This window comes from Oryzias melastigma, linkage group LG4, assembly GCF_002922805.2.
Source record: "Oryzias melastigma strain HK-1 linkage group LG4, ASM292280v2, whole genome shotgun sequence".
Taxonomy (NCBI): domain Eukaryota; kingdom Metazoa; phylum Chordata; class Actinopteri; order Beloniformes; family Adrianichthyidae; genus Oryzias; species Oryzias melastigma.
Genome location: NC_050515.1, coordinates 15,297,869 through 15,368,403, shown reverse-complemented (window position 1 = coordinate 15,368,403; position 70,535 = coordinate 15,297,869). Strand labels below are relative to the sequence as shown.

Genomic DNA, 70,535 nt, shown 5'->3' with positions numbered 1-70,535 from the left:
AAAGTCTCAATAATCCGAAGAATTGACCGTACAAGAACTGTTTGGAAAATTGTGCTGCATTTCACTGAAGTTTTTTTATTTTTATCAAATGCATTGGTGATGAGATATGACAATTACTGTTGTCTTGGTTTTTTTCTTGGTTTTGTTTTCAGGCTTTTTTTTTTGTCTCATCAGGTTAAATTAGCTAATTACCCACAGCTGCCTTTATTAAGGTTAATAGTAAATGTCTTAAATGTCTTTTTTTTTTCCCGCCTTGTCCTGTCATCTGATATATCACATCATGTTGTTTCCTCATTATTTTAATTCTTTTATTACACTTTTAGCTGATTTATAAAGTTGGAAATTTCGTGGCTCCAGTACTTTAGGGCCACACCACCGGTTTGTAACATGTGCCAACAATGAGGTGTATTCTGTAGTTAATTTTTGTTGTTGGAAGCATTACATTTGTACTATTTGTCTAACAGAGGCACTGCATTAAAACATAAAATTATTTAGTTTTCCTGTATTTACTTTTAAATTAAGTTAGGCTGAAGTGGGTAACAGTTATATCTCCCTCAGTTAGACTTCCAAACACTGTTATCTTGCTGCTGAAAGCGTTGGATGAAAAAAAATTGTCAGCAAAATGTTAAGTTAGTCCAATAAAAAAAAGAAAAGGGTTACCTTTTGGAGCATTTTAAATGTAAAAATACTTTGTGCCATCAAGGTATTTATTTTCCCCAAAATCCAGCCACTTTCTTGCTTAGGCATTGGATAAAAACACAGAGGTTGCCAAAAAAAACATGAAACAGTGCTGTAAAATCTGATATTAACGATTTCAGGCCTGTGGTTTATAAAAACCTTCAAACATTTTAAAAAAGTACAAATTCTAAAAGAATTTTTTTTTAATACAATGATAAACTGTCTTTCTCTACTTTCAATTTTTGAGCTTTGTTTTCTGAAACCATCCAATAAAATTTGTCTTCATTTAACCAAAGTATTAAAGTTTTTTTTTTTACGGCAAAAATATTAAAAGCATAAAAGCTCATTGACGAATAGACTTTATATTAAATATGAATTTTAACAGTTGAAAATATATGCTTTTTTGTCATCAGATAACTCAGATTGCACACATTGTCTTTAGATCATTCAAAGTGTATGTAAAATGAAAGAAAAAATAATAACTGCAAACATAACCTAATCCATACAAACCCGTGGTGACATCGGTATAACAGAAACATATCAGAAATGAGTTCTGTGATCCATTTGGTTTGTGGTGCATTTCATGTCATTTTATTTTCAAGGAAAAATGGGTCTTTATGGGTTAACTTAAAATAAGATTACTTTGATGGAATTAAGATAATTAAAATATAATTTGTTTACCTAAAAATGACAGGATACTTAGGATGTAATAAGATTCTTTCGATTGTAATGAGATCACCCACACTGTAATAAAAGGGCACAAATTGTATTCATATTGTGCTTTATCTCTATTCTTTGCTTTTAATGTAATCCATATAAAATTACACTGACAGCTGGAACAGTTTGAAATTTGACAGACTTGTTAAACTTTCACAGACATATAGAAGATCCCACATGCATGTGTTTTGAGAATCCACAAGATGGCAGAAAAGTGCAACAAGTGTGGATTGAGATGTTGCTGAATAGGAGTGACATTTTAAAAAGGCATCTTGCACAAATGTTTTAAGCAGTTCTGAAACATTTCAAAATTCTGGTGAAGTGACCCAGATTTGAGAGATGACTCTTGCAGCAGACCTCTGTGTCCACTTCCTGTTCTACAAATTAACAGCTTTAAAACAAGACAAGACAAACCTGACAAAAGCATGTGGAAAAAACACACAATTCTTGAAGCTGGATGGATTAAAAAAAAAAAAAAAAACTAAATTACAACATTTCGTTTTCATCAGTCCTCTCATGAGGGGAAAAAAAATCCACAGATCCACAAATCGTTCTTTACTCTTAGTGATCCAATAAGTCAAACAGACAGAAAACTGAAGACGTCACAGTCACGTATGTATGTATTTGCGTGCATGATCCAGTTTTTATTTGTTTATTTGTTTTAATGTATTTCTGTGAAGCAGAAGAAAAATGTAGCAGTTTGACAATCCAAATCCAACATTGCTGGCATTAATTCATGCAGCAGGGCAGGAAGCTGTGATTTGTGTTCCTGTTGGCTCAGAAAACCCAGAAATCTGTGCAAAAGATCAGATTGTGTCAGAGGAACGGTGAACTTCAAGTGAAATCGTTATATAGAAAATCTGCCTTTTTGACAGTTAAGAATCTGGTTGTTTCTTGACATATATGTTAGATCCTAATTTTCTTTGATTTTACCTGAATCCCAAATTACAGTTAAGAGCTTTTAAGGTGAAAGAAAATAGTCTACAGTTTGTTTTTGGTAAAATAATTTGTGCCTCCGTAGGATTTCTGGGAGGACATAAAGCTGTGCTGTCTGTGGACCTCTGGGGCCTTTTACTGTCGAGGAAGCAGGATTTATGAAAACATGCATGGTGCTTTCTTTTTTTAAGCTTTTGCAGCCTGCTTTAGTCACATGGTTTTGTTTGAAACAGAAATGTCCAGTTGAAGGGCAGTCTGAAAACAGACCAAACACAAGGTTGAGGACTGGATCAAGACTAAATTAAGTGAACTCGGTCCAGACCAACTGACTCGTCCAGTCTGAATACATCCTAAAATAACTTTTTGGGAGGAACTATAAAATTCTCTTCATGATCCATATGGAACCACTTGCAAACCAACACACCAACACAGTCTCAGTAAAATGCGTACATATGCCACGACTTTGCACTCTGAAATATCGTGTATAATATGCGCCAAACACGCTTTTTGCGTGCATATGATACGCAATGGTAGATAATGGGTACAATATACACGACTTTTTAGGTTTCGTTTTGATCACGTGGTCAGGAATCCTCCGGCTCTTGCAAACACATACCAGCAGCTGAAGGAAGTGGAAACAAGAGACTGCAAAATAAAGAAGCTACTGTAATACTATTGCAATGGAATACTCATGATTCATTATTCTTATTAATTAAACCACAAAACTTTATTATTTTTGACAACAGGAGTGTTTGTTGTTTGGTTTATATATGGTTAGAAACACTGTTTTGCCTTGACATAAAGTTTTTAATATTTTAAACTTCTGAATAAGATACCAGATGATACCAACTGAGATGAAAACTTATGAGTTTACTTTTTTATATGAAAAAGTCCAACTAAATACCTGAACCTCATAGTTTTGAAGTCTGACGTTACTTTTGATTTCATGAAGCTGTTTCTTTTTTGGGTTTTCACAATAAACCAAAGTTAATATTAGCTTAAAGTGACAACTCCTAACATTACAGTCAGAAAACAGATCAAACAAAAATAGAAAGCAACCATGTTGATCCAAAGCAATTTCCCCGAGTATTTTTGCAGCAGAATTGTTTGTCAGAGAAACGTGAGCTGCACATGAGTCCTTGAAAACAAATTGGGCCAGCCTTGTCACCCAGCCTTGTCTGCTGTAAATGGGTCAAATGATCGAAATGCCTCCAGATCAGTCAGTCCACAAAGCATGCTTGTCTCTGACTAACAGGGTGAAAGGAGCTCGGGTGAATAGCCCTCTTTTCACTCTGACACTCAATAAAGGGCTAATTGGTTTGGGGTCCACTACAGGCGTGTGGCAAAGCAACAGCCACGGACTCCTGGGCAAGTTTTCCCCTTTTCTGACAACGCCTTAAGGAAATATTCCTTTGATGTTTGAACAAGCTAAGTAAGTTTTAAGCCCAAGGGGTCACGGCCCATTTTCTCTTTGAACACGGTCAGCACTTTTGCATAACTGCCCCAGTAATTTCACCCTTCATTTATTTCACAGAAGAAGTAAGTAGACTGCTGAAACGGCACCATAATTCAAGATGGTGGTACGGCTGAGCAATGATCAGTTGTGATTAAAAATCATCTGGGATCAAGACTTATTTAGTGAGAAAATAATGATTTTAGGAGTCCCCAGAGACTCAAAGCAAACTAAACTGAAAGTATATTTTATGAAATTTGAAATTTGCCTTGCACAAATTTTAATATTAGAATTATGCCACAAAAATAATAAAACACCACATACACAAATCATTTTTATCTCGTTTGAGGGTTTTAGCAAACTGAAAACTGTATATTTGTTTTATATTTTTATGCTTTGTTCTCATTTTATGAAATATAAATTTAGATTTTCTATCATGGTTATTTTTCAGATCAGCTCTGGGGTTCTGTTCTCTATTTTCATTTACTTCTCCTCTCTTCTATTCTTTATTATTTATTGTATTTAGTTCTCCATGCTTTTGTTGGTGCAGTTCCATTCACATGTTGTTCTTCTTTCCCACTCTCCTCTGGGGAGCGGGAGAGATTTCAGATCCCCGGTGGATCGCCCGCGCTCCCACTCTTGGCCGTGGACCACGCCCCCGACACCATCCTGCTTCTCTGAGTGAGAGTGATTCCTGCTGGGTCGCCTGGCCTCCTTCTCCTGGTCGTGGACTGCACTTCTGCTTCATCTTGACTGTGGACTTAATCATCACTCGTCCCTCAGCTTATCTGACTGAACTCTTTTAGATACGTAGTTGTAGAAGCTAATTTTTCTTTAACTGTTCTGGTATCGCCTGTCCGTCCTGGGATAGGATCTCTCCTTCATGTGGGAATCCCTAAGGTTTCTTCTTTTTTCCTGACTCAGGTTTTTTAGGAGTTTTTCCTTACCGGGAGGGAGGGTCTAAGGGCAGGGATAACCAGTTTATGTAGTCTGTTTAGTTTTTAACAATTGTTTATATTTTGAAGCCCAATGAGGCAAATTCTTTTGTGATTTTGGGCTATATAAAAAAATAGAATTGAATTGAATTGAATGTCTTACACAAGTTGCATTTGTGTGTTTACAAGCTTATTTTGTACAAAGTATATCAAACTTTTCTTAATAAGTGGTTTCAGTACGTTTTTGGCTTGTTCAAACAATAAAAACTGTCAGAAGTATGTCAAAAGTTACATTTTCTTTTCCAAAAATGCTATTTTTTCTTCCTTTTCTTCTAATTTATAAAATCTAAAGTCCTTGTAAACTGACTGAAATAATGACCTAAAATGGGATAAAACATACGTAAACAACAAAAAATGTATTTTCTGTAGTAAGGCACAATTGCACGTCTTATTTCAGCCACGCTAATGGAAAACATATGACTTTGTTGTGTTCCCTTCCCTTTACCGTCTTTGCTTTGCAATTAGAAGCTGAAAACAGCCATTCCCCGAACTCCGGCCTCCGCTGACCCTAACCCACACCGGGGTATGTCACTCGGTGGGAACACCACAGCCCAGTTCTGCCCCTTTGTTTGCATCCCTCAGATTCCCATAGAGCCCAGAGACCTCTGCAGCAAAAACACTCAGCAGCAGCAGCAAGCAGCCTGTGGGACAGCTTGACCCATTCCATCGTCTGGGAACTTCCTAAAAAAAAGGAGGATTCCAAGTGTGTGTAAAAGAGAAGGAGAGGAAGAGGAGGTGAGGAGAGGAAAAACAATACTATCTTGACTTAAGGAAGAAAAAGGAAGAAAGAAGGTTTAAAAAAAGTGTTTGTTACAGAATTGTGGGTTAAAAAAGTGTTCAATCACAAACATTTTTCATGATTGAAGGAAGGGTGGAAATACTTTATAATTCAAAATGAGAAGTAAACAGTAAATACATTTAGCCCTCTGTTTGGAGGGCTAAATGTAGGAGTAGGGAGAAGCCGTAGGGGAAGCGTTCAGATTCAGCCTTTAACTTAAATTATTTTATGTCCTTCATCATGAGAAAATGCTGCAAGAACATGTTAAACCACTAAAATCACAATTTTCATTGGAGTTGGTCTTTAAGACCTGCAGTGTTTTTAGGTGATGTTATTAAAACACAGGAGGGCACTGAAGGACATGTTGTGTTTGGTTTATTCCTCCACCTTCCTCACAGTCAAAACATTCCAAATTTAGATTTGTTTTCAGTAAATGAGAGCAGGATGAAGCAGAATAAAAAAGTGGGACAGTTTTGTTGCTCAAAACATAAAGGTTCATCAACCATCTTGTTTGTTAAATGCTAAATAATTACAAAGTTCTACTTGTTGCAAAGTGTCAGACTGTTTCATTCGCAAATTGTGTTGTAAAAAACTAAAAAAAATACAATTTTCTTGGTTCACGGCAGAACCTTGGATGTTGGGAAATTTTCAAATTTAGTTAGTTTTGAGAGAAAAATTCCAGTCTGTCTGCGGCTTCACAAAGTCTGAAAGCTTGTTGAGGTTATTGATCATAAAAAAGTGTTTCCTGACGTGGGCGTCTGCGCTGGCTGCAGACACTTTGCTTGTTTCAATTAGATCTTAAGTCTATCATGTGAGCAAACCCACACAGTACTTAAATATGATTTCATTGATGTAAACATAAGTATTTTTTGTGAACTCGTTGAATCAAATTATTATTTTAAAGAAGCACATTGAGGCACTTTATATATGCGTTTATTATTGTTTGCTGACTCTGTCATGTAAAAATAATCTAGGAGTTAACCCCTTGACTCCTATTAAAGCATCAAACCACTTCAGCTCCAAAATTACCACAATTTATCATCTTTAAAGCAAAAACACAAGTGACCGTTTTTTCTCTTCAAAGCTGTAAATAAATTCAGGCATCAAATGGTTAATATATAACAGTGTCTTGGCTTTCACGACCCCAGGACACATTCACACATATTTTCATCACCTTCTCTTCCACAACGTCAACACCGCGTCTAAACAAAACAGCCAGGAAATGACTTGCTCAAAATTTTATTGTTTAGCACCCAGCAGCCAAATTTTAAAATTACGCTGCGGTAATTTAATAATGATTGTGCTTTTTTTTTTTTTAGAACAGATAAAGTAAAGCTTTCAGAGTCGTTTACAGATGGACGGGTAACAGAAACCTTTCTTTGCATAACCACAAAGAGAAATGTCAGCTTGTTTAATGGGGTGGTTTTAATTTATTTATGCATATCTTCTTGATTTGTGGCCTTTTCAAAGTGGCATGATAGCAAAAAAGTGCAATCAAATACACAAGTCACCACTGTGGCCTGGAATTTTTATTTAAATAAATGCAGCATGACTTTTTTAGATTCAAATGTTTAAAGCCAACAAGTGTTTAGATGCCTATCTGGATGAGATGAAAATGACAATTGGGTGTGTAACAGGAAAATGGGTGAAATATAAAGTAAGTCGAGGTCCTGGTGAGGCAGTGAAGCAGGTGATGGTGTTCAGAGTGGTCAGAGGATAGCAAATGGCCTTTTTAACTGATCAGATCACTGTGAAGAGATCTGTGATCTCTTTTTTGTCAGTAACTGTGCACCTACCATACCACACTGCAACAGAAAAGGGAATCATTGGGAGGAGTACGCCCTTTATGGTTGCATGGACCAATCAGGTCCCTGTCGGGATTTCCTAACCACTGTGTTGGTGTTAACTTTGAGGCATTTTTACTCTAAGTGGAGTTAAAGGATGTGAGTAATCAATCAGCCAAACAAAAACACAAAATGTTCCCCAAAAACGTAGTGATTTTATCATAATAACACACATTAAAGTCCATTGGCTGACAGATTAAAATGATGGTTTTAAAGTTCTACTCCAATCATCTTTGGTTCTTTTTTAAAAGTGTTTGTAGTGTTTTTTTAAATTATGATTATGCCATTTTTAGACTAAATCAAACAAACTGTGTCATTTTCTTGGATATGGTTTCTGCAGGGTGGAACGGTTTCATTAAAAATTTACCTCTGAGTTGTGGGCAGGACTGTTGGCATGGAGCAATCCCGCCCCCTTTCCCCTCCCCATTGCTGGGACCTCAAAGCAGGAAGCTTATGACCCACCCAGTGCATTTTCTACGTCACGAAATAAACTCTTTTTCTAATGGTACTGTTTTGTCTGATTTACAACTAATTAAATAAAGAAAGACTCAATAAATTTTCGCTATGTATGTCCTCTATAATCAGAAAAATGCAACAAAAACATGTTAAAAACTTAAAAATATAAGTGGATCTTTAATAAAACCCAGAGGTAACCCCAAACCAAACTGAATTTTCCCCCTTGTTTAACAGCATCCACACCATATTATCCTCTTTGCTGTATCTTTTAATCATCTTTAGCATTTTCCCATCTTCATTTTTACCTTTTCTCTGATTAATTCTCTGAAACGTTTTTCTTCTTGAAGCTGCACTGACTACCGTCCACCATGACTCATTTCTCCTGCTCTGCATATTATCTTTTTATCATGACCTCTGAAGTGAGTAATATTCCTGAGGTTTTTTTTTTGGCATTAGGATGCAGGTATTTTCCACGAAAAGTTAAGAGATTTCATGCACTCTCAAAAGCCATTAGGAGTAGTTTGTTTATGTAAAGCTTCAATTTCCCATTTTTTTAATTTCCTCCTCTCTGAAATCGATTTAGCATCCTACATGATCTAATATAGCGTTAGTTTACATAAAAGTAAATCTTTAAAAGTCTCCATAAGAGGCGCATATTTAAAACAATAGGTTGAGGTCCATTCTGTGCTGGGAGGATCATTTTAGCATGATGCATTTTTTAGCTAAATGATTGGAGATATAAAGTCTGGGCATTTCTGGCTGTAAAAGTATACTTTTTTTCTTTTCATAATCAACTGACTCACTAAATACTATCAGAGGAAAGGGAAAGCGTGAAAATGATTGCAATCACAGGAAGGGTGCAGTAATTTGGGTTTCTCATACCAGCACAAACAAAATCTGCTGCTTTCAGGAGCTGCTGTATTTTGAGGCTCAGAATTACAGTGAAGTCAAAAACAAACTCTTGAGAGAGTGTTGAACTTTTGATATTATTTGATAAATAATTTAACAGAGAATTTGTATTTTAAAGATGTTCAGATTTTTTTTAAACTTATGAACAAATATGAGTAAAATGCTTTTCTGTTCAAACAAGCTGATTCGTATTTTACTGATCTTCTGTTTTTTCCCATATTTATCTAAATTCTATCAGTCTATAGCTGTAATGAGACCAGTGGAAAAAGTGCTTTAAGTTTTTCCGCATCTGCATTGATTAACCAAGAGGGCCAAATATTGATCAGTTATCGGTGGGAAAGCACTCAGAGCAGTTTTACAGTCAATGATCAATGGTACTGTAGCTTTTAACTGGGATATCAACTTTTAAGAAATAAAACATTTTTAAAAACACAAAAAAAGTTTTAAAATCTCTTTTTTATTATTGGATAAGTTTTGATTTATTTTGTATTATCAACAACCATAGCTGGATCAACATCTTCCACTTTACAAAGGAAATACATTTTTTGAATGCTTTTATTTTGACACACTGCATAACAAAATACGGAACAATAATGTGAAAAAACAAGCAAGATTTCACTGCAGCTGCTGGGTTTTGTTCAGCAAATCCTTTGGACTTTATTCTACAGGTGTTTGGATCTGGTTTAAAGAAACTCTGATATTTTATTTCCTCTACTTCTATGTCATTACAGTTTAAAATGTGAGCATAATACCTCCAGGAAATGGAAATAGAAAACAAAACTGTTAAATCAAGCATGGAGCCAGAGGTTGAAGTGCTGCTCAATTTCCTCAAAAAAAATTACAGTTGCTTTATTTTAGATGGGATTAAAGGATTTTAATATTGAGCAAAGATGAAGGAAATCCGAAGTGAAACATGACAGGATCAGCTCTGAAGACTGAAAACTATACCTAAAGATGGAAAGTAGTTTCAAGTGATAATTGTTTTAAAAAAACAAATCTTTTAGTCAACAAAAAGGTTATTTTTACCCAACATATCACAAATTCTTAGCTGTTGAGATATTATACATTTATCGTGCATTTATTGTTTACTAAAATTCTCCATCTGTACCTGCAGGATTGACTTTGCATGATCCTGACTGTTCTCTCCACGTTGTTCTGCTCCCTGGCTTTTAAAATTGCAGAGGCAGAGCTGAGACCCGCGTGGCCTCGTTGCCATGACAACACTGTTTACGTCGATACCCGCTTGTCCACGCAGGAGTGCTATTTATCTGGAGCCCAGAATAGCCCGAGTGAGCGGGTACCGAAAGACAGAGACCACATCTGTGGATCAGCAGCCCCAAAATCAAAATGAGAAGACATTTGTATGATCTTTGCCTAAAAGCGGTTGAACTAAAATATTTCCATAATTAGAGGCAAGCCCCTATATGATATAATCACTACAGAAGTTTGAAAAACGGAGCAGCTTCTCCTGGCTCCCACACAGCCAGAGCTCATTAAATCTGCCATTTGGTAAAATTAAACAATGTTTATGGTCCATTTTTGCACTGGATGTGCCAAGTGACGAAACTCTAAATCATTATGGCTACGGTATATCTTCAGCAAGACTCCTTGTGTAAGCAGATGTAATAGGTTTTACAGGATTGTTCCCCCTCCAGATTTTTTCCATATGTCTCAGCTTGTTTGGAAAAAAAAACCGCAAACTAAGAAAACAGACTTTTCCTTTCTTTTTTTTTTTTTTTTTTTTAGGGGGGGATTCAGTATTTCTTTAGCACAAATATGAAGGAGAAAGTGGGTTTTAAATGAGTTCATGTCTGTGTTGCGGTTGGAAACTGCACAGATTAATAGGCATTTATCTTATATTTGTAGAGATTAAAAGGAAAGTGTTGCTCCATGTCAAAGAGTTCAGTTATATCTCAGTCATTTGCCCTTTTTTTAATGGTCCCGCTGTTTCTGTGGTGGCAGCGTTTTGGTCCTGCCTCTCAGTGTGAGGGCATTTTGCACTCATTATGTGTGAGTCTTGGCACAGAGTTAACATTTCCATCAAACCACTGTGTCGGTGTAAAGAAAAGCAGGACGCAGGGGAAAAGGAACTCTTTGGTGGCATAAATGAACCCATGTTTAGTTTAGCATCTTGCAGGGAAAAAAAGGACTGCATAATGAAGCCAAGTGGAACAAGTCGAAATTGGTTTACTGATGTTGACCCAAGGAGTAATGACAGATTGGAATTGTTTATTATTGATGCAGGCAGAGTCAATGCACGCTGAATATGATTCTCCAACAATAACATTAGCTGTGACAGAGAAACTTCCCACCAGCCAAGACAAAAAAGTGTATTTTTTACGTATTCATGTAAGCAAATACATTGTCCAGTGTTTTTTTAATCAACTTTAAACTTATTCTAATATTTGTGGAGGCATTTTTGGTGTAATTCTGACAGAAAGTGTATTTATTATTGTTCTATCTACTCTGTTTTGTGTTAACCTACTTTAAACTTAAAACACAAATAAAAAAAGGCTGCACGATCTCATTGCTCTAACAGTATCTTTATTTTAGCAAGACAACAGCATGAAGGAGGCTTTAAGCCGGCTGTTAATCAACATTCTTTGTCTTTGCCTCAAGTTAAGTTGTTTTCTTAACAAGAAATACTGAATTTCTAACACCAGAAAATAATTTAATAAAAAGCCATAAACATGTCATCCAGAAAATAATAATAATTTATCATTTGTAGCCAAAAAATTGCATTTTGTGGCCACACTTTAGCATTTAGTGGGCACAAATTAGGATTTTATAGGCAAAATGTTGTAATTTGGAGCCACAATTTTGTATTTTTCACATTCCAATTAGTATTTTGTAGTGCAAAATTAGTATTTTATGTGCAAAATGTAGTATTCTGCAGCTATAATTTAGTATTTTGTGGGTACAAGTTAGCATTTTTTGGACACAAGTGAGCATTTTCTACTCTCCAATTGGTATTTTGGGGCTAAAAGTTAGTATTACTTCCATACAAAGTAGTATTTTATTATCACCAATCCCTATTTTTGTGGCCATAAAACACAAAGTTGTAGCGACAACATGTTTATTTATTCACACAAAATGCTAATTTGTGCGCACAAAAACCCTAGTTTGTTTACCAAAAAGATAGTTATTTGTGCATAGGAAATGCCTTTTTGTGTGCACATAACCAATTTGTGAACACATTTAAATTTGTGGGAAGTATTTATTTATTTAATTGGATGTCATGTCCAGAGTTCCATAAAAACTTCTGGAGGGGAATTGTTTACATTTACTAAAATCCACATAAACAAATCAAATATTCTGTCTGAAACTCTGCAACATTGAAATATATATTTATCATTATCCTGTGCTGTCATGATGCCTTCATTGCATGTGCATTGTATGGGAATTTTGAACTTGCAAAAAACAAAATATAGGATTTTTTTAAACAAAAACTGAGCAACTTAAAAAAAATCTGTCTCAGACTTAGAAATATAAAACTAAATATAAATATAAAGTACTCTGGGACTTGTCTGTCCTTCTACTCTCAGTGGCAGACTTCCTCACTCGTGTCTTTATCTGTGGTATCGAACTACACCATTATTAAACTTCACTTGCTGAAAGATCCGGCCAGTCGTCATAAAATAATATTGCTTTTTTTCTCCAACTGGGTTCAGCCTTTTTTTCACATCAACCACTGGAGTTCTTAAAAGACACATGCAACAAACCCCCAGATGGAAAAGCAGACTTGTCAGTCCACATTCAACTGCACACTAGGCCATCGATACACGCAAACATGACAGTTTCACTCTAAACATTCAGATTAATATCACGGCAGAGCAGACATCTAAGGAAAAAGTCAGGCTTGTGGTGTTTAAGGTTTATAATAATCAGGCACAACTTCAGTATGAAATTAAAGTCAAGCAGGACTTTACAAATGGAAGGAAAATCTCCAGCCATTTTCAGGAATTGCATACAACAAGACAGACAGAGAAGCTGCAAACGGATTCAGTGAATACACAATATTGCATTTAGCTAAATAACAATTTTTATACTTCAAACATTTATTGGTCTTTGTGTTTTATCTTCCTGCTGTTCTTTTGTTGGTCAGAAGACTTTTTAAATCCACAATTTGCAAATCTACTTTCATTGGTTACATTTCTTTTCCGTATAATACTTTCTATAAAACTGCTTATGTTATAGCTTCATAAATATTTCTACAAGGTTTCTTTTTTTGGAATTTCAGCAAGAAAAAATAATTGGACCTGCTAAAAATAAAAAAAAATAAAAAAAGATGTTTGCGGAGCTTCAGCGCAACAATTAGGTGTCGGGACTCCACCAGCAGGTCAAAGTAAAGATTTGTAAGCATTCAAATCTAAAGTGTACTTCCTGTCTGTTTGATAAGCATGCAGCAACTTCATCCCCTTCACACGAGCACAGTCCTTACTGAGAATGACAATAGGTTTCATTTGATTGCATAAACATTTTGAAATTTCAGGAATTCCTGCCAGTGATTATCAAAGGATCATGTATAGAAGTGCAATATATACTATTTTTTAAGAGGAATTAAGGGATCATGTTGGACAACTTTTCAAATGAAAATTAAATTTTAAACAACCTGCATTCATGTGTCAGCTCTCTAGTATTTCAATGTGCTTGATTTTCAGGAAAAGAAAATTAAAAACACAATCAGGGTGTGTCAAAAAATGCCCTGAGGGGAAAACTCTGACAGGATTTTTAACTGATTTGAATTCTGACTGTAGTGTGCATCAACGTTGACATCAATATTAGCAGCAAGCTGTTGCAGTCCGATGAAAGACCGAGCTGTCTGTCTTAGAATGTGCGCTTCACACAGCAGTTCTTCTTCTCTTTGATAGGAACCTGAAACGTTTTTGGTTTCTGCTTTAACTCTCTTTTACAAAAATGTCACGTCTTCTTGCGACTGCACCCAACGCCAGTGAGCGTCGTACTCCAGGTGCACTTTTCCATTCATTTTGCACGAGTCCAAGTCAATATTTCCATTTTTGTAAGGTTTGAGTTTGGGGCTCTGGTTGGTTCCCAGTTTGTCGCTGAAGCTTGCGTGAGTCGGACTGCAGGTTTTTGTCGGCGTCTTCTCCAAGATGCCATTTGTCTTAATTGATTGTGTTAGCTTATTGTCTTTAACGAGACGAGTTGTTTTATCCTTCTCTGCAGACTTTGAGGCTGGACTGTCTTGTTTGGGCTTTTCAGACTTAGCTTGAGGAGAGCTGCTAGAAGTGACACCACAGTTGCCATTCTCCGGTCCCACTCTCCCTCCTTCCTCATTTCTATCCCCGCGTCCTCTGCCATTTTTCTGAAATGCACTTGCAGTCCCATTACCCGCTTCAACTCCATTCACTTTGGCCCCGGACCCCCCTGTTACAAAACTCCCCGCAGCATTCTCTGAAGCTAGTGGTGTGGAGCAGATGACAGATTCGGAGCTGGAAGGGCAATACTCGTCCATTTCATCCGCCAGGGTGTCCAAGTAGCTGCCAATGGAGATGTTGTCAAGCTTGTCGATGGTGGGGTCCTGCAGGCTGCTCCAGGAACCCCTCCATGAGGTGTCAGGTCCATCGCCCAGGCTGTACTGGCTGCTGGTCAGGCTGCTGCAGTGGCTGGTTAGTGTGCTGCGCTCCTCCATCAACCATTTGACCGCCTCGATGCCCTCATGAACAGCCAGTAACTGCTGCAGAATCTTCACATCCACTGAGCGCAAGTGAGCCTTTGGAAACACAAAAGACAGCACAATGAGAGAAGATAGTTTAGTTTCTAAGGTATTCAGTGTTAAAGAAAGAAGTAATGACAGAAAAACATTTTTCTTCAGTGCAGTAATCGTGAGCTCATTTATGTGCTATATAATCCTCTAAAGACCACTATAATTGGGGAAAAAAACACAAAGATCCCTACAAGCAGGAAGGTACAACGCTACAAAAAGGGAGCAGGAGAAGAAACTGACTTCCAGATGGAAATTCCCGGGAAATATGACCAAAATTGGCTCTGCAGGAGAAGCTGAGAGATGAGAATCTGACACAGTGGAAAGTACGGCACATTAGTGCGAATGATTACAGCAACAGTTACAGCTATCAAAATCCCCCAGTGTGAAATGTGTAAAAGCCACAGCGATGGACCAAAATAGTCAGTCACTGACAGACAAAACATCTGGAAAAATATTTCCAAAAACGAATTTGCATTTGGAATTTGCAAGAAAATGATAAACTGCTGCAACATCCACATGACTCAGTTTGTTAAAGTCAATTTATGTGATACTTTTTTTTTCTTGGAGCACAATCTTCTTGGTGTCCCAGATTGTATCGCCTGTTCCTCATAACTTCTGTACGCCTGTTTTTTTTAAACTAATATTTTGTGTTTTATAAATGTTATCTATGTGAAATAAAACTGATTATTATACCTCTGGTTAGTTGCAGTCTAGTGTTTTTAACTATCTTCCTTTCAATCTTGATTCCCTAGGTTCTGACTTCACCTTTGGAATACTTGGAATGGAGCAAGTGTGGAAAAAAACACAATCAAACCCCAGATTATATAACCAAACTGGATCATCTTTTATGGTTTTCTCTCAGAAAAATAGTCTGTGAATTCTCAACTTGAAGACTTCAATATTTTTTAAGCTCCTCTGCAATTGAAAATGTCCATTTTTAAGGAGCTTTTTGTGTAATATTTCCAAAGAGTTCAGGTGAAGGAATGGTGGCAGGGCCCTCAGACGTAGAGAAACTAGCTGCCTGTTTGATTGTGTGTCTGGGATGATGGTTTGAAGGACCGAATAAAGTTCAATTTCATCTTCATGTTTGGCTCACTCGACTGAAACAGAAAAGGGTCTTGTGCTTCACTGCTCTGCTGCGCCCGGAGCAGAACCAGTGTTGCGTATTGAATCATGTTATGGAGGACAAAGTGGACCATCAAGAACAGATGTTGAAACAGAGGAGCCACTGGCTCTTCAGGGGAAACATCTGAGCAGGCGACACCAAGGTTAGTAAAGACACTAGAAGACTGTAGCAGCTGTAAAGTAGCAGTTAATCCTGACGACAAATAAATGAAGTCGAGTAAAACTTTCTGGTATGCTTAAAGATGTTTGCCTCTTTATCCAAGTGTTCAAGTATTAATTGCATTTCCAAGAAAATATTCCAAAAAATGAATGATTTGAAAGAAGACATGGTGACTTAGGTCTTTGAGATGCACCTAAAATCTCACAAGTTGTTATACAAGATTTCACTTTGAGCCTCTTTCTTAAAGTCCCACTAAAATCCTCTTTTGATTTATTATAAATAGTTCCTAGTGATCTTTTAATTATGATTATGTTGTTTTTAGCCAACATATTTGAAAAAAACTGTCATTTTCCAAGACATGATTCTGCAGAGTGGTAGTTGTGAACAGCACTGTTGGTGCAGAGTAAACCCGCCCCTGCTTCCCAACATCCATCAATTTACACTCTTCCCCACTAGCTTACAGCCCCTCAATGTTACAAACAGACAGGCAGCTGGTTCCACAAGCAGCAGGCTTATTAGTTCAGACGGGAATTAAGCACAACTACAAGTCCACAAAGTTAAATCAGGGTCAGACAGGCGAGCATGGGATCATCCAAGAGGAGACTAGAGCTGTCAGAGTCCAGTTGAGGGTCAGGGCAGGCGGCAGGTAATCAGAGATAAAGCAGGGTCAGAAACAGAAGCTCAGGCCCAGGTAGAAAAGCCTGATAATGCAATTTGAATCCAAAAATATGTAGAAATGTCCTCCATCATGAGAAATATGCAACAAGAACATGTTAAAAACACAATTTTCATCTAAGTGGGTCTTTAAGACATTTTAGAGTTTACCTTTGTTTAATATTAAACCACCAATAAGCATGTGATGTGAGAAAACCTAAAAAGTTCAACTTATATAAAACTTTGCAAGCTTTCTAAATCAGCATAAATGTGGATTTCCTTTACTGCAACATGAATGAATCACGAAAACATTCTTGAAGCATCGAGATTCCTTTTCTTCATAAATATTGTTTTACAGTTTTACTTTAACCCACACGATCATCTGTAATACACATGAAACGCATCATATGATCCAAGGGAGCCGCAGCGTTATGAAAACGTGCAGGTCAGCGAGCACGGCCGCCTGCCAGAGAGCTGCATGTGTGGCTCTGGACCCGCTGGCGTTCTGGCAAACAGATATTTGGGGAGGAGCTCGGGCTTGAGGTTTATGGCTGGTAGTGGCTGAGTCTGCAGTGAGGCTGGCAGTAAAAAGGAGCTCCAGGTCTGTCAGCGCTGAGGTAGCAAGATGGTTAACAAAGCACTGCACTCCACCAGATTGGGAACGTTCTCCTGCTATAAAGAGCCAGATTGAAGGAAAAGGTTGACTTGACTCAGGAAACTCAGTGCTTCAGTCAGCCAGAAATGACCAAGTAGAGAATAATAAATAAATGTAGTTGAGATTTGGTTTAAAAACTGTCACAAAAAAATGAGCTGCAATACTTTGTCCATTGAATAATATTCTTATTATTTATTAATGAAATTACACCTAAAAGTTTCATTCTATGTCGTAAAACAGTTGGTCAAACATTTTTGGGGTTTCCACAGCAAAATGAATCACTTTTTTCCAGACGGAATTTTCATTTTTTGCATGATTTTATGTTTAAATACAACATTGAAAAATTATTAAATACAGGTAATGCCACATAGGTGAAGTTATGCTGATTAGAAATGATACCAAATATGCAAGCAAGAAGTCTGTCAATTGAAAATTCAAAAGTAGACAAACATTGAATATTTGGCCCTTTGGGTTAATTAAAGGTGCAAAGAAGTACAATTAGTTTGTGTCTACCAACATTTGGGCTGGCGTTCCCATGCGCAGCAAATTTCTGAATGGATTTCTTTCAAAGCCATTAACTTAATTACTTCATTGTTGTTCCAAGTATGAAGATGAGTTCTGTCAAGGTTTTGGGTTACAGCAGAAAATGGTCCAGCAGGAAGCCTCCCTAGAATGTTTAGACTTTAAAGAGACATTTTTTTAATATCTTACACATTAAAAAAGGCAGTTGTATAAAAAAAGTTATCTTCTGACACCTTTTACTCTAAAAATAGTAGAGTGATTATTTTTTTTTCCTGGTTTTATCACTAGAAATAAGACATTAACACAAAATGAGATAGAGTAGCTTAAAAACAATAAAGTTATGTTTTAGGCATCACTGTAAAAAGGAAAAGAAGCGACAAAATTGTTGAGCATTAATCACACAACAATTGACACAATCCTACAGAAAAGCGACTCCTTAACAAATATTTAATGCACTCATTCATCAACGAATAAATACATAAATCTTAGTCATCATCTCAAAAAACCTTGTGTTACTTCTGCAGTGATACATAAAAGAGCAACAATAATTCAACAGGACTGATGACAAGGGCAGCGGAAGCATGACAAAGGCGGCCTCCCAATGTCACGCAGCAACATAACAGACTGCTGAATCACTGCCAGCTGGGACTCTGGTCCTCTCAGGCACCAGCAGGAGAAAAAAAAACACATTCCCTGCGTCTTTTGCAGACATACGGTGTCCTTACAGTTTTCTCCCAGTCTCCATCCAACCTTCAAAAGGCCATCTGTCTGCATTTGACTCTAAATGTTGGATACATTATCAAAAAAATCAAAATTATTTAAATGAATGACTCTAGTAAGCTTTAAATATGGTTAAGTCTCCATAGAAACTATACATGCTTCCAAAAATAGTCACGTCATTGAAGTCCAAGTTTATTCATTAAATATTCTGCACACAAATGTATTATCCTGCTAGTTAGGTTAAAGGAAACAAATATGTCTGCCCTTTTGTTATAAAAGACCATGAGAATGAAGGATGTGAAATTTCAAAAATGTGTTATATTTAGAGAACAATTTAAGCTGTAGCATGGTGCAGACAGTCTGGCCCCGTCAGAAATGATCTGAATAGATCACCAATTTTGTAAAAATGCAGAACCAAGGAGCCTGGCAACATTCTTTGAATTATTATCTAATTAAATAAACAATAATAAAAAAAAAATAGAATCCCAATTGTTTAACAACATTCTCAATTTTTTATTTTTTTGCCAATCTGTCAACATTTAAAATGTACTACACTGGAATGTAAAAAGAAGCACAAAAAAAAAAAAAAATTGAGTCTCACATTTCTGATGATAACTCAAGTTCTAAGTTTACAACTAGAGAGACAAAACAGGAGGAAAGTAAAACCGATGCATGACAACAACAACAATAGAATTGTAGGTCACATAGATTCAGACCAGGAGTCTGGAACCTTTATCCAATGCAAACAATAAATAATGGCGTTGTAGGTTTGGAATATCATTTTTATATTATTTTGAATGAAACTACAGCTGTCTAAAGTTAAAAACGTATTTAATACAGAAAATACTTTCACTGTTATAATACAATTATTAAGCATTTTATAAATACAAAGCAACAAAAACATAGTGTTTTTTCTAAACTGTAATTTGTAGATCTCTGGGTTTCGGTCAGTAAAAACCATCCCAAGTGTTTCTTTTAACCTTAAAGGTTGCGGATCCTTGATTTTGACTAAACTGGACACTGATGGTGATGCCCATCAGCAGTTAGATATCAGACAGAGGGAGGGGATTGGATCAAGTCGACTCCTATTTAATTCCCTGCAGCTCCCTGTTCTAAGTTGACTTTGAGCTGACATTCATCTGCCCACAGGCAAACGGCGGAGATTGAGTTAGAAAGAAAAAAGCTACAGAGAAGAAAAAAAGGCTTCCTCTTATCCAGTAAATCTGTTCAGATCAGACCAGAGTGTCTTTGATTTGACAGCTGGACACTGACACTTCAAAAACAACAGAAAAAAGGTGTGAATTGTTAAAAATATCCTTTTTTTGCCACCTAAATGCATTATTTTTGCTATTTTAAAGCATTTAATCTGTCAAATAAATCATTCTCTTTGATATAATTTAAGCTTTTGCTGATCTGAGATGCTAAAAAAGGCTCCACATGTGATCTGTCCTTCGGCAGACAGATGCTCAAAATAAAAACTCCAAATAAAAACAGAGATTCACACAGACACAAAGGCGTGAAGACATAATCGCTTCCTCTTTCACACTCCCATTGCAGTCTACTACTCTAATGCAGGAAAGTGCAGACGACACACCAATCCAATGACTTTGCTGAAACGTGCACACCACTCTACGTGCATGTGAGCGTTTCCAGTTAGCTCCACATCTTACTAAGCAGATTTGTGAGAAAGTGCAATCTCTTCTTCTGCTCTCTCTCTCTGATGAATGAAGCAGTTTCTCTCCCTCCACGTGAGAAGGAGCCTCTTGGTTTCCATCCCTCCTGTCTCTCTGTGCTCCCTTCTTCCCAAGAGCAGCTGATTAATGGCTGCCAGCACTAACAAATCAATCTCTGTTGTCCACAGCTTTATGGAAACCCGAGGTGCAACAGAGAAGCCACATGCATGTGAGACATTGAATGAAGGATGGGAGGATTTTGTTTTTACTGACCACATAAATCTTTAGCATAATTCTCCATAAAAATGTAATATACAGTAGGAGGCTTTATATGTTGTAATGGATCTTTTTTTTTTCCACAAACCAACACTAAGAGACCAGCGTTAGTCAGTGGTGTTTTCCCAAAACATCTAACCAACGGAATGCTTTGGATGTTTGATGTAACCAAAGTATGGAGCGACTTCCTTTAAAAGTCAGCTCGCCCTGTTTGCCTAACAACCGCAGACGGAATCATCTGATAGGGGAATGTACTACATGCATGAACAAAAAAAACTACTGTAGAGTCAAAAAAAAAAAACACAGCTGTTTGTTGGAGATGAGATTCATATAAACAAGGGAACAGAAATATTTATTCTGAGGAAGAAAATCACAAAAAAAGAAAACACTCCAAGAAAATTAGTCATTTGATTTGTAAAGCAAAAACAAAAGTGCATTAACAATGACAGAGTGTACTTAGGCGGTGTGAGGAAAATACTAACCATCTGACAAAAGAAAGGAAGTATATTCAGCACAAAACAATGGCTCTTTGGTGGTTGGCTCATTTCCTAGCAACGTGCATCTCTTTGCACAGTGAACGGCATGAATTATTGAATAAAGGAACACCAGGAGCACTCACATCCTTCAAGGCAATTCAAATTAAGGCATCACATCTTTGTCAGATCATACAAATACTAAACTCTTTTGGTTTCCTTGACGTCTTTATTATGCATCATCAAGACAAGAATATGTACATTTTTACTATAGATACTTTAAAAAATATGATAAAAACGTTAGCTTAGTTGCAGGAAAACTGTGCACACAGACAGTCTGACAGTTTAAAGATTAATAGTGGGGTCACAGGAGAAACAGGTAAAATACAAGAACCATCTGACCAGCCAGCATGGAGTTCTCTCAAACTATAAAGACATTTCCAAGCTACGAGTTCTGTTTTGATAGCTAAAACAGGTTTCTGTGTTGGCCCCCAAAGGCTTTCTCCAGAAGCAGGTTAACTGCTGCACATCTTTTTGGATGCAAGTGGTGTCCACTGTTTGTGCAACTGGTCAGAAGAAACAGGATGTCCCCTTTACAGTTAGGTTAGCAGTATAGACCACAGATGCTTTCATAGCGGGCCGCTGAGTGAGGCCATGAGGGTTGTGGGAACGGTGAAGGTCCCTAAAGAGGACTGACTTCTCTGTTTTCTTCTCCTGTCTTTGTAAATGTTATTGTTGCATATATGCAAACATATCTAAATAAACTGGGTATGCTTACACCAGCCATTATGACATGGAAATAAACAATTTATCCCTCTCCTTTTTTAATTTAAGCTTTAAAGACCTATTCTGATGAAAATGTTGTTTTTAATCAAAATAATTGATTACATCTGTAAATTGTAATGAGGCTCTAGCAGCTCAGGACAAATGGAGGACATTAATTGTGCAAAAACAAGAGGTAGTCACAGTGTGCAAATACACAGTTGTGCAAGGATGCACTTGTGCAAATATACAATTTATAAATAGAAAGGGGTAGAGGTCAATGTATGAAAATAAAGAGTAAAGAGCAGTAGGAAGCAAAAAGTCAAATTTCCAAGGGTACAGAGCTTAAAGTTATCTTATGATGGAGGACACATACAAAGAATATAGTTATTAAAATTTCATTTTTGAATATTTTTTATTCAAATTGTTGTAAATAAGAAGCAGTTGGAGAAAGCTTGTAGGGGTGACGTAGAAGCTACCAAGCACCCTGCTCTGCTCCATTCTTTACTTGTGAACTAGGGTTGCTAAGGTAATTCACGATACATGGCTCACAATATCGATAGTATTACAGAAACAAACGGTATGGCAAACCATTAAGGCTAAAAATGAATTATTGGTCTGGTAAAAAAAAGATGACAAGGTGCTAAAAATCCCTACAATTCACTGTCATGCTCATGAGAAGCGCCCCCTGGTGGACTTTCCATGGCAATATTTTAAAAACATTAAGGCAAAGACAAAACCGGGAATCGTTCTTGAGTTGAAATATCGCAGTATTTCGTCCCACTTCCATGAACAGATCCATGAACGTCTGCCTCGTCCGAGCTCAAAACTGTATGGCTGGATAGTTCCACTTTTGATGGACCGCCAAGGTTATGCTGGGGTTGTGAGGTATGTCGGGAAGTAAGAGCTGGCTTACTGGTCCCGCCCACAATTTATAGGTGGATTTGTAATGGACTACTGCTGCTCTGCAGAAGCTGTGTCCTAAAATCAACTGTTGTTGATTGTTATTTTTTCAGATGTGTATATATATACGTGTATATATATATATATTCATATTTCTATTTTATCTTTTATATTATTATTATTTTTTAGGAGCACAGGTCACTGGAACCAAATTCCTTGTATATATTCTATACTTGGCCAATAAAGCTGATTCTGATTCTGATTCTGATTCTGATTTTTAATTTAGCCTAAAAATGGCATAATTTAAAAAAAAAAAAAAAAAAAAAAAACTTGGAACGCTTTTAAAATAGATCCAAAAATGATCAAAATAGGGCTTTAAAATCCATCAAAAATGGGGTTTGCACACTCAGTCATCCTCTTTCAAACAGTAAAGAACAAGAAACCTGATGAGGATTCATTGATAGTTGAGGTGCCAGGAAAAGGGTTGCATCTTTTGTGCAAATAGTGAGGGGATTGATGCTAAATCAATGTTCCAAGTCGCATGCATTTAAAAAGTGGGAGATGTGAAGCATCATTTTGTTTTAGACCCAGACAGATGCGTCTACATGTTTGATGGAACTCAGGTTTAAAATCCGTGCAAGTTAATATTTTATGAGATTTCTCTCAAAGCTGAACATCCAAGTCGAATAAAGTCACTGGAACATAAATGAAGGAGCAGCTTCTGCCCATTTTACCTGATTCATCTCCAGATAAATATTTATGACAGTAGTTCTCATGCCTGACAGCTCCACGCGCAGACTTCTGCAAACGCACGCGCCGCTGACCGTGATATTCTTCTTACCATCTCCACCTTCAGCCTCCTGATCTTTTCGTCCAGACTCTTCCTCCCCGTCTCCTTCACCGGGTCCTGAGCGAGCTTGTCTCCCCGGAGAGAGGAGCCTTCCTCCCGCATCCACCTGAGCAGCCCCTCCGGGGTCTTCCGTCCAATTTTCACCTCGATATCCTTCAGGTCCGGCATGCTTTCGCTGCTTTCCTCCATGGTGCTGCTGTGAGGAGGGGGGTAAATCTTCACGTCCTGGTGGTTTGTTTGGTTTGGTTTCCTGTCAAAGTGCGACGGTTCCCTCCTGCGGGGCTGTTTTGCATCCTATTCTCCCACCGAACCGGACTGCGCAAAGAGAGAACCAGACCTCACTGTGGCTGTAATGACAGCAATCCCATCTGCTTCATCACGATTCCTGTTCTGTCATCATCCAGTAGCTGGTGTCTCTGAGCTTCAGCTGGTGGAACCTGCAGATTGGTGCTGATTTGCAGCGTCCTGCGCGCAGCCGCTCAGTGAGGCGGCGGGTCCTCTCTGGTGCTCATGCTGGAGCTCACTGCGCAGATTCCACCTGCAGGATGACAGCAGCGACCAGCAGCAGCTGCAGCACACAGCCCAGCCTGTCAAACCACACATAAGTACTACACTCTTCTCCAGGAAACTACCAAACACTGAGGCTGTCCCCTACCAAAATAAAATGCAGTTTTTACTAGAAAATATCCCCATGAAAACTTGACATCTGGAATACAAAGAAGTGCATATAGTCTCATTTAACATGTTTTTAAACTTATTTTTATTTAATTTACAGTTTTTTGCCGAAAAATTAAAAAGCCTCTGTTGTTTTTAAGTCCTATTTTCTACAAAGCTGCACATTAAAAATATACCTCTGGGTTGTGTTCAGGACTATGGAAATTTGTAGGGTATCAGTTATAATTTACAGAAACGATTCAATTTAATTAACAAGAACCTAAATTGATTTGATTATTATTATTTTTTTTAAATTTTTAATTAAATTCAATTTTGAGTTTACACAATTATAGGCTTTAGTTTAAAAAATACATTAATAATCTACTATATGATTTGAATATATTTTAAAATTAATCTGACATATTGTAAAATAGTGAAATAATGAGATTTTTACAGTGTTACATGGTTTCTCAAGAGGAAAAGCTTCAACAAAAATGTTCAGATCATTAACATTGTAAACATTGTTCCTCCTGGAGGGCGTTTCAGTTTGGCCACTAGGTGGCATGGCGCTATATACACCTTATTCCAGAAGAAGACAGCATGAGGAAAAACTGTTTTAGACCACAAATACTTACTTTAAAAAATATTTCCTTAAAAGAGTTCGGAAAATTCATGCCTGTGAGTATATAAAGGTGATTATTGATCTATTGAATTGAAATCGATTCTTATGGATTAATTGATTTTAATAACACAGCCCTAGAAATTTTCCTCCGCTTCCCATCATCCCTTCATTTACCTTCTCTCCCGGTAGCTTATAGCACCAGCCCAATCCAACATTAGCATAGCAAAAATAATGAATAAAATAAAACACAGTAGGCATTATCATGGCTTTTCGCTTTTTGTTTTTGTTTTTCACTGTAAAAAGTGAAACATTGGATCAAGTAACAAAAGCTCTGTAATTTAAAATGTTTAAAAATATTTGTTCTTAACCAAATAGAATTTTTCGAGTTGAGTGAACTACCATTGCAACAGTTTAATTTGATGAAAATTGAAGCATTTATATATAGCTTATTACAGAAATGTTGTCAATTGATAGTTCACTTTTTTCGGTGTAATTTTGACGTACATTGATCTATTTGTCTGCAAGTGGATACTTTAGAATTGTAGCGGAGCTAGGCGACTTTGGTTCGCCCAAAGCAGTTTATGTGTCATAGTTTTTTAAACCACAGGTTGTCATCTGCTCTGGATCCAAAACAATTTGAATAAAGAAATACACATAGTTTTAATCTTAAACTTTTTTAAATATCTCCTCCATCACAAGACAAATACTACAAGAACATGTGAAAATACCCCCCCCCCCAATTTTTTTTTTTTTTTTTTTGTGGGAGTGGATCTTTAAATCCATTCAAATGGCAGTTAAAAGAATTAAGAGATTTTATTTGAACAAAAGAAACTGCATAAGACACAAGGAATATTAATAAAAAAAAAAAAATCACTTAACAGGTAAATTCACATTTCCCACCTTTTAATTATCAGATCACATGGAAACAAAATCCGCTGTCCTCAGACCAGTCAAAGCACTATTGTAAAAGGATGATTTTTTTTAAAGTTTAAAGCAATCAAAATCTGATTTTTTGCATTGGGTTTAATAGAATATAAGGCTGTAATATTCCCCTGACTGTCTTATAATGACATGAAACACATTGTAACAACTGATATAACAGTTGTTGCAAACAACTGCATCGAGTAGGAGGAAACTGTCTTTAATTTTACATATTCAAGTCAAAAATGTCAACATCAATGATCCACTCGGACAGCTATTTTAAAATATTAAAAAATCTATCCACACTTTTTTAACCAACAGCTTAGAAGCTTTTAATTTGTAATGTTTAGAGGGAAAACTATAAATATGTAGGTTGGGCTAAAATATCGTTGCCTAATTAAAAGGCACACCTTTAAACTTTAACATGCTTTAATATACTTTTTTTCCACAACAAGTAAAGTTATTAGTTTCAATTAATTTGTTAAGCTGAAGCAACAATTTGTAATAATATAAAGACATGAATACCAAATGTCACACTCCACTCACCACATAGCAAAAGAAAAATAAAATTATTTTATTTTATTCTAAAGTCTAATGCTGTTTTTTTAATCAACACTGAAGAGCTTTAATACTTAAATGCATTTAGAAGTCACTCCTGGTCCCAATGAAGACTAAAAAAGTTCAGCAGACATCTGTTAAACCAGAGAAGTTAAAATTACTCTTTGAACAAATTTCTTCCACCCCACAAGCACATATAGCCAGATCTTCCACTTAAGGAGAGGCCTGGATATCTTCATGTGGCTGACATGTTTCAAGGTAAAACTGTGAGTTCTTAAGACTGCCGGGTGGATTTTTAGCATTTGAGTTTTTCTTTTATTTTTTTTTAGGAAAAAGAAACCAACAGTTTCTGTTCTCTGTGTTAAAATAAGATAAATAAATTATTTCAGGTGAGTATTTTTCTTCTACAGCCTTAAATCTTAATGTTGCTTAATTTTGGCAAAACCTTCCTGTCAGGCAGAAAAACCATTAAGTGACATGTAATCTTGGGTTAGGAAAGGCCTCCGCGGGGCTGAAGGGATGCTTTCACAGTACACACTCATTTTGGTTGCCAGGATAAGGCTGACATTTGTTGCCAACAGCAGTGAAGTGGCCTTAAAAGATGTGTGTGTGTGTGTGTGTGTATGGGGGGGTCCAAATATAAGCACTAATTGAATGCAAGAGTCCGTGTCAGAGGAATAAAAGGGACAACATGGGAATCTCTACTTAAGAGGGGTTTGAATGGTGATGGGTTACAGGCTGGACTCAAAGAGGAAGTGGATTTTGGGCTTTCCAATACTTACTGACAGGAGGACTGATCTTGAATTTTAAAGAGGGGAAACTTTTTCATTTTGGAGTGACACCATGTAATACATGCCAACTTCTCGGTCCTTTGAATGCTGAATGAAGGCTTTGATGCGTTTTCATGCACCCGTAGAGAGAATGGTACAAAAGCTATGGACAGCTCAGCCTGGCAGGGGTGGACAGGAAGGTATAAACTCTGGATTTATATGGGTTTCCTGTGATCCCTTTATCCTTGTAATCAGTGTTGCATCAACGAGAGTCACTAACTTTCTCAGCAACTCTCCTGTCAGTGAACATTTTGTGTTTGAACACCGTCTTTGTCTGTTATTTTTTCCTATTAGCTAAAGGAAACAAAAAAAGGGAAACAATTGTCAAAACCAACTCTTTTAACTTAACTTTTAGGTTTAGATTTTTGACTTTTTTGAAAATATTTAACTGATACTGAAATAAAAAAATAGTTAAAATTTTAAACTTAACTATTAGTGATAATTTAAGTTTTAAACAGTAATAACATGTATAACAAGGATTACATTAATACAACAAATTGTTTTTTTCTAAAGTGACAACTTTTCTGCACTCATTTCCTTTCATCTTTTTTAACTCACCAGAAAAGCTCAAAAGTACAAAACTTTGCAAAGTTTTGTACTTTTGAACTCTTTTTGCACTTTCTGTACAAGCCTCTAAAGGGACATCAAAGTAAAAAAAAAAAATAGTTTCTTATATCCACCATTTACTATCTCGTGCCTGCATACTATCTCATGTTCAACAGCTACGTTTGCATGCTCACCTGTTTTATCATGCCCACTACTATCTCGTGCCCACCACTTACTATCTTATACTCACCAGTTACTATATTAAGCCCCCAGTTACAATCTCGTGTCCCTTAGTTACTATGTCGTGCGCACCACTTACTACCTTGTATCCACTACTTACGTACTATTTCCTCCCAACCACTTACTATCTTGTATCCATCAGGTACTATATCTCGTGCCCGCTTACTATCTCATGCCCACCAGTTACTGTCTCGTGCACACCACTCACTATCTTGTACCCATCAGGTACTATCTCGTGCCCACTTACTATCTCATACACACCAGGTACTATATTATGCCCCCAATTACAATCTCGTGTCCCTTAGTTACTATCTCGTTCCCACCACTTGCTATCTCATGCCCACCACTTACTATATCATACACACTAGTTACTATCTCGTGCCCACCACTTACTATATCATACTCACCAGTTACTACATTGTGCCCACCACTTACCATCTCGTGTCTACCACTCACTATCTCGTGCTCACCACTTACTATTTTGTCCCAAAAACATACTATTTTGTGCCAACCAATTACTATCTTCTGCTCACCCATTACTATCTCTTGCCCACCAGTAACAATTATATGCCCACCACTTGCTATCTCTTGCCCACCAATTACTATCTGTTGCATACGAGATAGTAACTGGTGCACATGAGAAGTCATTTTTGTGTTTTTTTTTTCTTACTTCAAAATCCCTTTAGACTCTCTGTATCTTTGCACTTTTCCTGAATTTGTTTTTTTCTCATGACAAAAAACTATATCAGGAAAAAATAATTAGCATCAACTTTTTCACATATTTTTTATTTGTTTAAATCCGTCTCTGTCTTAGTTTGCCATCTGACTCCAAATCTGAGAGTTCAAATGCAGATTATTCTTCCACGTCTGTGAATGGTACCAGAAAATTAAGACAGACATCAAAATAACTAACTAGGCTAATAAGATTTGAACGCAAAATAACCTTTGGCACCCTGTGAAGCACATATTCTAATCCCACATTAGAAGGGAATAAGCTGCTAAAGGATTATCAGGGGTCAGTCTCTCTTCCATAATGCTTCTGTTTGGTCTGATATGGGCTGGAATGTAAATTTTTGCCTTTCAAATGGGATTAAGTTTAATCAAAAGCTGTTAAAACTCTGCCTTTGGCTTTAGGAGTGCTCCGTTCCACAAACACTAATCGGTAGTGATTATGTTACTATGCACTCAGTCTGGTATCCAAGTTGACCGCCATGGCAACAGTTGGTGGAGGAGAAAATTTTCTGATTTCTCCACACCCACATGCCGAGCCAGAGATGCAATATGAAGTCCGTGTTACGTAACAGCAGTCCTGTCTCCATGGTGGTTCAGAAGCGGCAGCACTCACTCATGCTTCGCCCGCATGATCACTTGCATAATTACAAGGCCTGCCTCAGGTGATGAAGTCTCCAATCATACCAGAATCTGTAAGTTAATATACCAGAGTCCTGCTCTCACTGACTTCTGAGCTTCTGCTTTGGTTATTTTCGCAAAAACTCAGCCAATATTTTGCATTTTCTCTCATAAAGCTTTTCAGTTTGATGTGCCATGGAGTCTGAGAATTGCATTAAACCTAAAGTACAGCACTTTATTTGCACTAAATCCTTTGATGCCTCAAATATATTAATGTTTTTAATGCTTGTATATTTTGTAAAACATTATTAAAATAAGAATGTTTCACTAAGAAAAAAAAAATCCCCCAAACTATTAATGTAGAGGCAAGTTCAAGGTGCATCATAGCAATAAAAATGTCAGTAAAAGCATCTGTAAACAATGACACTGTTTTGTGCTTTAGAGGGTTTTTTTTTTTTTGCATTGTTGGTAGCTTTCTATTTCCTTGTCAAGCTTCAGCAAAGTATTCAAATTTTTCTAACTACCCTATCACCATCCATCAATCTGTGGAACTGGACGTATGCTGGTTTTCTACAACCACAGATTCAACGGTTAACTCAGTCAGTAGGAGATTTTCAGTGAAAGATGAATGTTTCTCTGTCCTCGTGTCAAACATATTTTATTTAATTTGATCTGCAGTTTATTGGTTTTGAGCTTTTTAGTGGTTCAAATGACCAACATAGGTCAAAGCAGTCAGTAAAACAGTTATGTTTTCTTTCTATTTAAAGGTAAACTGAAACAGAAGGTTGTCTTTTTTTTTGCAGTTAAACTTTTTAATGTTATTTATCCACTGTAGGGAATTGTGTTCTCTTCAATATTTTTTTTCAAACACGTATGTTACACCTCTAACAATAATACAAAAAAGTTGAGCTGCCATCTGTTTAATTAGTTAGAAGTTTCATAGTTAATGATCACAGTCTCATTCTGTTCCTTTTATTATCTCCTGAATCACTTTGAACTGGACGGATCACATTCTTCTTCTGGCACACCAAAGGGAGGTGCAGAGAGGCAAGGAAATAGTTGGCAGTGATGACTTAAAAGTAGAAAAACATTAAATAAATGTGCTTAAAATATAGGAGTAAGATAAAAACCAATACTGCTTTTAGAGGCAAAGTAAATTATTTTAGCAATGAACACAATTGTTACACAGAGAGGGGATTTCTCTGGGCCGTCCAAAAACACGCTTCGTAGGTTAATCTGTGTCTAATTGCCCCTAGGTGTGCATGTGGGTGTGTGTTTGTCCCTGCAACAGACTGGCGACCTGTTCCGGGTGTACCCTGCCTTCACCAAACAGTAACTGGGTTGACTCCAGCAAACCCGTGACTCCAAAAGGGATTCAGCGAGTTCTGGAAGTGGATGGAGAGAAGCACCATAACAGTGGGGACGGAGCAACTTATAAAAACAGCATTAAGGGAAGCAAAACCAGGCTGACAAAAGTGAAACAGGAAGTAAAGTTGGCTGACACGTTAAACACAAAACCCCAAAAGATAGTGAAAGACGCACAAGTGAAAACAATGACAAACTACATTTTCGGTTCTTGTATATAAACAGGGGCATGTACTCCACAGGGAAAAAAGTTGCAGTATCAAAATGTGATTTAAGTGAAAGTAGTCGTACTTTGTGTTACCTGATTAAATAGTCTCTAACCCTACAGGCTGTGAACTAGTGGGATACTTCTGAGCTGATGGAAAAAGAAGCATTTTTTCATTTTATTTATGATCTGACTCTGAAGGAAGTTCTGTCTTGAAAAACTGCGGATTCTCTCTCCACCACATCCAACTCATTCTTCATTCATGTCAAGTTGCTTGGTCACGTGTCAAAAATTCTTCTGCCACAAACTTATTTGGGAAGTTATTTTTTTAATAGAAAAGAACCAATGAGGACACAGAAGAGCAACCTTCAACTTCAAAATAAAAGAAAACTCAATTAACCCAGGAATTTTGGCTCAAAATGTGGATTTATTGCAACATTTGTTCCCACACACCAAGCATTCTCTCCACAGAATTCACCTACTAATTTTACAAGGGCGTTGCTAATAAAGTTTCTTAAACGTTGAATTTACTTTTATATAGAAGTATCATTTTTTGTGACTGTTTTCTAATATTTATTTATCCGTCACAAAGTCGGACGAGGCTGAAGTTGTCGTCAAGTATTTTAGCTTCCATTTTGACAGTTATGGGTAAAGGGAAAAATCTGTATCACATTTTAATAATTCCTAAACAAAATCTAATTTACAAATTAAGTTTAAGGCGGCTGCAGATATATTTTATAAATGATGAAGATAAACTTTACCTTTGAAAGTTAGGGGAAGCTGGAACCAAAATAAATAAAAAAATCAAGCCTCATTCAGGTCGGTCCATGAAAATGTTGTCTAGCATTAAACTGGTTCTGACCTGAGTAAGAGAATTGGATTATTTATTTTCCTTTTCAATTTTATTGCTAAATGTGTTGAAATCGCCTAAATTGTGATTAAAAGCTACAGCTTGAATCAAACTGAACTCTTTGAATTAACCAAAAAAGCTGATATTTTTTAAAAATCATAGTTTTACAAACCGTTGTATACTTAAAATATTATTGGAAAGTTAATTCAAAGTTGAAAAAAACAGTTTGACATTAGGAAGACATTCCTTTCCGTCACTCCCTAGCAAAACCTGTTTAACCTGCCATTACTTGAGAGACTTGTGCAAGACGGGACTAAAGGAGACAAAGAGTCGGCGACCGTCAGGCAACACGCATGAAAGCAGAATCATTTGATGGTGTCTACCAAGGAGGACATGGAGGCTGACGGCACAGAGGACATCGAGTCCCTGATGGAGGACATGGACTACATCCCCGGTCACTTTCACCTGGATCTCAATCTAAACTGTGATCCTGTTGGACCCGCAGTGCTGCGACACAGAGACACCTACCTAAAACAGGAGAGCCTCCAAGCTGAGCTGGAAGCTGAAGCTGGAAATCTGCAGTACGCCGTTCGAAACCTGTTGGGACTGCTGGCGTTTCACCTGGATCAGCTGGACAAAGCTGAGGAAATATTCAGGTGATTTGACACTTAGATCCTCAATTTGGACAAATATTTATCAATGTTGAATGAGTTCTGATTGTAATTTGTGGTAATTAAAATCGTCTTAATAAAGAGTTTAGTTTTGTGTGAATCCATCAGAACTAAGAAAAGAGACACTGATAATATTTTGAGTGACACAATCTGCAGAATCATGAGCAGAACCTGACAAATCTGACTTTTGTACACCATAAGGCACATGCTTCTTGCTTTAAAATGACGACAATGTGAGATTAACCACACTTGCGTAAGAACTGATGTTTTATTGATAATAAAAAATGCTATAGAAACCATTAATCAAATACAATTTCCTTCTTTTGCAAAAATAACCAGAATTTCTATTTATTTAGGAGCATTTGTAAAGAAGACCCTGGAAACCTGAACGCCTGGGCCAACCTGGGCTATGTGTATGACAGGCTGGGGAGAGAGCTGGAAGGAGGGGAGTGTGTGGACAAAGTGTCCCAGCTGATGGGTGTTGATGGAGGAGAGGCATCCAAGGAGGAGGTCAGGGTGATGGCTGCCCGCTGCCTGGCTGAACAGGCGTACGTTTATCCGTACGATGTGGAGCTGGATAATGAGGATGAGCTGAGGGAGAGGCTCATGTCCGCCCTGACGCTTTACAACCGAGCTTTGTGTTATGGAGATCATCTGGTAAGATTTTGATGACATCATTTTAAAGATGAAGATCATTTTCAAATGGAATTTGAGTTTATTATTTTAGCCTTAAATTGTTTGTAGTTCATAAAATCATTTTCTAGTCCTAGGAACGTTTTATTTTAAGGAAATAATTAATTTAAAATGGCACATGTCTCAAAGTCAAGGCCCGGGGGCCAGATCCGGCCCTCTGGATAACTATATCTGGCCCTCCAGATCAAAATATTTTACGTAACTTTTCAGCAGTTGACACGATCAGCGTAATTCCAGTGGATTTTGAAGGAGAAAAGCCGCTTTTCTCCTTCAAAATCCACTGGAATTACGTTGATCATGTCAACAATTTAATAAGATTTAAGTTGATTTATTCTGGAATAATATTCCTGCCTGTTTTTATTCATAATTATGTTAAAATAGTTACTTTTTCAGAGTTTTAAAAATTTAGTTTTAGTGCGATTAAGTTTGACACCCCTATGAAATGACGATCTCTTTTTTTTTTTTTAGATACCATTGGAGGAAAAGCGGAGCTGGTACTTTAAAATGGCAACAATATATATCAGGTTAGCATAATTTAAACTAGTTTCAGTTTTCATCAACCTCTCTTTACACATTGTGAAAATATTTACGCTTTTTCCTTTTCATTCAGGCTGGACCAGATAGTGAAGACTGAGGAGGATTCAGAGTACTCCAGACTCCCACACTATAATAAAGGACTCAAACTCCTAAAAGAAACTTTGGAATCGAAGAAACTGCAGCACAAAGGTGAGGAAATGAAGGAGTATTATGGTTTACTCAGTTTGACATGATTGATGGAAAAATGTATTTCTTCTGACAGCTCTGGCTTGGTGTTATGTTGGCATCATGCTGGAAAGGAAGAATGAGTTTGCTTCCGTTCCCATGTCCGTTCACGACTGTGGATTCTCAGCCTCCGACCCTTTGACCTGCTATGGAGCTGTGAGTTGCTTCAACCATCGAAACTGTATTTTTTGGTGCCACATTTAACGGGACGGATTCTTTCTTAGGCCATAAATCTGGCCAGTGAGGAGGCATTCACCCTGAACCTTCTGGCCAAAGTTTTCCTTATTCTCAGCAAACACGAGATGGCCACAGGGATCTGCAATATGGCTCTGAATGTTCTGCCAGATCCAGAGCTCAACTGGCAGGCTTACTGCACCCGGGCAAAGGTATCGTAGTGTGTTAATCCATCAGGCAGCTTTTGAGAATTTGCGTTCATACGCCAACAACACCAATATGTGCATTTTTTTAGATCAATATGATCCTCTACGTCAAGGATCTTGACAGAGTAAAGAATGGACAAGGTGGACTTCCAGACCGGCAGAAACTAGCTGAAGCTAGAAAAGACCTGGACAAGGTGCTGGCTGTACGGCCCTGTTTGAGAACTCATCTGGAGATGGCTCAGGTAAATACATTTTTACACTTTTTTTGCAGTTGCTGGACATTGTTTTATTTTCTGTTTTCTGTCTCAGATCTACTACTACATGGGTGTAGATGCTCTCCAGGAAAGTCTTCTGGTGGACGAGAGCGCCATGGACAGAGCCTTGGTGTGTTTGTCTCATGCGCTACAATTCGAGATGGCCGACAGCTTACCGGATCTCCACATGCTCAAGGGGCGGTGCCTCCTCATGAAAGGCGAGCAGCAGAACGCCGCAGATTGTTTCAAAAAAGCCATGGATTTAGAGAGACCTGGGAGTACAGACACGGCAGCCTTTCGATGCCTCCTGCAGGTGCTTCTGACTCTGTTCATACAGGAGGGCCCTGATCCCGGCGCCGCCATCGCCCAGCTGGAGCAGTGGGTGCAGAAGGCAGAGGAGAGGTACCCTCCAGAGAAGGTCAAGGCTGAGCTGAGGTGTCTTTATAGAACGCACACGGAAGACGTTGCAGAGCTGTCAAAGGCTCTGATCCGGACAGGACGAACAGATCTGGTGAGAAGATTCCTGGAGGCGCTGGTGCCAAAACAGAAAACAGAAAAGAGGAAAATAGTTAAATCTTTCTCTTATACATAATATGGAAGAGCACAACAATAAAACAAAATTATTCAGATGTCTTAACATCAAAAAACTACTCAAGGACTTCTTTTATTTTTCAACTGTGAACTGTGTGGACTGGACTGTGCTCTGCAGTGAGAGAATGCTATGACAATAATGACCACCAGAGGGGGCTGAAGCTCATCTATCTAAAAGGCTTTTGTAAAGAATAAGTTATTATTTAAAGTTTGAAATGTAAAAATTATGAAATTTGAATAAAAATGTAAATTCACAAGCTGTTTAAATAATTAATCTCATAAACATGTGTTGAAATGTGTATCTGGTTTATGAAAATGATAATTTTAGGGGAAATCTGACAAATCAGGCATGAAAATTGATGAAGCACATGAATAGAAAATAGAATGTAAAGTAAGTTATTTTAGATTTCTAAGTAAGATAAAGACCCAAATACTTTATGTCAACAACTAATGTGCAGTGTTTGTATTGCTCTTTTATGACTAATGGGTTAAAAGTAGAAGACACACATTGTTCTCCATATCACACGTGTTTGCACGAGTCATTTAGAAGCCCTTTTACTTTCATTGGAAAGCTTAACCCAGATAGTTGTGAGAAACTCCACCTTCTTTTGTTTCTTTAAGTGTGATCAAGGTGCACTCAACACGTTTTTGCTTAAACATCTTCTGGGGAAATCTATGTGAGTCTTTCCTCTGACAAAAACCTACCAGATTAATGTAAAACAAAAACTGGCTTTGTATAAATGAGAATTAGTGCAAAACAAAAAGTAAACAAAAACTTTATCAGCTCGTGAACAGAGACAGACAAAAATTCAAAAGAAAACCCATATGTATGATAAAGCAATTTACGAAACAAAGAGATATTCTACCAACATCCATTTCCAAACCTGCTTGTTCTCTGTCAGAGCCACAGGTTTGCTGGAGCCTATCCCAGCTGTTGTTGAGTAAAAGACAATGTATGAGTCACCAACGTACCTATGAAAGAATGTTTTTGAACGGTGTGAGGAAGATGAAGTGCCCAGAGAAAACTCCACACACAAATGTCCCAGCTGGGATTTGAACCTGATCCTTCCTGTAAAGTGTGAGTGATAGCCACTGCTCCACAGTGCAGCCCTTTTTTAAAACACAGGTATGGAGGGGTGTGGCATCAGGCAGCAGAAAGCATGATGGGTGTTGTTTACAGCATACTATAAAAAATAATGAATGACCATATCAACTCTTTCAGGCCATCGCTGTGTCACAACCATTTGTAATTATTTTGCGATAATCCTATAAATATTTTTTTTTTTGTTTAAGATATTTTCCTACAAGAGCAGCAACACGTTTGTATAATGTCAAGTACAGAGCAGCATTTTAGCTTGAAGATCTTCCTTTATATGTGTGTGCCTTATGGTGTCTTATACTTTTGAATGTTCTAATAAGTAGCTTCACATTTCTCTTTCCTTTTTAGATTTAAGAAAAAAAAACAGGATTTAAAGATTCTGTCTGGCTCTGAGATTTACAGAAAGCCATCAGCTGGTGGATGAATCCTGGAGTCAGAACTAAACAATTTCTTTTAGTTTTTCTGACACAGTTTCATAGACATGAAAAAATATCAAAATTATGAAAGATCTCAAGGCTTGATTACCAAAAAGAAAAATTGATTAAAAAAGCCTGATTTAGAATATTTAGGAACCACCTTTTTATCCAGAACAACAATACTGTCAGAATAAATACATTTAAGAACCACTGATCTGGATGGTTACAATTTACTTTTCCACTTTTCTTTGTTTTCTCCCTATTTTTGGCTTCAAAGTGGTTGTGTAAATTAAAAAAAATACTATAGGTCCTGATGATACGTAGCTGTTGTTTTGCCTGGTTGACCTGGTTGACCTGATTAAGAATCATCTTCCTTTTCCTTATCAGAAAGTTCATGTCTTTTATTTTAAGTATAGGCTCTAAGAAATCTAGTTTGTGCAACAAAAAAAGATAAATAAATAAATAAGAGGAAGTGGGATGCTAAGTAGCATTCAACACAAATGTTGTTCACTATCACGACACAACCCTGTTTTTGATACGGGCTGGGGACAGGCATAGGCAGACCCAGACTCGGACTCCCTTGCGGCTACATAGTGTGAAGGGTCATGGTTTAGGACCCAAAAACAGAAATAAAATGCAAAAAAACTTTGTAAACCCTCAGTAAATAGGACTTCTATATCATATTTACAATGTGTGTTTTCAATTAGAAAAGTGCAACTAGTTCAATGAGATTTTATTAATCTTAATTTAGATTTAATTAACAATTTTTCACCACTGTATTCGCTTCTAAAAAACAACTGGTTGCTGTTGATCATCTGATGGACGTCCCGGTTGTGAGTGACTGAAATTATGAAGTAACTCCTGATGATCATCGAACTGGAATATACCACGTCTGTTGGAGCTCAACTCTGCATCACGCATGAATAAAGGAGTGCGTGACCAAAGATTGAACTTTTTAGGGAGAGGCTTTCTGCTTTTTCAACTCACTGGCTCATTAGGACTGCACCACATTCTCTGAGACTCGTGCTAAAACCAGCTAATGCAGCATTCAAGGTTGAGTTCATTTCACTGCAAATGAATGGAATCAGAATGAATATATTCTGATGGATTTATTTGGGGATCCTTTTTTCCATTTTTAAAGGACCCCAGTGGAAAACTATCACTTGAGTTTTAAATAAATGCTAATGACTAAACTTAGATGAAAATGCCAGGTGAAAACTCTGACTAAACACATTGACTGTCTGTGTTTTTATACAGTCCATGACTGAACCGAAGGAGGAAATGACACAATCAGGTTTTGCTCCAAGATAATCCTAAAACTTTTAAATTTATTACCTTTTTTATTGTCCACATTACCAGAATATTTCCTTTTTTAGAGTTCACAAGAGGAGAAACAGAAGGATAAATGGTAAAAATTATTGACTAATTTAAGTCTTTTTAGCCTAATTATAAAATCTGTCAAATAAATAAAAAGTCAATACTTTACTCGTTTTTTTCAAACTAAAATAAGTGATTTTTGGAGCCTTTTTGGGGAATTGTATTAGATGTTCTCACTTAATTCTGTTTAATCATCACCAGAATGTTCAATCACTCTGGAGTTGTTGCGGGGCCACAATCAACGATAACCCAGAAGCTACGCACATTTTGATGGATCATCTGGTCCCATTTGGCCTGAATTCATGGAGTTAGGTTAGAATGTGTTGTCTGAGTTACAGGTGAAATACAGTAAAACTGAAACTCGTCAGAGCAGTTTTAAATGCTCTAAAAGCAGTATTTAATGGCAGGATGACTCACACACATGCCACGTGAGATTTCAAAGTCATGCTAAAAAAACTCTAATTCAATTAAACATACTTGGGATTTTTATTTTTAATTAAAGTTACACGTCTACTAACTACATGATAAATTTGTCATGTTTTACTTCATTCATTTCCTTTGCGTGACTTTTCTATTCTTTTTCTTTCATCTTTAGGCACAGTAATTAATTAATAAGGTCAAGGATAATGACAAAGAACACATTAATTTTGAGCATTCATGTTACATGTGTGTTTGTGTTTTACAATGTCTCAAACATTTTTTAAATATTACTGTGACATCACCGCGTCTGGTTTGGATTTCAAAAACAAAAACTCTGAAAATCTTCTAAAACAGTCGTTCTGGTTTTTTCCAGTGTTTGTTAAGAAGTGGTTGATTGTTCACATTTGGTGCTGTGTTTCAGATTGTTGGCTTTTCAATGTAAACTTCAATTGCATTTGTTTAATTTCTATCACAGAGAGGCTAAAATATACTTTTTTTGTGTGTATATTTTCCAGGTCACAGTATCAGTTGTGCAAAAGGTTGTACACATAAATCTGTGTCTGCAGGACTTAGTTTCACGTTATTAAAGTAAAAACACGGAAGGTTTCCTGAGACCAAAACCAGCCAATGGGGCTTTTGCTTATATAAACTAAGATGGAGCAGCACAACGGGGACTGCAGGTTTGGGGATTCTGCAGGGAAAACAGGCAGAATACTTAGAATTTTTAGGCCTGACAGGTTCGCCACACCTGCATGACAATAAAGGAATGGTGATGGGGTCTGCAATGAAGCTGATGTTGCAACTCGCGTTTGCACAAGAGTTCCGGTTCTGCAGCATTGTTCTTTTTTCAAGTTTCCGAGTGACAGGTGACATGTGCGCCACACCTCTGACAAGTGTTAGTTCAGAGCTCTCTGTGGCAGCAGCAAGACTTCCAGATCCATCAGGTAAGATTTCTTCTATTTGTTAAAATAAATCTGCTTACATGTTAAAAAAATGTGTTATGTTTTAGTCAAGCAATCAGAGAGAATACAAGTAGGATATTTGAGATGAGTGAAGGATTTTTTGTGAATTTTATTTTTATGGGCTAATAAACAAAACCTCCAATGCAAAGATTTTGAAAATCATAATTATTTCATGGCTGAACCTTAACTATTACTCAAAATGTTGGCAAAAGCTTTTTATTTCATCCTAAATTTAAATGTATTTATTTATGTTTTTTTAAATTCGAATCTACCTAAATTTGAAAATCTTATCAGTTTGCAAATCTACTTAAAATAGGGACTCAAAGACTTGAAAAAAATAACATGAGTAGGACTATAAAACAAAACTAGTTAAATAAAGTTTAAAAGGAAGACGTCATCCCTTTAACAAGGAACCTGTCGGAGAAGTTTCCATCCTTCTCAAAAGAGGAAAAAAGATGATACAAAACAGAAAGACATCTTAAAATGATCTTTTATCTAAACTTAAAACTGAACTTAGTGAATTAAGCTAGAATGTGCTCAGAATAATGAGTTATTTAAGTCTTATGAGTTGTTTTAGCGTCACACCCTGTCACCCTGAGTAGAAGCTCCGCATTTTTCCTGCTTTCTGCTGTGGTGATCTAATATGCTTATTCATGTTTTGTTTTTTTAAAAAATACTTATTTTAATGGTGAGAACATAAATGTAACAAATAACCTTAAATTTGACAAATGCATTTTTATATATCATGGTGTTCAGAACAGTCAAATGTCCTAATTTTGCTTCCATTGATTAACAATACTTATTGTGATTTAACAGGATAACATTCTCTGTGGGAATAAGAATGTTTCATTCAAATCTGTTCTTGTTTTGCAGCTGTTGTGATTCTATTTTGGGACCAAATCACCATCAGCCATGTCGTACAAATACAACGAGTGGAACAGTGGCCTCCTGTCCTGTTGTGATGACATGAGTTCTTGTAAGAAGATCCAACTTTTAAACTTGTTTATAGACCCACTCCAATGAAAATGATGTCATTGTGGCAGTTTTCTTACAATACAACACATACATTAAAAAATCATACATTTCTGAGTATTTCTTTCTTCAAAGTGTTGTCAGTCAGCAGCAGAATAGAAAATGTTGTTGGAAAAAGGCTGTAAGCTACAATTACTAGTGCACAAGTTTCCTGCTCTGCTCCATTCTGATGAATTTTGCAGAACCAAGTACGTCTTTTGTTTTCTGTCAGTGCTGGCATCAGGCTCAAAACCGTACGGCTGGTTAAATCTGAAACTGCTCGTCATTTTCGTAGCACCAGAATGTTAAGTTGGTGCTGTGAGGGGCTGTAAGCTAGAGGGAGAGCGCATAAACAAAGGGATCGTAGGACATAAAAGCAGCCTCACTCTGCACCAACAGTCAGAGGCAAATTTCTGATACACTTGTGCCGCTCTGCAGAAGTTATGTCATAAGAAACAACACTGTTTATTTTTATGTTAGCTAAAAATGGAAAAATCATATTCGGAAAAACTACTTTTAAATTAAATTAAATTGGAGTGGGACTTTGTCAAACTAAAAAAAGAGCTCTTAACAACAAATTGTATCCATTCTGTTTGGAATTTCCTGTTTTTCAGGTTGCTATGGTTTCTGGTGCTGCCCTTGTCTTGCCTGCACGGTTGCAGGCAGCTTTGGAGAGAACCGATGTCTCCCGTTGTGCGACATCTGCAGCCCTGCGGTGATGTCGTCCATCGGTATACCTCTGTGTGTGCCCCCCGCCGGCTTGTCTCTCAGAGTTGGCATTCGACACATGTACGGCATTAAGGTAAAACTGGAAATTGGTGTCCAATTTTAGTTCAGTATAAAATAAAATTTCCATTTGTAATGTAATCTTGCTGTATTTTTTGGGGGAAAAAAATTCCAGAGCTAATAATAGACTGTTTTCTACAGGGTTCCCTCTGTAAGGACATTGCCACTTCCTGTGTGTGTGTTTGGTGTAACTGGTGTCAGATGCACCGCGAGCTGAAGATCCGTAAAAAAGGCGACACTGTGGTCATCCAGCAGCCAAAACCAGCAGCCTCTTAATAAAATGGAAATCCAGGATGAAGCTCAAGTTTTATTGTAGTCTCCTTTATAAACAGCGCTGGATTTTTCTGACACATTTTTCTAAGAGGTTCACTAACTTTTCATCATTTTTAATCAAATTGCCTTTAAATTTTGATATTTCTCAACTTTTATTAAGTTCAGCCTCTTAGATTACATCTTGTGTTTTACAATATCCAAGATAACTATAGTTTAAGGTCAAATTTTGCTTTTTGTACTTCATGAAGAATAAGATGAAGATGGAGATGAAGAAAAACAAGGGATGACATGTCGGCCTATGAATGTTGACTGATAAAAACTGATTGCATTGATTACTTTATGCAGCAACAACTTATAAATATAAATGCTTAAAAACAGTTTGGTCTGAAATGTATTGATCCAATAAATGTCTAAATAATTAATTGCTGCTTTCTTTGGCTTTATTTTTGGAAGTCGCATTTGTCTCTCAGTCATTTTTTTCTCTCTTCCATTTTTGTTCTGTTTTCTTACTCGACTGTTCAGTTTCATATCATCTCATAAATGCATCCTATCCATTCTTTGCTCATTTTCTTACTATTTTAGTCCAACTTTTCATCAAAATATTCTCACTTAGCTGTGTTTTTGATGTTCAAATATTGGTTCAGTTCTGAGGAATCCTCTAAAAACCTGCGCTCTGAGCAACAGCTCATCCCATACCCATGAAAATGAGCAGGTTCTCACATGCTGATGTCACAAAGTGACAGGAAGAGCCAGCGGTAATCAGCAAAACACTTTCATTTTAAATGCACAATACCGTATATCTTCCAATTGTGTTCCGTCTCAAGTATTACCTGAGTCCAACAAGTGATCGTAACTATTGCGCCTGGTTTACAGTGGACGCTGAAGTGTCGCAGAATGAAGGCCGTTTCCATTCGGCGCCCTCGTTAATGTAGGGTGTGGTTCAAACCAGGGTAGGAAAAGAGTTCTCAAAAATAAATGATAGAAAATAATTATAATTGATCATTGTAAATTGTCCCTAAATGTGGGTATGTGGGGTCCTGCGAGAGACTAGTGACCTGTTTAGAGTGTTCCCCCTAGTAGCAGGGATAGGAGGATAGGCTCCAGCAGCCCAGTAACCCCAAAAAGGATAAATCGGTTTAGGAAAATAGACGGGGGACAACTATTCAAGCCTTTTTTGGCCACTCAGAGTTTCTGGGGTATTGATAGAGATTATTGATCCAGTTTGTAGTAAAACCCTTTACTGGATTTTCTCACAGAACAGCTCCACCCTCTATGTCCTGTCAACTCCTAAACTCATAAATATACATCTATAAATACACGAGTTAGTTCTCTGATACCTACTATTTGAAACTTTCCTTCGTTTATTCTTTGCTTTAAAACAATTTAATTGTCACCCTGCATTTTTCATGAATATTTTAAAAATTAAACTTAAAAATCTTTAAAAAAAAAAGGAAAAAGATTGATCAGTTTAATTCAGAAAGTTTTCATTATAAAGAGACAGAAAAACACAATTTTTATGTTAACAAAATTCTTAAAATTGTGGACATTTTTATCCACAATTTTTCATTAAGGAAAGAAACATGCAGAGGCAATTTAGGTGAATCTCTTTACTTGTTTGGCAAGGTGAAGTAGAGGAAAAATCTCAACAGAGGTGAACTGACACCCCCTGCTGCTCAAAGAGCAGTAAGCACTTCAAAAAAGACATCGTCTCAAATCAAGGCTGCAGAAAAAAAGTCATCTAAAAACTTTTTAAATGTTCTCCTTCCACTAACTAAACCTGCAGTAACGACTGATGGCAAAACTTAAAATACTTGAACAAGCATGTACTGTCAGCAAAATGTGTTGGGTAATGTTCATTAAAACAAAATGATTTTTTTTCTCCTGCAAAATTGCATTTAAAAAATAAACAAAAATATATTTTTGAAGTTTGTAATCTCACAGAAAAGCATCTGAATGCTGCAGCGGAGGAACTTTAAGATCTCCTTCTCCTGAAGGTCCCTGAAGCATCACTTCAGGCATGTCAGAGCATTTGCATCCTATTTATGGAACCGTTTTTCTCTACATCAGAGCTTCTACAACTATTTCAAGCTTTATATCTTATTTTGAAAAAACAATTTTCCACTGGCTTTTCAACCCAGATGAGTTAGATTTTAATCTTCACAAGTATAGTTTAATTTTTTATGTTCTGATTCTATCATTTCTTTTATACCTTTGTTGTTATTAGTAGATTATTTTCATGTTTTCTGTTTTTTTTTTTTAAATCCCTATCATTCTAGTGATTTTTGTTTTACTATAAAGTGCTTTGTGGTATTTGAGAAGTATTTTAAAGTCCCACTATTTGTCACGCACCTAAGTGTGTGAAATTTGTTCTCCGCATTTGACCCATCCCCTGGGGGAGCGGTGAGCTGCAGACACAGCCGCGCTCGGGAACCATTTGGTGGTTTAACCCCCCAGTCCAACTCCTTAATGCTGAGTGTCAAGCAGGGAGGCACTGGGTCCCATTTTTAAAGTCTTTGGTATGACTCGGCCGGGACTTGAACCCACGACCTTCCAATCTCAGGGCGGACACTCTACCACAAGGCCACTGAGCTAGAGAAGTATTTTACAGATCTGGTATATTTAATACTAATATTGACTGAGGATCCTATTGTTGCTGTCAACGTTCTGATAGTGACATTTTTTTGAAAAACAGCTCTATGTCTTTCCTCAGCAACTTGGTCTGTTTTTAGGCTCTTGTCATCAATGGTAAATCTCAGGAAACTCCCTGAAACTACAGAAAATCTGCCTCTTCATCACAGAGTTTTAGATTCCTTAAGGAGTGTATCTGTTAAATGATCACAATGAAAAGATTCCACAACTATTGTCAAATAAAATAATGTTAAAGTCAAATAAAAACATATTTTTTCTTTCAAATTGTGAATTTCAATATTCTAATATGCTTTTATTTTGAAGAGTTCTATAATCCAAGCCATATTCCACCATTTTCAGATGCTTCCCAACTGTTTGAAAAAAAAGAGCCATAAAACAAAGTAAAATATGTGACAGGTACATTTATTTCAATCCGTTTGTATTTTATATTGTTTAGGTTTTGTTTTTGTTCAAGCATCAACACTGACAGGACACCACTCCTACTTCTACCCTTGTTGTCTCAAAAAATATGAAAAAAGGATGAAAAAGGCAGTTTTTAATTTGAATACAAATGTAAAAAAAATCTTCTTCTTCTTCTTTTCCTTTCGGCTTTTCCCTTCAGGGGTCGCCACAGCGAATCAGTTTCCTCCATCTAAGCCTGTCTTCAGCATCCTCCACTCTAACACCAGCCACCTTCATGTCTTCATTCACTGCATCCATAAACCTCCTCTTTGGTCTTCCTCTAGACCTCTTTCCTGGCAGCTCTAGACTCAGCATCCTTCTACCAATATATTCACTGTCTCTCCTCTGAACATGTCCAAACCATCTCAGTCTGGCCTCTCTGACTTTATCTCCAAAACCTCTAACATGTGCTGTCCCTCTGATGTATTCATTCCTGATCCTATCCATCCTGGTCACTCCCAAAGAGAACCTCAGCATCTTCATCTCTGCTACCTCCAGCTCTGCTTCCTGTCTTTTCTTCAGTCCCACTGTTTCTAGTCCAAACAACATGGCTGGTCTCACCACAGTCTTGTACACCTTTCCTTTCATTTGTGCTGAAACTCTTCTGTCACACATCACACCTGACACTTTTCTCCACCCATTCCAACCTGCTTGCACTCTCCTCTTCACTTCTTTTCCACACTCTCCATTACTCTGTACTGTTGACCCTAAATACTTAAACTCCTCCACCTTCTTTATCTCTTCTCCCTGTAACCTCACTCTTCCACTCTGGTTCCTCTCATTCACACACATGTACTCTGTCTTACTGCGGCTAACCTTCATTCCTCTCCTTTCCAGGGCAAACCTCCACCTCTCTAACTCCACCTCCACCTGTTCCCTGCTCTCACTACAAATCACAATATCATCTGCAAACATCATAGTCCATGGTGATTCCTGTCTAACCTCATCCGTCAGTCTGTCCATCACCATTGCAAACAGGAAGGGGCTCAGAGCTGATCCCTGATGTAATCCCACCTCCACCTTGAACTCCTCTGTCACCCCTACAGCACACCTCACCACTGTCTTACAGCCCTCATACATGTCCTGCACTGCTCGGACATACTTCTCTGTCACTCCAGACTTCCTCATACAATACCATTGTTCCTCTCTGGGGACTCATGGTACATATAAGATCCAAAGCAAACAGCCATGACCATAAGCAGCAGCGTAATCTATCATCAATAATCAGGTGACTAAAGCTGCCAAACAGGGTTTTTCACTAATATAACAAGAACAGTTTGGAGGCCATCCACTCCTCATTCATTCACGTTTGCAGACGGGCAAGGAAAGAGTCCAGCACGAGAAGGTAAAATAAGGCCTACTATCTTGTTTATGGCATGTTTCACGTCTTTATTTGATCAATTTCCAGCTATTGTTAAACAAAAATGCAAAAAAATAAGCCAGAGTCAAATTAAGTCTGTTATATACAAGGTCTGAAATACAGAAAAGGTTGATTTTGAGGGTTTTATGTGGAGTAATAAAAAAAAAACAACAACTTTAGTGGATAATCTGTTATGGTTTTTATGTTAAAATAAAAATGTTTCACTTTGACATGAAGAGGATATGCATGAATCACTTTTTAAGTTAAAGAAAATACTTTCTGTTGCGAGAGGAAGCCATTGTTTATCATCACTTTCATCTTTGCACTTTTTCCTTTTTTTGAATAATCACATTAAATATTCTGAGAAGATTGCTCTAAAATATTTCATTCACTGGTGGCAAACTGCTTTTGACACATTGCATTCCAATGTTATAAGGAAGTATCGTCATCGTTCTGCAATGTACTGTCGTTCACACTGACTGTAATGGCAAAGGACATTTAAATGCCATCCATCCTTCTCTAAAATGTTTACACAAATGAATTTATAAATAGTAAAAGTTCATCATGATCAGACATTTTCACTGGCTAATTAGGATCAATTATTCCTTCAAAATAAACTGTTTAGGAACAGAAATGCAATAAAAATGGCCAAACTAAAATAAATGTATTTTTACAGAAAGGAAAAATAAAAGTATGGATGCTGTTTCCACAGAATAACTTCAACATCAAATGGCAGAAAAACCTCTGGTTGAGTGGAACACTGCTCTGCTTGACTGCTTTGAGGATGCAAGCACCTGTAAGTGTCAAACTTTACAGTACCTCTTCGAGGATTTTAAAGCTGATTTTGTTAATATTTTCCAGGTTGCTATGGTTTCTGGTGTGCGCCTTGCCTTGCTTGCTCCGTTTCAGGCAGGTTTGGCGAGTCCTACTGTCTGCCCTTATGCGATTTCTTCTGTCAAGGTGCGTTGAGTGCTTGTGGCATACCTTGCTTTGTTCCTCCCATAGCCATGTCCACAAGGTCTGCCATGCGCAACAGATACGGGATCAAGGTAGGACAACGGAACGTTTTCCAACAATCACTGAAAAGCTTGAAACTTAAAAATGGAGATGTGGTGTGTTTTTCAGGGTTCTCTGTGTAAAGACTTGGCAGTTTCCTGCTTCTGCTTGTGGTGCTCCTGGTGTCAAATGCACCGTGAGCTGAAACATCAGAACAAAACCCCTGAAGTGATAAACATCCAGCCACTAACTGTTGTTAACTTCCAGCCTGTTTCTGTGACGATGGTGTCTGGAAATCCTCCTCCAGCAGGAATTGTGCTTTCATGACAGCAACCTTGGTTTTGTTAAGAACACCTTTTTTATTTCCAAGTACAATTTATTTGATCAAAACATCTTGAAAACTATCACAGGACTTTTTGAAGGCCGTAGACCTATACTGACGAGCATACATTAGTAACATTTAAATTGTACATTTTTTAACAAAGAAACTGATTTGCAAATATTTTCTAGTTTTTTTCTGTTGAAAAATGTCAATGAAAATAAAGGCTATGAAAAGATTGACAACTTTGGTGCAGTTCTTAAATCATTTTAAAATTAATAATAGTAAAAAAAAATTCTGTAATACAATTTCTTTGTATGGACACAAATTAGTCGATTAATGTGGATATACTATGTTTGTTAGTCTTTCAAATCCTCCAGGGAGACCGAAACATTTTGCTTACCAAACATACACATTATTTCAAAACAAACTACGTTTGCTTCATCTCATTGTACTTTCGTCCAAGTTGCCATGGAAATTTAGTGTCATCATTTCAAAATGGAAAGAGAACCAACTACTCCCTTAGTGCTGTACTGACCTGTTGTGAATCTTGTTGAATTTCTCCTTCCTTTACATTCCTCTCTATCAGGTAAACCATGCAAGTGACATGTGGGATGAAATGTAGATAAACTGGATTAAAGTTAAAGTGAAACAAAAACAAAAGTCGATCATCAGTGTCTGTATGTGGTTGTTGGAGTTGGAATCTGGCTCACATCAGGAAAGAGGCGGCTCGCAGTTTGTTTGTTTGTTTTGTTCTTTTGCTACTTACCTCAGTGCTCAGCCTGAACTCTTCTGAATGAAGAACCTTATAATGAAAGATCAGTAATCAGGCCCGGCCTCAGTCTTGGTTCTAATCCTGTGAATTTATTTGACGTTTTGCTGATAATTTATTCAGTAAAATATTAAGCAAAATTGTCTTTGTAATACAATTGGTGAATAAAATAGTAGATTATTCTTATTATAAAGCACTGCAGATGAAAGGGTTTCTAACAAACAAAACGTGATTTTTTGCAAAGCTATGGTGAAATAAAGATCTATTCTAAACCAAGAGCTGTTTGGGAGCCCAAAAAAGCGCTTTTCTTTAGAAGCAGAGCTAAAAGTCTGCTTTCTGAAAAGAGCTGACCAGTGTTTGAAACGGCAAAAATCCCACCAAAAAAATCGCAAAAACATATCAAAGATCACAGCGACAATTAAAAAAGCAAAACATGAAATACAAAGCCAATGATTTAGAATTAAAAATTAAATTCCAGAAAAAAATGTACCAAATGTTTTGGAAAATAATAAATTATTTCTAGAAATCAAAATGAAATGGTATAAAATGAAACAAAAGAAGAAACCATAAAAGGTAGGTACAACATCACTGATTGGATGATGATGTTTTTCCATCATTTTAACCCTAAGTTATTTGGCATAAAGTGGTCCTGGATATGCTCCTTACAAATCATAAAACTTTGATTTGTATGCAGACATTGAAGAAATAATAAAAAAAACTTTAACATTATTATCTATTCAGCAATTTACAATAGTTCCTTTCTTTTCCAGTTATTTCTTTCCTTTAGTTTTCAACATTTTATTTTGTTTTCAGGAAAGTATCTTGGTTTTACAAAATGTTTCTTTTTTGGAATTGGATTTTTTTGTTTTTTGGTTTATTGTATTTAATTTTGATTTCTAAAATGTATTTTTTTTATTATTTGTTATGCTTTTCAGTCATTGTTGTGATATTTATAGGTTTTTGCAATGATTGATTTACTGGTGTGATTTGCACTATAGGGCTACTGTTATTTTAGGATATAAACCAAAGTAAAAACATGTACTTGATTTCCTGATAAATTAAGAAGTATATGTATTCCACACAGTAGTCTTCATTAATTGCTGTTAAGCTATCTTTAGATAAACTACAAAGCAGTTGGCTGAAAAGCAACAATGTTCCTTTTTTAAAACTTCTTAATTGCAACATTTGTAACACTAGTTTTGAAGAACTGACACACATTTGACATGTGTTCAAGAACACGCTACATCCTTAACGTCCCTTTAGCCCCGGGTTTTCACACTGGAAAAGCAGGAAGGGCCTTCTTCTTTCTTCTTCCTCTGTTAACTAGCATATATCTGCCACATATGGTGAAAGAAGCTTAGTGTGACATGCCAAAACGGCTCAAATTTAAAAATGTTGGCAAGAAATGGAAACTGTTCTGTTCATTGCTAGTGTCCTTGGCAGATATGGCTTACAATAATGCTTATCATTCGCTGTATTAAAGTTCAGCAACAGATCTCCATTTTGCATCCTCGTCCTTTTCTCTCCTCTCCCTATCTCATTCCCCCTAAACTCTATCCTCTGGCACGTCCTAGTGGCTGGGAGTATACATGAACATTAGACTCAACATACTCAAATAATAAAAAACTCTAAAATGGGAAGTTCAGAAGAAGAGTCATTGGATCTCACATTTCAGTCATACAGTTTGTTGTGTTTTAATAGGATCTACACAAGAGAGAGCAGAGAGGAATGAGACTGAAGCATCAGCTCAGTTTAGCAGACATGCTTGTCGTGCCATTGATTTGACTGCATTTGGATACAGACCTGAAGTGGATGCGGAAGATAGGGTTATATGTGGGGAAAATCTCAAGCTCAGTGTTTTTACATAACACATTTAGATAGCAAATCCACTCCTCACCAGAAAGCAAATCTGACTTAAGTATTTGTGTGTGGCTTTGCATCGTCCACTAGATATTTTTGGTAGTATGGATTGTTTGGATTAGTCTGCTTACCTATGCATCCCATTTCCAGTTCTGTGCGTGAAACATTCATGCCCATATCAAGCTTTCTCTTAGGAGCTTGGTAGCTATAAATGTTATGTAAAATGTAGTAAAATATTGACAATGAAAATATTGTTGTCATATCTAACACCACCCACGCAAAAAACATAAGCAAAAAAAAGAAAGCTAACAATCTTAATTTTACATAAAAGGACAGAAATTACTGCTGAATATGTCATTTTGTTTTTCTTTATTTCTTATTAAGTCAAACTTTCCATTTAGTTATTGCTTTTACGTTTCATGTTCTTCAGTAAATATGCATTTTCTGACAAATGTTTGAATTCAGTGATCAAATAAAAATAAAAATTTTATACTGTTTCTAATATTGTATTAATATATCTCAATGACTTTTGTATTTAATGTTAGCAAATGTCTTTATTTCCTTTAACAATTATTAACCCCAGTGTTTCCTGCAGTCTGACATCAATTCATTTTTTCCTTTTCTACTATTTTACTACAATATTTTTAAAATGTGTTTGTGTCCACTCATATTGTCTTATTTTTTTAGTTTGCTTCTTGTCAAGCATATTTGTATGAAAGTGCTATATAAGTAAAATTTGTTTTTAGTTTTGCATCTAAATAGTTTTTAATTGGGCAATATTGCAGTTTGTGTGAATTCCAAACCCTTATTAATGTTTATGCCCTTACAGATCTTGACCTGTTGTTTACTCTGATGCTTCCTCACTCCTCAGTCTTTTAAGAAGCATAAAGTTTACAAAGATTCTGCCCAGATGAGGACACACTTAACCTTTTAGCCCTTCCATTATTTGCAGAATTTACCAATTTTCTAAGAATCTTGCTATGATGGTTTCAGTTCATTTCATTCTCCTGCATCTCTACATCCTCATCAAGTTAAGGAATTCCATTGTTATAGTGTATTCTTGGTTGTACATGTGTGCTTATGTTCTAACTGCTCCAATTTTTTTTAAATATTATGCAAAGAATAATACAGTATTACATTTTAATATATAAAACTTGGAACTTAAATACAAGACTAATGAAAAAAAAAACAAGAAAAATATAAAATTGCCACCAATACAAAAATATATTGTGCTTTTAAGGTTCTATCTCAGATGTCAAAAGTTCACTTTTTTTTAAGAAGATTGAGAATAAAATACTTAAAAAAACATGATTATTATTACTTTGAAATGACTCAAATGTTCACTTGTGAAACGAGAATTTGATTATTTTGAAACTATCTGGGAATTCTTAATTATTTTTTGGGAAATCTACTTTTTTTTCTGGTGAAGGATGTTAGATGTCCAGCATTCCTGACCTCAGGATTTATTTCCTGTTCTTGCAGGTTCAGATTTCCATCATCATTTGCATCTGGTTCTTCCATACCATGTTGGCAGCACGACTGCAATCAAAGCACCAAATCTTTATTCACTCCCTTCACCCTCGGTTATACAGAACACCTGGACGAACGGGAAAAGCAGGTATTTTCAATATTTTTTTAAATCACAAAGTTGTAAAAAAATGTAAATCAAGTTTAATCAAATTAGAAGATAAATTGTGTAGCTTAAAACTTAGTTGTTTCAAGTTTACCAGTCTAGTGTTTTACTGACAAGCTTTCTTCGTTGTTGATCTCAGATCACGTTTGTGTATCTGTGCCAGAGGTTTAATTGTGATGGAAGAAAAGAAACTTAAAGAGTGGAACACTGCACTCTTTGACTGCTTTGAGGATGCCAGCACCTGTAAGTACTAAATGTTGAGCATACATCCGGGAACAAGACTTATAAGTCCCACTTTTTGATTCAAATGCTCAAAAGATGATTTAATCGTGGCTTTATTACAAAAGCTGAGAGCACATCTATTATGATGCCAAGATTCCAATAAAGTGGTCAGTGAGTGTATCATTACTGGAAACTGTTATAAAAGGTATTATCTTTTGTCTTTATTTAAAATCAATGAATTACTTTATGTCTGAAATGAGTTTGAAACACAAGTGTGATTTCTTGTTGTATTTTTATGAAATAAACCAATAAATCAAATCAAGCTTGACTATTGATATATAGTTCACTAGACGCTAGATCAGCAGTTACTTTACTCTTTTCCTTTGGCATATAAAAAACATTTTGTTTTGTAGTTGTTTACCTGCAGACAATTTGACGGCAAAAATTAGTTTAGCTGCTTTGAGCATCTCTGACAGCTCACATAAAGCTGAGAATCGTCTGCATAAAGTCGTGCTCATAAGTCTGGAATAAATTATGATTTCTTGGTCATTTTTTAATGAGTGGCTGGATTCATTTAATGTCAAAAAATTCTGTTTTATTCTTTTTGATTCATAATGAGAACAGGAACTTCCCCAATTCATACATTCACAAGTTTACATATCCTGAAGACTTTGTTCTGAAAACATCAAAGTTCCACTATTTGTCACACACCTAAGTGCATGAAATTTGTTCTCTGCATTTGACCCGTCCCCGGGGGGAGCGGTGAGCTGCAGACACAGCCGTGCTCGGAAACCATTTGGTGGTTTAACCCCCCAGTCCAACTTCTTAGTGCTGAGTGTTAAGCAGGGAGGCACTGGGTCCCATTTCTAAAGTCTTTGGTATGACTCGACCAGGATTTGAACCCATGACCTTCCAATCTCAGGGCGGACACTCTAACACAAGTCCACTGAGCTGGTAGAGAGACATGCACATAAGCTGATACAAAAGGGTTTGAATGCCAGCTAAAGGTAACCATCCTCACCTGTGACTCATTTGACTGTAATCAATGTGTCTGCACAAAAGGTCGTGGAGTTTCTGGGCTCCCAGCAGACCCTTGCATCCTTCACACAGTGCTGCACTCATGTTTTTCCTGAGTCATGGGGAATGCTAAAGAGCTGTCAAAAGATCTATGGGGAAAGGTAACTGAACGGTACAGAACAAGAAACGGATATAAGGATGACATTCAAGGAACTGAGAATGCCATCAGCAGAGTTCAAACTTTGATCAAGAAGTGGAAAGTGAGGAGTTCTGTTGAAACCAAACCATGTCCAGGTAGACAAACACAAGTTTCTGCCATATTTGCCAGAAAATTTGTTTGGGATGCAAAGAAAACCCACAAAGAACTTTAGCTGTGATCCTGGACTCTGAAAAACTGTAGATGTTTCAAAATGTGCAATAAGGAGACACTTGAAGAGAAATGGGCTGCATGGTAAATTTGCCAGAAAAAGCATTTTTTGCACAGATGCCACAAAATGGCTTGCGCACAATACATAAACCAGCACAGAGACAAGCCTTCAAATTTCTGGACCAAAGTCATTTGGAGTGATGAGACCAAGATTGCACTTTTTGACCACAACCATAAATGCTATACTTGGAGAAGAGTCAACAAAGCTTATGATGAAATTAACACTAATGTTACGGTAAAACACGAAGACGGATTGCTGATGGTTTGGAGATGTGTGAACTACAAAGACAGAAAACTAGGTCAAAATTGATGACAAGATGAATGCAGTATGTTATCAGAAGATACTAGAGGAAAAAGTGCACTCTTCAGCTCAGAGGCTGCGCGTGGGACGCACTTGGACATAAGGCCAAGTCCACCTGTCATTAGTCACAACAGAAGAAGGTAAAGGTGCTGGAGAGGCCGTCTCAGTCTCCTGCCCAAGAAGAATGGGATTCTTTACTATTGGAGAAAATAAAGACCCTCATCCACAAAAAGAGATTTCAAGCTGTTATTGATGCAAAAGGAGGCAATACAAGGTGTTAGGGAACTTTTGAACAGGATTATTTGGGACATTTCAGAAGAATGACCAGAGAATTCAAATTTCTTCGGGAGTATGTAAACTTATTAGCACAACTAAAACTAACAAAGAAATTCTTAAAAAAATACTTTAAAAAGATTCTGACCTCTACATGTATTTTTCAGGTTGCTATGGCTTCTGGTGTGGCCCTTGCCTTGCCTGTACAGTTTCAGGAAGATTTGGAGAGGCCTATTGTCTCCCTGTATGTGACGTAATGACTTCAGCATCACAATTTGTGGGGGTCCCTGTCTGCGTTCCTCCTGTTGCCGTCTCCATGAGGGCTGCCATGCGGAACAGATATGGCATTAAGGTACAAAATCAAACACTAAAAGTTGTTTCTTAAAAGCAATACACTTTTTTAAATTAAGAGATTTATTGTGAAAATTTGCAGGGCTCGATTGCTGGAGACATTGTTGCATCTTGTTGCTGTACGTGGTGTTCCTGGTGTCAGATGCATCGAGAATTAAAGCATCAAAGGAAAGCCCCAGTCGTCATCAACATGCAGCAGCAACAAGTTATTCACATGCAGCCTAACTTGCAGCCTATGATGATGATGCCCACAGTTCCGATGGCGCCCATGTATATGAGTCAACCACAGACTATTATGACTTCAAACTAACATTAAAGTTTGAATTTTTTCAAGAAAAACATTATTTATTTTGAGTTCAATAGAGACATGAGATCATTATCAAGAGCATAGTTAGTCTATAGCAGCACTTTAATGATGTGAACACAGATCATCCTCAGTATGAACAAACTTTGTTCTTTGGTTTTTCCTGTTAAAGCATTAAAAAATATTGTTAAAACTCAACCAAGTATAATGTACTTTCTCAAACATGTTTTGTCTATTCTAATTTACCAAACTGTAACTTATAAAATAAAAACTTAAAAATAAGTGACCTCTGCTAATCTCAATATGTATAGTTATGAAAATCAAATTTTCCTTTGCAGAAGAGGCCAAAATGTCCTAAATCCATAAACACTGAGGTTGATGTGTTTTTTCTGCAATGTAAACAAAAACAGACTGCACTCAAAATAGAAAGGGTCCCTGAAATGAGAGAAGCTGGAGCCCAGCCACCCTGCAGAGGAAGTTCATTTCTGAAGCTTATATTCGGGACGTCCTTCTTTTGGTCATGACCAAAGGTGAGTACTGGAACGAAGATCGACCGGTAAATTGAGAGCTTTGCTTTTTTGGCTCAACACTCTCTTCACCACAATGGATCAGCACAGCAACCGCATGACAGTGGATGCTGCACCAATCCACCTGTCGATCTCAAGCTTTGATCTTCCCTCTCTTGTTGACAATATATTCCTCCATCCATGCAAAAAAAGTCAAATCTATTTAATTTAGTAAAAATCTTAGAAACCTTTATTTGCCCATCTCAGTAAAAGGTATTCTTAAATTACATTGCAACAAATTAGACGAGCTACTTTGTAGATGTCTTGTTGTATAGTTAGGCGGTAAAACAATACCTATTTTTGCTCCAACAGCAATTATATGCAATTAAAAGGACCGATGCAAGAGTTCTATTTCAACTTTTTTCTGAGCAAATGCAGTCTTTTCCCTTGGCAAACATAACAAGGCCCAACAGCAATCAGAAATGTAAGAAAAAAAACTAACAATGTATTCTTCATTTATGATGTCGACCACAGTCCTTGAATCTCACATACGTTTTTTCCTAATAGTTGCAGAACAAAAAGCTTTATAATATTTGTTGGGAAAAGAATTAAACCTGTCAGCCAGAAACCAGAAATTACAAGTTATTCATCTTAAAAATGTAGTTGACTTTATTAAAAACAATAAAACAACGACTCTTAGCACAATGGAAGCCTGCAGAATAATTAGTTCCATAAAGCTAACAGTGACAGCTTCATAACACACAGTAACATGGCCCCTGTTGGAGACTCAGCAAACTCTATGCAAATACTCGCCTGCCTCATTATCCCTCACCCTCAGCCCTCTCCAAAAAAAAAATCACCAAAATAAATAAATAAATTAAAGGAGTCTTTAAAATGGTTTTTGCAAGTAATCGCTTAGCTGGTGAAAGCAGATGTCTTATTTTTAACAATCTGGTCTTTAACCGTTTTCACTGCAGAGTTATAGGAATGGGTCATTTGTTTTTTTTTTCTTTTGAACTCTAATTTTAATCAGTTTCCTCTTTAATATGATATTAATAGAAAAAAATTTCCCTTTTGAGGACAAGCCTGTTTTTATTAGTTATTATTAGTTAATTGTTATTAATTAAGTAGTTAATTTGTTTTTATTAACTTGAAATCGACTCACCTGTAAAATTTGTGTTACATTAATTTCCACTTTGAAAATTGAGTGAATTATATAATTAAAAAAACGTATTTTAGTACTCCCTATTTTATTTTATTTTTTATTTTTTGTGTGAAAGGATGTTAAATATCCAGCATCCCTGACCTCATTATTTCATTCCTGTTTTTTGAAAGTTCAAATTTCTTTTAAACTTGCAGCAAAACTTCTCATTTAGCTTAATTGTTTTTTTTTTTTGTTTTAAAAAAAACAAGTTATGGTGTTGCAAATACTGAAAAGTGACTGGAAGTGAAGTTCTAGCGCTAAAAGTATACATTTGCATTGCAAATTGATAATGAAACATTTTAAAAATACCATGAGTTTATTTTAAAGTTGAACTACACCTATTTGGGAATTCTTAATTGGAAGTTCATCGAGTTTTAGGGAATCTTTTTTTTTTTTTTTTCTTTGTGAAGGATATTAAATATCCAGTATCCCTGACCTAATTGTTTCATTCCTGTTTTTTGAAGGTTCAAATTTCCATCATCATTTGCATTGAGTTGTTCCATGTTCCAGTGAAACCAATGACTGTCTTTTATTTACCACTCCCCTCAGTAATACAGAAGTCCAGGAGACCCAGGGAAAGCAATTACCTTCAGTTATTATTATCATTTTTTAAATCGCAAAGTTGAGCAGAAATTTAAAACAATTTTGATCAACTTTGACCATAATTGGTGAAGCTCTGACACTTACCAGCCCTTTATTTCACTGGCATCCTTCTCTCTTGCTGTAGATCTCAAAAGACCACGATTGTGGATCTGTAGCAGAAGTGTTTATGCGATGGCAGCAAGAACCGAAACGGAGTGGAACACTGCTCTCCTCGACTGCTTTGAGGATCCCCGCACCTGTAAGTATCAAACGTTGTGCATCCTTTAAAATAAAGACATCTGGCACGCATTTGGGTTTAACACAACTTATAAACTAGCAAAAGTTTTTTTTAACATTGATCATTTATTTAACTGATAGCCAATTGAAGGGTTTGAGAACGCAGGTGGTGGATCAGTTCTACTGGTTCTGGTTGAAACTCTGGCAGATAGAATTTTGTTAAAGCAGTCCAGCCTACAGAAATGAAGAGAAAAAACAGATTCTTTCAATTTTATCTGGGAACTAAATTTTCAAGTCCCACCATTTGATTCAGGTGCTCAAAAGATGATTTAATTGTAGTGCTATTGTGAAAACTGAGAGCACATCTATTATTATGCCACCATTTTTAACTTCAATATTGATATATATTACCATTCACGGGCAGGACGTTGAAATTGTTGGAAATTATAAATACTTAGGGACTGTGTTTGACTCCACCCTAAAATTTGACACAAACACAGAATCCTTAGTGAAACAATGCCGACAAAGAACATACCTGCTAAGACGGCTGGCCTCTTTTAAAGTCTGTAACAAAATCTTAAGTATGTTTTATCAGTCTTTTATCGAGAGCCTTTTAAAGTTTTCTTTTGTCTGTTGGTTTGGCGGATTGTCTATCAAAGACAAAAACAGACTCAATAAGATTGTTAAAGTGTGTTCGACGATCACAGGTATTCAACAGAAGAGTATGAATTCCCTGTGGGAGAGGCAGGTGGTACAGAGAGCAAAAAACATCATTCAAACAAACAAACACATCCTGTCCTCCAGTTTCTCAATTTTACCATCTGGCCGTCGTTTTATTGTCCCAGCAAGGAAAACAAACAGGTACACAACATCTTTTGTACCTAGTGCTATGAAGTTTTTAAATCAGAGTGGCTACACTCGACCTTAGGGTAGAACCTGTCTCATAATTATCTTTTAACTAATTTATTTTACATAAACTATTTTACTTACGGTTCTATGCACTGTTTTGTGTTGTTGTGTTGTTTTGTCTTGCTTTTTACTGTCATGTCTTTATATGTTCTTGCTGGAGAGCTGTTTTAACTGAATTGCCCCTACAGGATTAATAAAGTTATCTATTCTATTCTATTTCTCTAGGAATCAGATCCTCAGTTAGTTTACTTTTTTCTTTGGTATCCAAAATCAACTTCTGTTTAGTGGTTGTTTACCTGAAGACAGTTTGACTGCCTACATGAGTTTAGCTTCTCTAAGTTAGTCTGAAAATTTTCAACGGTTTGGCTTCAGAGCTACATCTACATACACCTAAACATCGTCTACATAGCTAACAAAGAAAACCTGAAATAAAATCTGACCTCTGTTTGTATTTTTCAGGTTGCTATGGTTTCTGGTGTGGTCCTTGCCTTGCCTGTACAGTTTCAGGAAGATTCCGAGAGCTCTATTGCCTCCCAGCCTGTGATGTATTGGCTTTATTGTCACAACTTATGGGGGTCCCTCTCTGTGTCCTGGCATCACCAATTTTTGGGATCACCATATCCGTTCCTCCTGTTGCTGTCTCCATGAGGGCTGCCATGCGGAACAGATATGGCATTAAGGTACAATATTAAACATTAAAAGTTGTCTCTTAAAAACAATTACAAATTTTAAGGTAATTTGTTGTGAAAATTTGCAGGGCTCCATTGCTGAAGACGTTGCTGCGTCATGTTTTTGTTGGTGGTGCGCCTGGTGTCAGATGTATCGGGAATTAAAACATCGCATGAAAACGCCAGTCGTCATCAACGTGCAGCAGCAGAATGTTATCAACATGCAGCCTGCAGCTATGATGATGCCCACAGCTCAGATGATGCCCACAGTTCAGATGATGCCCAAAGCTCAGATGGCGCCCACAGCTCAGATGATGCCCACAGCTCAGATGATGCCCACAGCTCAGATGGCGCCTACAGTTCAGATGATGCCCAGAGTTCAGATGGCGCCCACAGCTCAGATGGCGCCCACAGCTCAGATGATGCCCAGAGTACAGATGGCTCCAACAGCTCAGATGGTGTCCACAGTTCCAATAGCGTCCACAGTTCCAATGGGTCCCACGGTTCCAATGGGGTCCACAGTTTCAATGGCATCCAAAGTTTCAATGGCATCCACAGTTCCAATGGCTCCCACAGTTCCAGTGGGGTCCACAGTTCCAATGGGGTCCACAGTTCCAGCAGCATCCACAGTTCCAATGGCACCCACAGCTCCAGTGGCGCCCACAGTTCCAATGGTATCCACTGTTCCAGTGGCGCCCACAGTTCCAATGGCGCCCACAGCTCCAATGGCACCCACACCTCCAGTGTCGCCCACAGCTCCAGTGGCGCCTACAGCTCCAGTGGCGCCCACAGCTCCAATGGCGCCCACAGCTGCAGTGTCGCCCACAGCTCCAGTGGCGCCCACAGTTCCAATGGGGTCCACAGTTCCAATGGCGCCCACAGTTCCAATGGCATCCACTGTTCCAGTGGCATCCACATCTCCAGTGGCGCCCACAGCTCCAGTGTCGCCCACAGCTCCAGTGTCGCCCACAGCTCCAGTGGCGCCTACAGCTCCAGTGGCGCCCACAGCTCCAGTGGCGCCCACAGCTCCAATGGCGCCCACAGCTCCAGTGGCGCCCACAGCTCCAGTGTCGCCCACAGCTCCAGTGGCGCCCACAGCTCCATTAGCGCCCACAGCTCCAGTGGCGCCCAGAGCTCCAGTGGAGCCCACATCTCCAGTGGCGCCCACAGTTCCAGTGGCGCCCACAGCTCCAGTAGAGCCCACTACACCAGTGGCGCCCACAGTTCCAGTGGCGCCCACAGCTCCAGTAGGGCCCACAACACCAGTGGCGCCCACAGCTCCAGTGGGGCCCACAGCTCCATTGGCGCCCACAGCTCCAGTGGTGCCCACAGCTCCAGTGGCGCCCACAGTTTCAGTGTCGCCCACAGCTCCAGTGGCGCCCCCAGTTCAAATGGCGCCCACAGCTCCAGTGGGGCCCACAGCTCCAGTGGCGCCCACAGTTCCAATGGCGCCCACAGTTCCAGTGGCGCCCACAGTTCCAGTGTCGCCCACAGCTCCAGTGGCGCCCCCAGTTCAAATGGCGCCCACAGCTCCAGTGGAGCCCACAGCTCCAGTGGCGCCCACAGTTCCAATGGCGCCCACAGTTCCAGTGGCGCCCACAGCTCCAGTGGTGCCCACAGCTCCAGTGGCGCCCACAGTTCCAGTGGGGCCCACAGTTCCAGTGGGGCCCACAGTTCCAGTGGCGCCCACAGTTCCAGTGGAACCCACAGATATGAGCCAACCACAGACCATTATGAATTTAAATTAACATTTAAAGATTGTTTTTTTTTTCATAATAGCCTTGTATTCATTTTGAGTTTATCAGAGATCATTTTCAAGAGTATAGTCTATAGCAGCACATGTGTTATACATTTGATGTGAATAGGAAAATACAAGAAAATATTTGTAAATCTAAACCAAATTTTCATAAATGTTTTGTATATTCTGATTTACTGCACTGTTATGTACAAAATGAAAACTTAAAAATGTGTGAACTCTGCTGTAACAAATGATCATTTTGAAAAAACCAAAATGTACTAAATCCATAAACACTAAGGTTGATGAGGTCCAGCCTGTTTTTGTTTCCATTGCAGAAAAGAAGCTTTTTTTTTCTGCAAAAAAAAAAAAAAAATCACTAAAATGAGAGAAATTTGGTCAAAGCTGAAGTGGATTTACATTTGAGGATATGTAAAATAGGGGTTGGTTTTGGCAAGAGTCTGGTGATGGAAAATGTATCCTGATGTATCTCACAATACAATATACATCACAATATATCCCAAGACAATTCTTGAACAATTTTTCCCTTTTCGGTACCCATCCAAAACAAAAACTAAGTAGTACGTGTCTCATGACAAAAAAAAAAAAAAATTGAGGCTGACTGAACATGATCTTGTGGTTTTGGTCGCAATATAGAGGTACTCAAAGAGGGTCGGTGTGCTGTCAAATAGTGGTTGAAAAGCAAGACGCTGAAGGACGCTCATAAATAAATAATAATTTATTATCTTGTCAGCATTTAAAATTGATACAAGTATCACCAAACAAAATACTGTGATATATTCCCAAATCGTTTTGTCTTTAGACCTTTTATGTAAAAAGTCGGCAAACCTCCAGCAAACCAATACAAAACAGGTCCTGCTTTGAGAATACAGCGTCATTAAATAAAACAAATGAAATAATATCCCCACAGGTAACGCCGGGGCTATAATCATAGTAATTATTATTATTTAATTAAAGTTTAATAAATAATCTGTATTCATTTGTATTAAGACATCATCCTTTGAACCTGCTCCTCCGTCAAATATTTCCCCATAAAGGCTAAAGTCGCTGTAACTGTCATTTCTTCTCTGCTTTTTATTTTTGTCTCCATAGTGTTTAGAATGAAGCCATAACAAGGTTTCAGCTTCAGAGAGGATAAAGAAACAAAAAAACAATATAGCAGGAGAAGGAGCTGAAAAGTATAGAAAATAATGAAACAACACCCACTGTAAAAAAGCACACAATCAATTTGACTGATATAGTAATTTATGATAGTTTCACTCATCTGTTTTGTGTTTTGAAACTTTAATTTAAAATAAGTAAAAGTATAATATACACATATTTAGAAGAAGTAAGGGGTCCTACTGGTCATTTTATTTAACAAGTCATGGAGTTACAAATTTCATAAGCAGCCAAACTGTCTACCACATAAGTTCCAGTGTTAAAAGTTGAATTTTTATTGAAATTTGATGATCTAACTGTAGGTTTTTTTTAATTTATTTTTAATTCCACAAATTTATTTTAAAGTTGCAGCAAACATTCACTTCTGAAAGGACGTTTTGTTTACTCTGAATCCATCCATCCATCTTCTTGACCGCTTTGTCCCTTTCGGGGTCGCGGGGTGCCGGAGCCTATCCCGGCTACTGAAGGGCGAAGGCGGGGTACACCCTGGACAGGTCGCCAGTCTGTCGCAGGGCCTCAATCACACACCCATTCACTCTCACAAGCACACCTAGGGACAATTCAGAGTCACCAATGAACCTATGAAGCATGTTTTTGGACGGTGGGAGGAAGCCGGAGTCCCCGGTGAAAACCCACGCATGCACAGGGAGAACATGCAAACTCCACAAAGAAAGGTCCCAGCTGGGAGTCGAACCGGGGCCTTCTCGCTGTGAGGCAAGAGCGCTAACCACTGCGCCACCGTGCAGCCCTACTCTGAATCCATTTGGGAATTCTTAGTTGGAAGTTCATCGGGTTTTGGGGATTTTTTTTTTTTTTTTTTGTGAAGGATGTTAAATATCCAAAATCCCTGACTTTATGATTTCTTCCCTGTTTTTTGGAGGTTCAAATTTCCATCATCATTTGCATTGAGTTGTTCCATGTTCCAGTGAAACCACTGACTGTCTTTTATTTACTACTCTCCTCAGTGAAACAGAAGTCCAGGAGACCCAGGGAAAGCAGGTACTTTCAATGATTATTATCATTTTTTACATTTACAAAGTTTAGCAGAAATTTAAAGCAAGTTTGATCAACTTTGAGGATAATTGCTGAAGCTCTGACACTTACCAGTCCTTTATTTCACTGGCATCCTTCTCTCTTGCTGTAGATCTCAAAAGACCACGGTTGTGGATCTGTAGTAGAAGTGTTTATGCGATGGCAGCAAGAACCGAAACGGAGTGGAACACTGCTCTCCTCGACTGCTTTGAGGATGCCAGCACCTGTAAGTACTAAACGTTGTGCATCCTTTAACATGAAGACATCTGACATGCATTTAGGTTTAACACTATCTAAAAGAGGACTGCACGGTGGCGCAGTGGTTAGCGCTTTTGCCTCACAGCTGTTGCTGTACATGGTTCAAATCCCGGCTGGGGGATCTGAAACAGAAACACCAACTGGGGACCTTTCTGCGTGGAGTTTGCATGTTCTCCCCGTGCATGAGTGAGTTTTCACTCCAGCTTCCCCTCACCGTCCAAAAACATGCTTCATAGGTTTATTGGTGACTCTTAATTTCCCTAAGTGTGAATGTGAGAGTGAATGTGTGTGTAATTGAGGCCCTGCAACAGACCGTCCAGGGTGTACCCTGCCTTCGCCCTTCAGTAGCCGGGATAGGCTGCGGCAAACCCGCAACCCTGAAAGTGGCAAAGAAAATGAATGAATGAATCAAAAGTTTTTTAACATTGATCATTTATTTAACTGATAGCCAATTGAAGGGTTTGAGAACGCAGGTGGTGGATCAGTTGTCCTGGTTCTGCTTGAAACTCTGGCAGATAGAATTTTGTTAAAGCAGTCCAGCCGACAGAAATCAAGGGAAAAAAGAGATTCTTTCAATTTTATCTGGGAACTAAATTTTCAAGTCCCACCATTTGATTCAGGTGCTCAAAAGATGATTTAATCGTGGTGCTATTGTGAAAACTGAGAGCACATCTATTATTATGCAACATTTTTAACTTCAATATTAATATATATTTTTCTAGGAATCAGATCCTCAGTTAATTTACTTTTTTCTTTGATATCCAAAATCAACTTTTGTTCAGTAGTTGTTTACCTGCATACATGAGTTTAGCTTCTCTAAATTAGTCTGAAAGCTCTCAGTGGTTTGATTTCAGAGCTACATCTACTGTACATACAGCTAAACATCTTCTGCATAACTAACAAAGAAAACTTGAAACAAAGATCTGACCTCCGTTTGTATTTTTTTTTAGGTTGCTATGGTTTCTGGTGTGGTCCTTGCCTTGCCTGTACAGTTTCAGGAAGATTTGGAGAGTGTTATTGCCTCCCTCTCTGTGATATATTGTGTACAGGAGCACAAATTTCAGGGACACCCATGTGTGTTCCTCCTGTTGCCGTCTCCATGAGGGCTGCCATGCGGAACAGATATGGCATTAAGGTACAATATTAAACACTACAAGTTGTCTCTTAAATACAATTAGAAATTTTAAGGTAATTTATTGTGAAATTTCGCAGGGCTCCATTGTTGGAGACATTGCTGCAGCTTGTTGCTGTGCGTGGTGCGCCTGGTGTCAAATGCATCGGGAATTAAAACACCGGAAGAAAACGCCAGTCGTCATCAACGTGCAGCAGCAGAATGTTATCAACATGCAGCCTGCAGCCATGATGATGCCCACAGTTCCGATGATGCCCGCAGTTCCGATGGCGCCACGTATGTGAGCCAACCTGACTAATATTTAAAGGTTGAATTTTTTCCAGACCATTCCAAATTATTATATAGATTTATGTATCTATATTTGAACATTTGTAATACATTTGATGTGAATATTAATACACAGGAAAGTCTTTGTTAAATCTAAAGAAAATATGCTTTTTCATATATGTATCGTCTTTTCTGATTTACTGCACTGTAACTTACAAAATAAAAGCTCAAAAATGTGTGACCTCTGCTGTAACAAATAATCTTTTGAAAATGTACTTCTGCATTGCAGAAGATGCTAAAATATACTAAATCCATAAGGACTGAGGTTGGCGTGTCTTTCTTTTCTGAAATGGAAACAAAAACAAGCTGGACTGAAAAAAATCACTAAAATGAGAGAAATGAGGTCAAAGCTGATGTGGACTAAAGTTTGAGAGTGTGCAAAATATGGATGTGTTTTGGCAAGAGTCTAGCAATGCAAAATATATCCTGGTGTGTCTCACGATACGACACATATAACAAAATATCCCAAGACTGTACCTCAACAAATTCTCCATTTTCGTAACCCATCCCAAGTAAAAATTAAATTGTGCATGTCTCATGACAAAAAAACTGAGGCTGACTGAACATTTAAAAGAGGTCGGTTCTCACAAGATTTTGATGTTTTGGTTGCAATACAGAGATGTTTAAAGAGGCTCAGTGTGCTGTAAAATAGTGGTCCGGGGTTAAGATAGAAAACAAAACCAAGACGCTGAGTACGCTAACAAATACTTAACTATATATTATCTTGTCAGCACTTTAAATTGATTAAAGTATCGCCAAACAAAATAGTAAAAAGAAGGTTATTTAATTAAAGTTTAATAAATAATCTGTATTCATTTGTATAAAGACATCATCCTTTAAACCTGCTCCTCTGTCAAATATTTCCCCATAAAGGCTAAAGTCGCTGTAACTGTCTCTGCTTTTTATTTTTGTCTCCATAGAGTTTAGAATGGTCGCATAACGAGGTTTTAGCTTCAGAGAGGATAAAGAAACAAAAAGACAAAATAGCAGGAGAAGAAGCTAGAAAGTATAGAAAATAATGAAATAAAACTCATCGTAAAAAAGCACGTCAGGGCTCAACCAGTCATGACCTTCTCCGACCACCAGAGGGAGCCCTCGCCAGAATATTGACTGCTCCTGTTCCCTTCCTCACTCAATCTCCCATCATGCATCTGCTGCCACTCCTGCCTTCACCATGATGTATTTAACCCTGCTCTCCACTCAGCTCTATGTGAAGCCTTGACTTGTTACTGCGGTGCATTCAGTCAGAGCTTTTAGTCTCTGTTGGGTCTCTGTGTTCGACCCCTGCCTGTTTATTCCCCTCCTGCCTTGCTCCTTGCTCTGACCCTGACCCATTTCCTGACTACGCCCTGGTTTATATTTACCTGCTCTTCGTCATAATTAAAAACCTCAAACTCATCATCACACATTAGACTGATTGGACTCTATGGTAGTTTCACTCATCTGTTTTGTGTTTTGAAACTTTAATTAAAAAAAAAGTAAATATATAATTTACACATATTTAGAACATGTCAGGGTCCCACTGGTCATTTGTTTAAACAAGTTATGGTGTTACAAATTTTGAAAGCAGTCAAAATGACTACCACATGAGTTCTAGTCTTAAAGTTTACATTTTAATTGAAAATTGATGATGCTATGGTATTTTTTTTTATTCCACAAATTTATTTTAAACCTACAGCAAAACTTCTCATTTAGTTTAATTGGGTTTTTTTCTGTTTTCAAAAAACAAATTATGGTGTTGCAAATACTGAAAAATTACTGAAAGTGGTGTTCTAGCGCTAAAAGTATTAATTTGCATTGCAAATTGATGATGAAACATTTTAAAAATACCATGAGTTTATTTTAAAGTTGCAGCAAAACATTAAACATTCACTTCTGAAAGGACGTTTTGTTTAAACTGAATCTATCTGGGAATTCTTAATTGGGAGTTAATCAAGTTTTAGGGAGCCTTTTTTTTTTTTTTTTTTTTTTTGTGAAGGATGTTAAATTTCCAGCATCCCTGACCTCATTATTTCATTCCTGTTTTTTGAAGGTTCAAATTTCCATCATCATTTGCATTGAGTTGTTCCATGTTCCAGTGAAACCAGTGACTGTCTTTTATTTACCACTCCCCTCAGTGATACAGAAGTCCAGGAGACCCAGGGAAAGCAGGTACTTTCAATTATTATTATCATTTTTTAAATCACAAAGTTGAGTAGAAATTTAAAACAAGTTTGATCAACTTTGAGGATAATTGTTGAAGCTGGCACTTACCAGCCCTTTATTTCACTGGCATCCTTCTCTCTTGCTGTAGATCTCAAAAGACCACGGTTGTGGATCTGTAGTAGAAGTGTTTATGCGATGGCAGCAAGAACCGAAACGGAGTGGAACACTGCTCTCCTCGACTGCTTTGAGGATGCCAGCACCTGTAAGTACTAAACGTTGTGCATCCTTTAAAATAAGTTCAGTTCAGTTCACAGCATTTATTTCAGACATTTGAAGAAAAGTATGTAGAGCAGTAAATAGGAAAATCATAGAAACAACAAAAATCTGAAGGGGAGTGAGAAGAAGACAAAATGGTGTAAATTCTCACCCCTGTACATTGTATCAATATATTCCTAAGCCCAGTAAACCCAAAGTTAAAGTTCAGTGTCCTAGCTAAAAGCATATTATACTACAATTACACATGTATGCACACGCAACTCGTATTTCTATGAACACCCACATGAATAACACAATCTCATTTTATAATCAACTCCATCCATCCATCCATTTTCCTGACCGCTTTGTCCCTTTCGGGGTCGCGGGGGTGCCGGAGTCTAACCCGGCTGCTGATGGGCAAAGGCGGGGTTCACCCTGGACAGGTCGCCAGTCTGTCACAGTTTATAATCACATCTATTTACAAATGCTAATTTTTTACTTTGTATTGCATTTTTACATATTTATCAATAATCATGTTTCTGTATTTATACTTAAACTCTTTTATGTTTGGACATTGTTTCAAGCATTTCTGTTCCACACTTTCACTCCACATATTGAAACACAAAACCTGTTATTGTTTGTTTGTGCTTTATGCATGAAAATTTATTTTTTTCCCTGTGATTGCATTTTTTCCTAATTTTTAATGAATAATCTTTGGGTATTGGTTGGTAATAAATTGTTTTCTGCCTTGAATATTATTTGAGGTGTGCAATACTCGACTAGACCATAAAATTAAAGTAATTTTGATTGTTTAACTAGTTTCTTTGTGTGCTCCAGGTAACCTGCTTTGTGAATTATTTGTAATGCTCTCTTCTGAAGAATTGAAAGTGAATGTAAAGTTGTCTTATACTTATTCCCCCAAGTCTCTACAAAATTAGATAAATATGGTAAGACAAGCAAACAGTATAAATGTGGAGAATCAGTTTTGCTTTATTCAACACTAACACACTTCTGGACAGTTTAGTTTGTAATCAATGAATATGTGCTTTCCAGGTCAGTTTTTCATCAATTATAACCCCAAGAAATGTATTTTCATAAATTGTTTCAAGTTTCACCCCATTTATGTTCATGTCAATATTTACATTTTTACCATTATAATAACCAAATAACATTATTTTTGTGTAACTCAAACCACATCTTCAGTTTTTCCATCTGCGTCTTAAAATATGTGTTGCTGCAAATCATCCCCATCTCACAAAAACATTTGTGTCATCAGCAAATAAAGCTAATTGCAATATATTGGAAACCTTAAACTAATCATTCATATACATGATAAATAATATTGGTCCCAAAACCGACCCCTGAGGGACACCACAATCTCCAGACAGTGGGAAGAAGCACTTCTAACCTTCACAAACTGTTTTATGTTGCTTGAATAGCTTTTAATCCAGTCTAACACTATCCCTCCAATGCCATATAGTTCAACTGTATTTATTTATATGCAGTAATTAATTGTATCTTTTTTTGTTGTCAATTGCATTTGTTATATTCTCTATCACATTCATTAGGACCAGTGACGTTTAACGATTTGACCTGAACCTACATTGTCCTTCGTTGAGTATCTTGTACTTTTCGATAAAAGAGTCTAATCCAGTTATGAACATTTTTTTTAAGAATTTTTGAAAACTGTGGTAACATAGAAACTGCTCTATAGTTTGTGAAGTGATGCTTGTTTCCGGTTCTGTACAATGGGATGACTTTTGCTATTTTCATTTGATTTGGAAATGAACGTGTTTGGAATGAGAGATAAAAATTACTGTATATTTTGATGGTTTCAGGATGGCATCAATTACTGTTTTTACCAAAGCCATGTCGATGTCATTAAAATCTGTAGAAAACTTCCTTTTCACGGAGAGGAATGAAGACAATTTGACTACATACACGAGTTTAGCTCCTCTAAGTTAATCTGAAAGTTTTCAATGGTTTGGTTTCAGAGATACATCTACTGTACATACAGCTAAGCATTGCCTGCATAACCAACAAAGAAAACTTGAAATAAAGATCTGACCTCTGTTTGTATTTTTTTTAGGTTGTTATGGTTTCTGGTGTGGTCCTTGCCTTGCCTGTACAGTTTCAGGAAGATTTGGAGAGTGTTATTGCCTCCCTCTCTGTGATGTACTGTGTACAGGAGCACAACTTTTTGGGCCGCCCGTATGCGTTCCACCTGTTGCCGCCTCCATGAGGGCTGCCATGCGGAACCGATATGGCATTGAGGTACAATATTAATCACTGAAAGTTGTCTCTGAAAAGCAATTAGAAATTTTAAGGTAATTTATTGTGAAATTTTGCAGGGCTCCATCGCTGACGACATTCTTGCAGCTTGTTGCTGTACGTGGTGCGCCTGGTGTCAGATGCATCGGGAATTAAAACACCGGAGGAAAACGCCAGTCGTCATCAACATGCAGCAGCAGAATGTTATCAACATGCAGCCTGCAGCCATGATGATGCCCACAGTTCCGATGATGCCCGCAGTTCAGATGGCGCCCGCAGTTCAGATGGCGCCCACGTATATGGGACAACCGCAGACTATTATGATCTCCAACTAACATTTAAAGTTTAAATTTTTTCCAGATGTATCCATTTTATTATATAGATGTATTTATCTATAGATACACGTGTGTTATACATTTGATGTGAATATTAATACACAGGAAAATCTTTGGTAAAGCTAAACCGAATATATTTTTACATAAATGTATCGTATATTCTGATTCACTGCACTGTATCTTACAAAATAAAAACTTAAAAATGTGTGACCTCTGCTGTAACAGATGATCATTTTGAAAATGAACTCCTCCATTCCGGATGATGCCAAAATATACTAAATCCATAAACACTGAGGTTGACGTCTTTCTTTTCTGAAATGGAAACAAAATCCGGCTGGACTGAAAATCACTAAAATGAGAGAAATTAGATCAAAGCAAATGTGGACTAAATCTTGAGGATAAGTAAACAGTCTGCAGTTCTCCAGCAAACCTACACAAAACAGGTCCAGCTTTGAGAATACAGCATCATTAAATAAAAAAACTGAAATAATATTGCATGAAAATAAACTTGCTGAACACATTAAGTTAAGAGATTTTTTAAAATGATCTTTTTACAACCAAGCTTTTATTTCACATACCCAAGTTTTTAGTGGAAACTAACCAAATAATATATTTTCTGCTTCGTGGTTTAAAAAAAAAAAAAAAAAAAAAACATTCTTCAATGTTTAAGAACAGTTTATGTATTTTTATTATTTTTTTTACAAAGCACAAACTTTTTTTTCTGATAAAAACTGCTTGCAGAAGGATGAGTCCTTTACCAGCACGATGAAGCTGGGAGTTCCCGCTTTGACAAAAAACCTGTTGAACAAACACCAACAAGAAATAAACACTTTCACACCATTGTGCAAACGTATAAAAATAAACACAACATAACCAACTACAAACAGTGACTCTTTGACAAGAAGCAAACTACTACAGGATTATTTGACTGCCAAAAACCTGTTGACAAGCTCACGCTAACATAACCAGCATATTTAAAATAACTCTATTTTCATAAACTGGATGAGATGCGAGTATATTTTAGTTTTATTTATGTTGAAACTTGTCAAAAAATACTGAGAGGTTCGGCGCTTCAATCCTGTTTGTGATCAAAATTATACATCTATATTTACATTTCCTATTTTTTCTCTACATTAAATAATTCTACAATCCAAACATTTGTATTACTGTACATACCTTTTATGTTGTAAAGTTTTTAACAGAGACATCTCTGGATCAACTTGGTAAAGAGATTCTTTCTTGCAATCTTCAAAGTACAGCTAAAACAAACAATATACATATTATAAACATTTTTTAAAGTAATAGATAGAAAACTACAACTGCAACTCAAAGTCTGAACTACAATTTTCTTGTACAAAGTAAATAATATAAAATAATATAAAGCTTTCTAAAATTGCACAATATTAGTCAACTGATCAATGTTTATTATGATTTTTGCTTTATTTAGTCTCAAACCAACAAACCTGCAGATTCTGGGGGAGATATTTTCTGTCTGCGTCCCAGGGTGGAAGTTCCTCTCCAAACATGACATTAAAATGATCTCTGAAACTGAACAGGTCAACAAAAATGATACAATTACAATTCTGCAGCTGGGTATATTCCTTATACAAAGTAGGATTTAGCTTTTATAAACCAGTTAAGAAGATATTTGCAATTGGGAAGTGTTTAAATGATGAAGACAGCTCCCTCTTGTGGCCACTTTAAGCAATAACATCACTTCATGTTTTTT

The 70,535-nt window shown here is 37.2% G+C and overlaps 7 protein-coding genes across 8 annotated transcripts in view; 5 read left to right on the top strand and 2 right to left on the bottom strand.

Moving 5' to 3' along the window:
* Positions 1 to 10,975: 10,975 nt before the first annotated feature.
* Positions 10,976 to 24,054, bottom strand: lurap1 (leucine rich adaptor protein 1). Its single transcript, XM_024279172.2, has 2 exons — positions 23,259 to 24,054; positions 10,976 to 14,500 (listed from the first exon to the last, which is right to left on the bottom strand). The coding sequence occupies exons 1-2, from the start codon at positions 23,454 to 23,456 to the stop codon at positions 13,676 to 13,678; spliced, it is 1,023 nt and encodes a 340-aa protein (XP_024134940.1). The 5' UTR covers positions 23,457 to 24,054; the 3' UTR covers positions 10,976 to 13,675.
* Positions 24,055 to 31,738: 7,684 nt separating this feature from the next.
* ttc22 (tetratricopeptide repeat domain 22) lies at positions 31,739 to 34,818 on the top strand. The gene is made up of 8 exons (XM_024279165.2): positions 31,739 to 32,064; positions 32,436 to 32,736; positions 33,241 to 33,296; positions 33,383 to 33,498; positions 33,572 to 33,690; positions 33,759 to 33,920; positions 34,004 to 34,156; positions 34,224 to 34,818. Exons 1-8 carry the CDS (start codon positions 31,781 to 31,783, stop codon positions 34,758 to 34,760), a joined length of 1,728 nt encoding a protein of 575 aa, XP_024134933.1. The 5' UTR covers positions 31,739 to 31,780; the 3' UTR covers positions 34,761 to 34,818.
* Positions 34,819 to 38,904: 4,086 nt separating this feature from the next.
* LOC112150110 (cornifelin) lies at positions 38,905 to 41,525 on the top strand. Its single transcript, XM_024278119.2, has 4 exons — positions 38,905 to 39,015; positions 39,907 to 40,009; positions 40,659 to 40,846; positions 40,972 to 41,525. Exons 2-4 carry the CDS (start codon positions 39,946 to 39,948, stop codon positions 41,104 to 41,106), a joined length of 387 nt encoding a protein of 128 aa, XP_024133887.1. The 5' UTR covers positions 38,905 to 39,015; positions 39,907 to 39,945; the 3' UTR covers positions 41,107 to 41,525.
* A 3,972-nt stretch (positions 41,526 to 45,497) lies between these two features.
* LOC112150109 (protein PLANT CADMIUM RESISTANCE 11) lies at positions 45,498 to 54,244 on the top strand. 2 transcript variants are annotated; one of them, XM_024278117.2, is made up of 7 exons: positions 45,498 to 45,538; positions 46,266 to 46,349; positions 46,415 to 46,513; positions 50,983 to 51,118; positions 51,273 to 51,376; positions 53,541 to 53,725; positions 53,807 to 54,244. In XM_024278117.2, exons 2-7 carry the CDS (start codon positions 46,283 to 46,285, stop codon positions 54,032 to 54,034), a joined length of 819 nt encoding a protein of 272 aa, XP_024133885.1. In that variant the 5' UTR covers positions 45,498 to 45,538; positions 46,266 to 46,282; the 3' UTR covers positions 54,035 to 54,244. The 2 variants fall into 2 exon arrangements, with proteins under 2 accessions (XP_024133885.1, XP_024133886.1); XM_024278118.2 differs by lacking the exon at positions 45,498 to 45,538 and having other exon boundaries at positions 46,415 to 46,602; positions 53,807 to 54,243.
* A 2,268-nt stretch (positions 54,245 to 56,512) lies between these two features.
* LOC112150701 (protein PLANT CADMIUM RESISTANCE 2-like) lies at positions 56,513 to 58,577 on the top strand (the record flags this gene model as incomplete). Its single annotated transcript, XM_036211743.1, has 3 exons — positions 56,513 to 56,579; positions 57,926 to 58,146; positions 58,224 to 58,577. Coding segments are annotated over exons 1-3 (642 nt in total), but the record flags the coding sequence as incomplete, so codon positions are not given.
* Positions 58,578 to 65,316: 6,739 nt separating this feature from the next.
* Positions 65,317 to 68,821, top strand: LOC112150781 (placenta-specific gene 8 protein). The gene is made up of 4 exons (XM_024279252.2): positions 65,317 to 65,951; positions 66,094 to 66,207; positions 68,290 to 68,474; positions 68,552 to 68,821. The coding sequence occupies exons 2-4, from the start codon at positions 66,141 to 66,143 to the stop codon at positions 68,804 to 68,806; spliced, it is 507 nt and encodes a 168-aa protein (XP_024135020.1). The 5' UTR covers positions 65,317 to 65,951; positions 66,094 to 66,140; the 3' UTR covers positions 68,807 to 68,821.
* Positions 68,822 to 69,463: 642 nt separating this feature from the next.
* The window catches only part of ttc4 (tetratricopeptide repeat domain 4), a 2,872-nt gene continuing 1,800 nt past the window's right edge, over positions 69,464 to 70,535 (bottom strand). The window contains exons 8-10 of the mRNA XM_024279251.2: positions 70,270 to 70,354; positions 69,983 to 70,065; positions 69,464 to 69,604 (exon numbers count right to left, since the gene is read on the bottom strand). Of these exons, the coding sequence (XP_024135019.1) occupies positions 69,505 to 69,604; positions 69,983 to 70,065; positions 70,270 to 70,354 (268 nt within the window). The 3' untranslated portion in view covers positions 69,464 to 69,504. The remainder of the gene's footprint in view (positions 69,605 to 69,982; positions 70,066 to 70,269; positions 70,355 to 70,535) is intronic.

Coding starts and splice junctions, on each gene's coding strand:
- lurap1 (XM_024279172.2), bottom strand. CDS start 23,456: ATGGAGGAAAGCAGCGAAAGCATGCCGGACCTGAAGGATATCGAGGTG. Junction 14,501..23,258: donor GGAGGCTGAAGGTGGAGATG/GTAAGAAGAATA, acceptor GTGTTTCCAAAG/GCTCACTTGCGCTCAGTGGA.
- ttc22 (XM_024279165.2), top strand. CDS start 31,781: ATGGTGTCTACCAAGGAGGACATGGAGGCTGACGGCACAGAGGACATC. Junction 33,297..33,382: donor ATGGCAACAATATATATCAG/GTTAGCATAATT, acceptor CTTTTCATTCAG/GCTGGACCAGATAGTGAAGA. Junction 33,921..34,003: donor CTTACTGCACCCGGGCAAAG/GTATCGTAGTGT, acceptor GCATTTTTTTAG/ATCAATATGATCCTCTACGT.
- LOC112150110 (XM_024278119.2), top strand. CDS start 39,946: ATGTCGTACAAATACAACGAGTGGAACAGTGGCCTCCTGTCCTGTTGT. Junction 40,010..40,658: donor TTGTGATGACATGAGTTCTT/GTAAGAAGATCC, acceptor CCTGTTTTTCAG/GTTGCTATGGTTTCTGGTGC. Junction 40,847..40,971: donor GACACATGTACGGCATTAAG/GTAAAACTGGAA, acceptor TGTTTTCTACAG/GGTTCCCTCTGTAAGGACAT.
- LOC112150109 (XM_024278117.2), top strand. CDS start 46,283: ATGGCAGAAAAACCTCTGGTTGAGTGGAACACTGCTCTGCTTGACTGC. Junction 51,119..51,272: donor TGGACGAACGGGAAAAGCAG/GTATTTTCAATA, acceptor TGTTGATCTCAG/ATCACGTTTGTGTATCTGTG. Junction 51,377..53,540: donor CTTTGAGGATGCCAGCACCT/GTAAGTACTAAA, acceptor TGTATTTTTCAG/GTTGCTATGGCTTCTGGTGT.
- LOC112150781 (XM_024279252.2), top strand. CDS start 66,141: ATGGCAGCAAGAACCGAAACGGAGTGGAACACTGCTCTCCTCGACTGC. Junction 66,208..68,289: donor CTTTGAGGATGCCAGCACCT/GTAAGTACTAAA, acceptor TATTTTTTTTAG/GTTGTTATGGTTTCTGGTGT. Junction 68,475..68,551: donor GGAACCGATATGGCATTGAG/GTACAATATTAA, acceptor GAAATTTTGCAG/GGCTCCATCGCTGACGACAT.